The sequence below is a fragment of the Azolla caroliniana genome, unplaced genomic scaffold (assembly GCF_043228905.1).
Source record: "Azolla caroliniana isolate FFs.n. ecotype wild unplaced genomic scaffold, voAzoCaro1.0.p SCAF_9, whole genome shotgun sequence".
NCBI lineage: Eukaryota > Viridiplantae > Streptophyta > Polypodiopsida > Salviniales > Salviniaceae > Azolla > Azolla caroliniana.
In genome coordinates, this window is record NW_028230444.1 from 19,682,139 (window position 1) to 19,754,227 (window position 72,089).

Sequence of the window (72,089 nt, forward strand, 5' to 3'; positions counted from 1 at the left end):
CGCTGACCATATTTTCCTTCCATCCTTCCCTCTTACCGGGTCGATGGCCACGCGCAATCTGTCAGCGATCAGCACCGACCAGTCCACTTGTAGACCTTCATATGTGGCGATAATGAACCCGGCTCCGTTCCTAGGCATTGCCGAGGGTCGAGGGTAACATGGCCATACTCATGCAGTACACGAGCAATGTCTTGAAATAAGCCATCCTCGCCACCCTGTGTGCGATATGCCTTGTTGGCCAGAGAATACTCACCAAAGTATTTCGTGAGCTGCTCCGGGGTAGGGTTGTCAACGGTGAAGATGCCGCCCTCGGGTAGGCCCGTCAGGGCACGGATGGCCTCCTTTGTGATTACTTCTGTGTCGATGGCTTTGACAACCCTTTCTGCCTCTTTGTGTGGTGGTGCCTCCATGATCCTCAAGAATCCTTCCAATCCGTGTTGCTTTAACCACTTCTTGGCTGCCTCAGAGAGTGTCATGCAGTCCATTTCTCCTTCTGAGTCGGTGGTTGCCTGTGAGGTAGGCGCGTTAGGGGGCTCTGGGTGCTCGTGTCTGATTATCTTCAATCGCCTGTGTGCGTTTGCAATTCTCTATTCGCGAAATGAGAAGGCCTCCATGCGGTGTAGGTTTTCTTTCTGCATGTTCGTGCCTTTCTCGATTCTTGCGCATGCGCACGTCGTGTACTATAATGGCAATGAAGTGCCATGTGGCGGCGTTTTAATGCGCTATAAATAGCCTACTACTTGGCTTTTCAAAGTGCCCGTTCACCCCTCCTTTTCATTGCATGTGGTCGTTTGCTCCTCGCCATCGCATAGTTTGGGTTTGATTTGATTTGATTTGATTTTAATTCGATCTTGTTCATATGTATCCGGCCCAAACAGACCCTTCTCCGGATTGTGCTTGCCGATTGCATGACCGGTTATCATCTCGTCGTGCTTACCGGTGTCCGGTGCGGTGTTAGCCTTTGTCTGCTCAAACGGGTTCCTTGGCATGGGTCCATAGTATGGTTTGAGTCGAAACCCATTCACCCATTTACCCATAACTTCGCCGGCGAGTGTCCCTAGCTGGTAAGAACCGTTGAACTCTCGTGTAATCCAATATGGTTCAGTCCACTGAAACCATTGCTTCCCCGACATCTTACCCATCCGGGTCTGGAATACAAGTATTGGCTTGCCGATCCCGAACCTTTTTTCGTTACCTTTCCGGTGTCGATTGATGAACGCTTTCCTTCTCCATTGCTCCAGTTCCATGTGCATCAGGCTGGGTATCCGGTGTTCCTCCAGTTCGCATAGTGCTGCTAGCCGGATGGTTTCCGACTCCTTCTCGTTCAGGCATTCCCTAACCTGTAACCGCAAACTAGGAACCTGGAATTCTATCGGCATTACCGCTTCCAATCCGAATGCCAATCGGAAAGGCGTTGTCTAGATACTTGTCTTATATGCTGTCCGGTAGGCCCAGAGTGCACTGTGTAGCTTTGTATCCCAATCCGTCCAGGTTCTCATTGACAATTCGGCTAATTCGTTGGCTTATTTGTTTTGTAGTGTCTTATTTGTGGAGTCTTATTTGTGGATTTGGCTAATTCGTTGGCTTGCGGATAATATGGAGTGCTTCGCTTGTGCACCACCGCATAGAATGTCGTCAAGCTTTCCACCACTTGTCCTAGGAAATGCCCACCTTGATCGCTGATTAGCTCGATCGGACATCCATACCGGCACCAGATATATTCATATAAAAACTTTGCCATGGATGCCGCGGTGTTGTCACGTAGTGCTTTGGTCTCCACCCACTTGGTGCAGTAGTCCGTAACGACAATCACGTATCGGTTGCCGGTTCTCATTGCGGGTGGTTTAAATGGGCCGACGAAGTCCAACCCTCATTTCTGAAATGGTTCCAATGGCAGCACCGGCTGGTGAGGCATTCTTGCCTGTTCCGTTGGTTGGCCCATCCGTTGACACAAATCGCATTCTTTAGCTTATCGGACGTCGTCTTTTAATGTTGTTGGCCACCATAGGCCACTCTACCATATTTTCCTTGCCGTAGCGTCCCCAACATAATGCCCTCTGGCAACGCCGCAGTGTGCTTCACGCAGTATTTGGTCTTTTTTGTCGCTGCGCACCGCGCGCCGCCATTTGCCATCCGCGCCTTTATGGTACAATGTGTCCTGTAGTAGGCAGAAGTGCCGGCTTTGTACTGCTAATCTTTTCCGCTTATCTCTGTTCATCTCCTCTGGAGGTAATCCAATGCTCAGGAATTGGTGCATGTTAGTGAGCCACTTGTCCTCCTCGGCGATCGTACCATCTGTTGCTGTTTTGACTATGACCCTAAACAAGTCTACATCCGGAAATTCTTCTGCAACTTCGTCACCAGTTTCTCCGGAGTCTAACCGGCTCAAATAATCCGCAACCGCATGTTGTATGCCTGGCCGGTGAAATATCTCGAACTCAAATTCCTGTAATAATAGCGTCCACCGGGCCAGCTTACCTGTGAATGATGCTTTCGAGACCAAGTAAAGTAGTGCCGAATGATCTACATGAAAGGAAAATTTCCTCCCCAACAGATAGTGTTCGAACTTGGTGACGCTATAGATCATGCCCAAGGCTTCTCTTTCCGTTGTAGAGTAATTACATTCCGCCTGGGACAGCTTACGACTGACATAATACACAGGCTCGTACCACTTGGGTTCGGTAAGCTGCATTAATGCACTCCCTATTGCTATGTCGGATGCATCTACAAATACGTGGAATTCATTAGACCAATCCGGAGGTTGCACCACCGGTGCTTGTGATAGTAGTACTTTTAATGCCCGGTAAGCCTTCTCTTTTGTGTCCGTCCATTGAAACGGTGTCCGATGCACCGCGGCATGCAATGGTGTGGCCAGGTCTGCTAGATACTGGAGCATCCGGCTATGCCACCGGATTTGTCCTAGGAACCGACTCAATGCTTTCGCCGTGGTGGGTGCCGGTGCCTCCAAAATTGCTTTGACCTTGTCCTGGTCTACTGCAATACCATCTTTGCTAACGATGTGGCCTAGTAGTGCACCGCTTGACACACCGAACACGCATTTCGCCGGGTTAAGGCTTAACCGGTAAACCCTACATTTCTCAAGACATAGTCGGAAGTACTGGAGGTGTTCCCCTTCCTGGCTGTACACGACGAAATCGTCTAGGAACACCTGCATGAATGTTGGAATAAATTCTTCGAAAATCTCCATGATTATTCACTGAAAGGTTGCTGACGCCGTTTTAAGTCTGAACATGATGACTATGGCGACAAAGACTCCCCATTCGGTAACATAAGCGGTTTTCTCCTGGTCATCAGGGTGCATTCGGATCTGATTGTAGCTGCTGAACTCGTCCAGGAAACTATAAACTTCGTGACCGGCTACGGCATCCAGGACTCCATCCGTAAAAGGGAGTGGGAAGGCGTCGGTTACCGTTGCCGCATTCAATTTCCGGTAGTCGACACATACCCGAATTTTTCCGTTCTTTTTCGATACGACGACTATCGGGCTCAGCCATGTCACCTTTTTGACCGGTCGGATGAACCCTACTCGTAACAAATTGTCGATTTCGTCCTTTACGTTTGTTGCATAGTTAGGAATCATCCGGTAGCGTCGTTGCGCCACCGGCTTGGCATCCTTACTCAGATGTATCTGGTGTTGATACAACTGAGGATCTAGCCCCCGCATGTCCTCGTAAGACCACGTGAACACGTCCCGGAACTCCTTTAATAAGGTGATCGTTGCCGTCTTCCTTTCGGGAGTCATTTCTTTGGCGATGTGAACCGGTCTTGCATCTTCTGCGGTGCCTAGGTTTACCTCTTCCAAGTGAGAGGCTTTTATGCGTTGGGATACTGCCAATTTCTTCTCCAAAGCTTCCTGCGCGTGTCGTAACTCTCTGATGGCTTCTTTATCTGGTTCTTCATCGGCATCCTCCGGTTGTATTATATATGGTGCCACTGCTTCGGCGACATCAACTTCAAATAAGGGTACAATTTTTGGATTTTCTTGTAAGTAATGATCGACCCCTTCATCAACCAATCCTTCAAGCATGTTGACACATTCCCCATACAACGGTGTCAGCTCCTTGCCGGTACTCGAACGTGGTTGTGTAGGTACTCGTACTTTCGCTTTGCCGCGCCGGAAAGTGATTATGTTTTTCCGCTAGTTTTGCTTGATGTGCGTTGTTTTTAACCATGGTCGGCCCAACAACAGTGGGTATGCCCCTTGTGCATTGAGCTGGAGGACTACTGCTGAAATGCGGAATGCGTGACCTCCGATAGTCACTTCCAAATCTCATATCAAGCCGGTAGGTCTTACTGAACTTGTGTCCGCCATCCGGAGCCAAAACGGGCACGACTCCCAGTCCTGGATTCCCAGGGTATTACAAGTTCGGAGGCTTATCACATTCACGCCAGATCCTCCGTCTATAATCGTTCTGGGTAGCTCTCGTCCCTTGACGATGGTTGTGATAGCCAGACTGCTCGTGTCCACTACCGTCGGTCCTTCCTCCGGATTAGAAAAGAATGACGGAGCCGGTGGCGTGCCGACCGCAATCATTCTTGTCTTCAGTCCTTCCATAAACCGAGGTACTAACTGCAATAGCCGACCTAATGGCAACGTGATTTGGCATTCTTGCAACGCCTGCCATGTTGGGTTTTCCGCCTGGCTATTGCCCGTGGGCTCCTCTAGATTCTCCTTTTGTTGCTCCAGTTCTGCCACATTCTGCTCGTTTGCCTTCTTTACCCATTCGGTGGCCTGCTTTCGGATGGCTTCTTGGGTTTCCCACTCCGTTGCTTTTCCTTTTTCCCTCGTGGTCACTTGTTGTATGTCCGCGAACTCCGCTACCACCATGTTTACCACTGGTCGCTTATCGTAGCTTTTCGCCGGACATTGGTTACTGTAGTGTCCCTCTTGTCGGCAATAGTAGCAGTATGCCTTCCGGGTGTTGTTGGATTCTGCTTTCGCCCCGGCACCTGGTTGAGGTCTTGTGGTAAGTGCTTGGCCTTGGTCCGGTTGGTTGCTTGATGTACCTTGTTCCGGCTCCCGTTGGTGACCTGCCTTTTTATTGAAATGCCGTTTTTTGTTGAAATGCTTTTTTTTCCGGAAATCTGAGCCGGTCGTCGTACTTGCCATAGTCCTCCCTTTGGGGGTTGTAACTGGGGGAGTGATCCTGGTTGTATCGCTCATTCCGTTCCCTATTATAGTCCCGATATCTATCATATCTATCATACCGATCGCGGTCATAAGCGTTTCTTCGATCACCGTACCGGACGTCTTGTGTCGGCCGGTAACGCTCCTCTCACCGCCAACGCTGTTCTTCCTCCTCCTGGTTGCTCCGTAGTTCGATTTGCCAGACTGGTGGTGCTTGCTGATTCAGCAAGTTATACTCGCACCGATCCATTGTGTGGTTTCTAGAATGGCAAAGCAAGCATTGAGAACGCATGGTGCACTCCAACGCCGAATGTCCGACATTCAGTCTGTCATGATATGGCAAGACTCGAACCCATGACCTTATGCTACATGGGTCGAGCTCTTGACCATTAGATTATACATTGTAATACATAGAATATTATTTTCATTTATGTTTTATTATAGAAAATTGATGTATATTCCAGATTTCTTTGGAACATTCTAGAAACTTCAGGAGTATTCCTTAGAACACTATAAAAGGAGGCACAAGGCATTATTTCGAACCAAATCGGTTCAACGCCAGTCTTAAGCCTCCTAGTTACTGTACATTTTCTTCACATAATATATATCTTTTCTTATCATCACTCACTCTCTCTCTCTCTCTCTCTCCCTCCCTCCCACTCACTCTTTCCTTCTCTCGAGAGTTCTTTACCTCTCTTAGTACTAATACTTCTTTTAGTACTAAGTCCTTCTCTGTCTTAGTACTGTTCCTGGAGATTTCGAATGCCGCCATGGGTACCGATCTACAATTTGTCACCAACCGAGCTGGAAGTCCTTCAGGCCTATATAGAGGAGAATTTGGAAAATGGTTTCATTCGGCATTCGAAATCTCCAGCTGGTGTGCCCATTTTCTTCGTCAAGAAAAAGGATGGATCGCTTCGTCTCGTTGTAGATTACCGTAGCCTGAATAAGGTTACAATCAGGAATAGGTATGCTCTTCCCCTTATCTCAAGTCTTTTAGAACGGATCAATGGTGCCAGGTTCTTCATGAAGATCGACTTACGGGGAGCATATAACCTCGTACGGATCTGACCAGGAGACGAATGGAAGACCGCGTTTCGCACCAGATATGGGCACTTCGAGTATACGGTCATGCCGTTCGGCCTCAGTAATGCGCCGACAGTCTTTCAGCACATGGCTAATGATATATTCCGAGATCTTTTGGATGATTGTTTGATCATCTATTTGGATGATCTACTGGTTTATTCAAAGACCCAAGAAGAACATGATTCTCATGTACCATTAGTACTAAAACGACTTCGAGAACATGGTCTGTATGCAAAGCTGGAAAAATGTAGTTTCGGGTGCAACCAAGTGGAATTTCTCGGCTACATCATTTCGTCAGAAGGCATCTCCATGGACCCAGCTAAGGTCAAAACGGTGGTAGAATGGCAGACTCCGCGTTCGGTGCGGGATGTGCAATGCTTCCTAGGCTTTGCCAATTTTTACCGGAAGTTCATACAAGATTACTCAAAGATCGTTCTACCTCTCACACAACTTACCAGGAAGGGACAACCGTTCATCTGGTTTGAAGAAACGGACATGGCTTTCGAGAGTCTTAAAAAGGCATTTACATCAGCTCCAATTCTAGCTCATGTCGATCCGGAAAAACCATTCATTATCGAAGCTGACGCATCGGATTTTGCATTGGGGAGCATTCTGTCACAACAGGGGAATGATGAGAAGCTACATCCTGTGGCTTTTCTCTCACGCAAGTTTGACGCCGCCGAAATCAACTACGAAATTCATGATAAGGAGCTATTGGCAATAGTGGATTCTTTTATGCAATGGAGGCATTTTCTGGAGGGATCCTCTCATCCGGTCACTGTATTTAGTGACCACAAGAACCTTGCCTACTTTCAGGATGCTCGTGTGTTGAATCGACGTCAAGCTCGGTGGGCCCACTTCCTCACACGTTTCGACTTCAAAATTACATATCGTCCGGGGAAGCACCAAGGGAAGGCAGATGCATTATCACGGCGTTCGTATCTAGCACCCCGTCCCGGCGAGCCAACTTTTGATAACCAAAAACAAGTCATCTTGGGACTGGCACGACTACAAGCAACACAGATCTTTGACATGCCCATGGATTCCCGCGTTATCGATACCATACGCGAAGACTTGAAGACAGATGCGTTCGCCCAAGCTATACTAGCACAAATTGATCCCTCTCGAGCGTTGTGTTCACAGTCGCAACCACCAGGTACGGACTATCGACAATTCAAATACCATGATGGATTACTCTTCTTTATAGAACTTTTGTATGTTCCTAGTGGTTCTTGCCGCCTTCAAGTAGTACAAAACTGTCATGACACATATACAACTGGGAATTTTGGTAGTACTAAAACATTACATTTAGTACAACGATCATTCTGGTGGCCCTGTATGCGACAATTTGTCGAGGATTTTGTTCGGACTTGTGATACATGCTGTAGAGCGAAAATGCCAAGGCATCATCCATATGGTTTATTAGAACCATTACCAATTCCAAGCAAGCCGTGGCAATCTATTGCTCTAGACTTCATAACAGATCTTCCAGTCTCTAAGGGGTTCAATGCGATTCGAACGGTGGTAACGAAATGCCTAGTTTATGAAGAAACGAGACATTAATTTCCTAAGCCTAAGAATTTTTTTCATCTTCGTTTCGTTCAACGAATCACACGTAGGGATATCGACAAAACGCATATACGACTATGCGTCGGGTGGGGTAAAACCGGTAGGCGGTGATATATTTCCAAGCACTAGTCTCCTATTTCACTGTAGTTGGAAGATGCAATCTGATGTATGGGGTAGTGAGCCACATTACCGGAGGAAATTTTGCGCAGAGTTCAACAACCATTAATGGATGGCTGCGGGACTTCTTATGGGCACAGGCTTCCCAAGTTATTCAATCTTATGGAGGCTTCCCAAGACTACTGGAAATGTTTCGAAGAAGGTGGGCATCCGGCGTACGAACAACTCACGACCCCCCTTATCTTTGAAGATAGCGTGGCCTAACCAACCTACAGCTATACCATCGCCGTTGTCCATTGCACCTGCTCTGAATAATCCACATAATGTGCGGAGAGAAAAAAAGTTAGTAATAACTTGGTCTCGCGCCTCTGCAATAGTCCCCATCATGATCGGTCATACTATTGCTGTTCACAATGGGCGGGAACACTTACCGATCTATGTATATTCGGCGGCTCTCTATTCAGTGCTATGCATGGTTCTTTGGTAACTTCTAGTTTGATCAGAGAAACTACTGATGTGCGGGTGTAAAGTATATCCGAGCGGCAGGCACTGCTTAAATCCAGATTTAGGAGAATCTACCAAAACCTGTAGCGGATACTAAGAATCCTAATCGATTGTTTGACGGACGAACGGACGATCCTTTCGAGCAACCTGTTACGATTGGAAAGGCTTATACAATGAAATTGATCCACTCGATCGATATACGAAGATGGCTCATTTCTTGCCATGTACTAAGGAGATCTCCAGTGAAGACACTGCCGAAATTGTCATGCGTGAAGTATGTCGGCATCATGGAATTCCCGATAGTATCATCAGCGAATGTGGACCCCAGTTCGTGTCAAAATTCTGGAAGCACCTTTTTAACATGCTGAAGGTCACTTGTAACCTCTCCTCCGGCTACCACCCACAAACCGACGGCCAAGCCGAATGAACCAATCAAACGCTGGAGCAGTATCTGCGGTGCTTTCTCAGCTAGCATCAGGATGACTGGGCAGATATTCTCCATTTTATGCTTATACGGGATGTCACCCCCGGTGGTGTGTACTTGAAACCCTAGAGGTGTCCACAAATCCTTGCGCAGAAGATCGTTTGGAGAGGTTACGCAAGATACAAGCGGATGTATCTACTCACCTCCAAGAAGCTCAACAAACACACAAGGTTTATGCGGATCGTCATCGACTCCCATCTAGTTTTAACATTGGAGATCGGGTATGGCTACTCCGACGACACATCAAGACCACTCGCCCATGCGAGAAGTTGGATTATCGGCGATTAGGTCCTTTCCGTATTATAGGAAATATTAATGATGTCGCTTTTCGTCTTGATCTACCTCCACAACTTCGGATACATCCGGTGTTTCATAGTTCTCTCCTCGAACCCTATCAAGAGAGCACCATCCCAGGGCGTATTACACAGCCTCCACCCCCGATCGAGCTTGAAGATGGACCTGAGTACGAGGTTGCTGCCATCCTTGATTCCAAGCTTGTTCGCAACAAGCTCTACTATCTAGTCGATTGGCTAGGATATAGTCCCAACGAGCGTACTTGGGAACCGATAGAGAATGTCACCAATGCTCGTGCTCTTCTTGAAGACTTCCATCGTCAATATCCAGACAAACCGGGTCCTCAATCCGAAACGACTCGTTACACTCGTCGTTTTGAAGGGGGGATAGTGTCATGATATGGCAAGACTCGAACCCATGACCTTATGCTACATGGGTCGAGCTCTTGACCATTAGACTATACATTGTAATACGTAGAATATTATTTTCATTTATGTTTTATTATAGAAAATTGATGTATATTCCAGATTTCTCTGGAACATTCTAGAAACTTCAGGAGTATTCCTTAGAACACTATAAAAGGAGGCACAATGCATTATTTCGAACCAAATCGGTTCAACGCCAGTCTTAAGCCTCCTAGTTACTGTACATTTTCTTCACATAATATATATCTTTTCTTATCATCACTCTCTCTCTCTCTTGATCTCTCTGTCCCTCCCTCTCACTCACTCTTTCCTTCTCTCGAGAGTTGTTCACCTCTCTTAGTACTAATACTTCTTTTAGTACTAATTCCTTCTCTGTCTTAGTACTGTTCCTAACATCCGCAAGGTGCTGAAACGCTTCAACATAGAGAACGCGAAGCCAACACCGACACCGCTTATGACGTCGATAAGACTATCGGATAGAGACACTCCTACAATAGACAAGGAGAGAGAGCTTAATGGAAAGATACTCTATGCATCGGCAGTAGGAAGTATCATGTACGCAATGGTGGCGACTGAACCTGACCTAGCCTATGCTGTAGGGGTGGTTAGCCGGTACATGTCAAACCATGGAAAGAAGCATTTAGAGGCCGTCAAGCACATCGTTAGGTATCTGAAAGGAACCATGGATGCACAATTGACTTTTGGATTGACAACCTCAGCCGAAGTCGAAGGCTACACCAATTTCGACTAAGCTGGAAATACAGATAATCGGAAATTGACATTAGGCTACATATTCACCTATGGTGGCGGTGCGATATCATGGAGGTCGAAATTTCATGAGTGCACGGATCTGTCTACCATAGAAGCCGAGTATATAGCAGCATCGGAAGCCGCGAAGGAAGCGATCTGGCTGCACCGACTGACTGCGGACTTCGGAACTGCAAACCTAATAGACCGACCAATGACGACTATCTATTGCGACTCACAGAGCGCAATACACCCCATCAACAATCCTGGCTACCATGCGAAGATGAACCACATTGAGGTGCGGTATCATCATATCCGGGAGCTCGTGATCGAGAAGAAACTTGAAGTCCGGAAGATCGATACCGAGGTGAACATCGCCGATTGCCTGAAGAAGCCACTCCCAGTTCAACGCTTCGGAACGCTAAGGACGAAGATGGGGCTACGACAAGCGACCGAGCAGAAGAAAGCAGAACGAGGAGCAAAAGGAAAGAGCTGATTGACACTCATATTGTACCTCTACCGACTCTGCTACTTGCCGACAGATTTGTAACATAAGATGTAGTTAAATTTGTAATCTAGGTTTACGGGGGAGATAACCCCAAGCACAAGTGTACATGCAAGAAAGAGTAGTCCTTTTATGGGGGAGTTTGTTGGCATAAAAGGCCGACTCCTTCCAAATTGTATCCATCCGAGTGTGAACTCGTTAGTAAGTTAGGGTTTAGTATATAAGCGAATACCTGACATTGTAATAAGACGACGATGACGATGAGCAAAGCATAGTATCTCTGAGAAAGAATGAAATAGTAAGAAGCTTTCCATTAAAGCTCCATATGTGTAAGTCTTCACGCCTATTCTATTTTCTGTATGTGTTGTTTGCTGTCCAATACCGACTACAGATCCATACACGTTTCTGCACATAACACTCGTAACCACACCCCTTAGATTATAGCCCCCCCAAACACAATTGCGAGTGATACTTCAAGCTAGGATATTGAACCACACCCACAAGATGACTTGAAATGGCTAGGAATATGAAACAAGATACTAGACAAAATAAAGGTACATATACCGGCAATACAAAATAATAGAGCACCAACGACCTCAATCTCTTTTCCATTATTGCTCCTGACACAGGAAACCTCGTCCAAGTCCAAGATTTGAGATACGCTATGTAGTCAAGCAACATTTATTTATAACAGGAATAAGATATGAAAAACTCATGAACAGATTAAAGAAGAAATGGAATAACATAGAATTCTGGTGTACCATGAATAAAGAGGAACCTCATCTCTGCCACATTCAATTGTGCACTATCATAAACACTCAGTTAAATCCGGGCTTCTATTATTTCTATGGGAAATAGGAAAGGGCTATTGACGCTCACTATATAGCCCACAAACTCCACTTATGGATCTGGACCACCATTCCATTGGTGAAAATGATTGGATGTCTAAATGGTGAGTGCTCCTAACACACGGTTTGTTGTGCAAAGCATCAGGAACACTTGGTAATATCCCACCCCCTTCCACGGCCATGAATGTCATAACATGGAATATGCAAGGGCTTAGGAGTTGACTTCACCAACAAAATAGATGGAAACTAAGAAGGGATCTTAAGGAGTACATATTAAGTGGTGTTGCTCACATCATCATGTTGTAGGAACACCATCTCAATAGTGCCCATTTAAAGAAAGACGGAGAATGCATATAACATCGTAGTTACTTTTGAGGACGTATTTTGTTTCCTCCTAATTTCATTTGCGTCCAATTGGATACCTGAGAAGTGACATAGAATATCGTTTATATATGATGATGCATTGGTGGTCTAGTGGTAAAACAATACCTTGCCACGGTATAGACTCGTCGATTCCCGGACAATGCACAGACCAAAATTTGCAAACCCTTTTTTCAGAATATGAATCCCTTCATGTAATATGTGATGTAACATTAAATATGATAAGTCTCTACTATCTTTAAAGACCACAACTGTTAAATTAACTATATGGCTCTCGCTTCTTGTGCTAAAGTAATTTCTGTTATGCTCGTGATTTTTCTACAATAACAATATTCTGGCAAAGGCCAACCTAAGATGGTGATTGTTGAGAAATAGTTAGGATAGCCATTTCGAATACCATAGTCTTCTTAAAAGAGAATTACCATGATTCTTATCACATGGTGCATGCATTGGTAGTTTACTGGTAGAATAGTGCCCTCCCACGGTACAGACTCGGGTTCAATTCTAAGCCAATGCAATGATCAAAGCATATGAGTTCTATATTGGGAGAGAAAATTCCCTCACATATGATGTGAGACAATTTTCGACATCAAGAATCGTGAAAGACCTTAAATTTTGGTGTAACAAAGAGAAATAAAAGGAGTATGTATGCATATAACGTCGTAGTTACTTCTGAGGACGTATATTGTTTCATCCTAAATTCATTTGCGTCCAAGAGTAACACAACAATATATAAACTATATATTTTTTAACGTATCTATCCAGTTAGATACTTGAGAGGTGAACGAGAATATCGAGATTATATTTGCTCATGCATTGGTGGTCTAGTGGTAGAATAGTACCCTGCCACGTTACAGACCCGGGTTCGATTCCCGACCAATGCACTGACAAAAATTTGCAAACCATTTTATCAGAATATGAATCCCTTCATGTAATATGTGATGTAAGATTGAATATGATAAGTCTCCACTATCTTTAAAGACCACAACTGTTAAATTAACTATATGGCTCTCGCTTCTTGTGGTAAAGTAATTTCTGTTATGTTCGTGTTTTTTCTACAATAACAATATTCTGACAAAGGCCAACCTAAGATGGCGATTATTGAGAAATAGTTAGGATAGCCATTTCGAATACCATAGTCTTCCTAAAAGAGAATTACCATGTTTCTGCAATAACAATATTCTGACAAAGGCGAACCTAAGATGGTCATTGTTGAGAAATAGTTAGGATAGCCATTTCGAATACCATAGTCATCTTAAAAGAAAATTACCATGGTTCTCGTCATATGGTGCATGCATTGGTAGTTTAGTGGTAGAATAGTGCCCTCCCACGGTACAGAGTCGGGTTCAATTCTCGGCCAATGCAATGATCAAAACATATGAGTTCTATATTGGGAGAGAAAATTCCCTCACATATGATGTGAGACAATTTTCAACATCAAGAATCGGGTAAGACCTTAAATTTTGGTGTAACAAAGAGAAATAAAAGGAGTATGTATGCATATAACGTCGTAGTTACTTCTGAGGACGTATTTGGTTTCCTCCTAAATTCATTTGCATCCAAGAGTAACACAACAATATATAAACTATTTATTTTCTAACGTATATATCCAGTTAGATACTTGAGAAGTGAACGAGAATATGGAGTTTATATTTGCTCATGCATTGGTGGTCTAGTGGTAGAATAGTACCCTGCCACGGTACAGACCCGGGTTCGATTCCCGGCCAATGCATTGACCAAAATTTGCAAACGGTTTTTTCAGAATATGAGTCCCTTCATGTAATATGTGATGCAAGATTGAATATGATAAGTCTCCACTATCTTTAAAGACCACAACTATTAAATTAACTATATGGCTCTCAGTTCTTGTGGTAAAGTAATTTCTGTTATGTTCGTGATTTTTCTATAATAACAATATTCTGATAAAGGCGAACCTAAGATGGGGATTGTTGAGAAATAGTTAGGATAACCAATTCGAATACCATAGTCTTCCTAAAAGAGAATTACCATGGTTCTTATCATATGGTGCATGCATTGGTAGTTTAGTGGTAGAATAGTGCTCTCCCATGGTACAGACTCGGGTTCAATTCTCGGCCAATGCAATGATCAAAACATATGAGTTCTATATTGGGAGAGAAAATTCCCTCACATATGATGTGAGAAAATTTTCGACATCAAGAATCGTGAAAGACCTTAAATTTTGGTGTAACAAAGAGAAATAAAAGGAGTATGTATGCATATAACGTCGTAGTTACTTCTGAGGACGTATTTGGTTTCCTCCTAAATTCATTTGCGTCCACGAGTAACACAACAATATATAAACTATTTATTTTCTAACGTATATATCTAGTTAGATACTTGAGAAGTGAACGAGAATATGGAGTTTATATTTGCTCATGCATTGGTGGTCTAGTGGTAGAATAGTACCCTGCCACGGTACAGACCCGGGTTCGATTCCCGGCCAATGCATTGACCGAAATTTGCAATCCGTTTTTTCAGAATATGAGTCCCTTCATGTAATATGTGATGTAAGATTGAATATGATAAGTCTCCACTATCTTTAAAGACCACAACTGTTAAATTAACTATATGGCTCTCGCTTCTTGTGGTAAAGTAATTTCTGTTATGTTCGTGTTTTTTCTACAATAACAATATTCTGACAAAGGCCAACCTAGTATGGCGATTATTGAGAAATAGTTAGGATAGCCATTTCGAATACCATAGTCTTCCTAAAAGAGAATTACCATGGTTCTTATCATATGGTGCATTCATTGGTAGTTTAGTGGTAGAATAGTGCTCTCCCACGGTACAGACTCGGGTTCAATTCTCGGCCAATGCAATGATCAAAACATATGAGTTCTATATTGGGAGAGAAAATTCCCTCACATATGATGTGAGAAAATTTTGGACATCAAGAATCGTGAAAGACCTTAAATTTTGGTGTAACAAAGAGAAATAAAAGGAGTATGTATGCATATAACGTCGTAGTTACTTCCGAGGACGTATTTGGTTTCCTCCTAAATTCATTTGCGTCCACGAGTAACACAACAATATATAAACTATTTATTTTCTAACGTATATATCCAGTTAGATACTTGAGAAGTGAACGAGAATATGGAGTTTATATTTGCTCATGCATTGGTGGTCTAGTGGTAGAATAGTACCCTGCCACGGTACAGACCCGGGTTCGATTCCCGGCCAATGCATTGACCGAAATTTGCAATCCGTTTTTTCAGAATATGAGTCCCTTCATGTAATATGTGATGTAAGATTGAATATGATAAGTCTCCACTATCTTTAAAGACCACAACTGTTAAATTAACTATATGGCTCTCGCTTCTTGTGGTAAAGTAATTTCTGTTATGTTCGTGTTTTTTCTACAATAACAATATTCTGACAAAGGCCAACCTAGTATGGCGATTATTGAGAAACAGTTTTGATAGCCATTTCGAATACCATAGTCTTCCTAAAAGAGAATTACCATGGTTCTTATCATATGGTGCATGCATTGGTAGTTTAGTGGTAGAATAGTGCTCTCCCACGGTACAGACTCGGGTTCAATTCTTAGCCAATGCAATGATCAAAACATATGAGTTCTATATTGGGAGAGAAAATTCCCTCACATATGATGTGAGAAAATTTTCGACATCAAGAATCGTGAAAGACCTTAAATTTTGGTGTAACAAAGAGAAATAAAAGGAGTATGTATGCATATAACGTCGTAGTTACTTCTGAGGACGTATTTGGTTTCCTCCTAAATTCATTTGCGTCCACGAGTAACACAACAATATATAAACTATTTATTTTCTAACGTATATATCCAGTTAGAGACTTGAGAAGTGAACGAGAATATGGAGTTTATATTTGCTCATGCATTGGTGGTCTAGTGGTAGAATAGTACCCTGCCACGGTACAGACCCGGGTTCGATTCCCGGCCAATGCACTGACCAAAATTTGCAAACGGTTTTTTCAGAATATGAGTCCCTTCATGTAATATGTGATGTAAGATTTAATATGATAAGTCTCCACTATCTTTAAAGACCACAACTGTTAAATTAACTATATGGCTCTCGGTTCTTGTGCGAAAGTAATTTCTGTTATTGTCGAGATTTTTCTACAATAACAATATTCTGATAAAGGCGAACCTAAGATGGGGATTGTTGAGAAATAGTTAGGATAGCCATTTTGAATACCATAGTCTTCCTAAAAGAGAATTACCATGGTTCTTATTATATGGTGCATGCATTGGTAGTTTAGTGGTAGAATAATGCCCTTCCACGGTACAGACTCGGGTTCAATTCTCGGCCAATGCAATGATCAAAACATATGAGTTCTATATTGGGAGAGAAAATTCCCTCACATATGATGTGAGACAACTTTCGACATCAAGAATCGTGAAAGACCTTAAATTTTGGTGTAACAAATAGAAATAGAAGGAGTATGTATGCATATAACGTCGTAGTTACTTTTGAGGACGTATTTGGTTTCCTCCTAAATTCATTTGCGTCCAAGAGTAACACAACAATATATAAACTATTTATTTTCTAACGTATATATCCAGTTAGATACTTGAGAAGTGAACGAGAATATGGAGTTTATATTTGCTCATGAATTGGAGGTCTAGTGGTAGAATAGTACCCTGCCACGGTACAGACCCTGGTTCGATTCCCGGCCAATGCACTGATCGAAATTAGCAATCCGTTTTTTCAGAATATGAGTCCCTTCATGTAATATGTGATGTAAGATTGAATATGATAAGTCTCCACTATCTTTAAAGACCACAACTGTTAAATTAACTATATGGCTCTCGGTTCTTGTGGTAAAGTAATTTCTGTTATGTTCGTGTTTTTTCTACAATAACAATATTCTGACAAAGGCCAACCTAGCATGGCGATTATTGAGAAATAGTTAGGATAGCCATTTCGAATACCATAGTCTTCCTAAAAGAGAATTACCATGGTTCTTATCATATGGTGCATGCATTGGTAGTTTCGTGGTAGAATAGTGCCCTCCCACGGTACAGACTCGGGTTCAATTCTCGGCCAATGCAATGATCAAAACATATGAGTTTTATATTGGGAGAGAAAATTCCCTCACATATGCTGTGAGAGAATTTTCGACATCAAGAATCGTGAAAGACCTTAAATTTTGGTGTAAAAAAGAGAAGCAAAAGGAGTATGTATGCATATAACGTCGTAGTTACTTGTGAGGACGTATTTGGTTTCTTCCTAAATTCATTTGCGTCCAAGAGTAACACAACAATATATAAACTATTTATTTTCTAACGTATATATCCAGTTAGATACTTGAGAAGTGAACGAGAATATGGAGTTTATATTTTCTCATGCATTGGTGGTCTAGTGGTAGAATAGTACCCTGCCACGGTACAGACCCGGGTTCGATTCCCGGCCAATGCACTGACCAAAATTTGCAAACGGTTTTTTCAGAATATGAGTCCCTTCATGTAATATGTGATGTAAGATTGAATATGATAAGTCTCCACTATCTTTAAAGACCACAACTGTTAAATTAACTTTATGGCTCTCGGTTCTTGTGCTAAAGTAATTTCTGTTATGCTCGTGATTTTTCTACAATAACAATATTCTGATAAAGGCGAACCTAAGATGGTGATTGTTGAGAGATAGTTAGGATAGCCATTTCGAATACCATAGTCTTCCTAAAAGAGCATTACCATGGTTCTTAGCTTATGGTGCATGCATTGGTAGTTTAGTGGTAGAATAGTGCCATCCCACGGTACAGACTCGGGTTCAATTCTCGGCCAATGCAATGATCAAAAAATATGAGTTCTATATTGGGAGAGAAAATTCCCTCACATATTATGTGAGACAATTTTCGACATCAAGAATCGTGAAAGACCTTAAATTTTGGTGTAACAAATAGAAATAGAAGGAGTATGTATGCATATAACGTCGTAGTTACTTCTGAGGACGTATTTGGTTTCCTCCTAAATTCATTTGCATCCACGAGTAACACAACAATATATAAACTATTTATTTTCTAACGTATATATCCAGTTAGATACTTGAGAAGTGAACGAGAATATGGAGTTTATATTTGCTCATGCATTGGTGGTCTAGTGGTAGAATAGTACCCTGCCACGGTACAGACCTGGGTTCGATTCCCGGCCAATGCACTGACCAAAATTTGCAAACGGTTTTTTCAGAATATGAGTCTCTTCATGTAATATGTGATGTAAGATTGAATATAATAAGTCTCCACTATCTTTAAAGACCACAACTGTTAAATTAACTATATGGCTCTCGGTTCTTGTGGTAAAGTAATTTCTGTTATGTTCGTGTTTTCTCTACAATAACAATATTCTGACAAAGGCCAACCTAGTATGGCGATTATTGAGAAATAGTTAGGATAGCCATTTCGAATACCATAGTCTTCCTAAAAGAGAATTACCATGTTTCTTATCATATGGTGCATGCATTGGTAGTTTAGTGGTAGAATAGTGCCCTCCCACGGTACAGACTCGGGTTCAATTCTCGGCCAATGCAATGATCAAAAAATATGAGTTCTATATTGGGAGAGAAAATTCCCTCACATATGATGTGAGACAATTTTGGACATCAAGAATCGTGAAAGACCTTAAATTTTGGTGTAACAAAGAGAAATAAAAGGAGTATGTATGCATATAACGTCGTAGTTACTTTTGAGGACGTATTTGGTTTTCTCCTAAATTCATTTGCGTCCAAGAGTAACACAACAATATATAAACTATTTATTTTCTAACGTATATATCTAGTTAGATACTTGAGAAGTGAACGAGAATATGGAGTTTATATTTGCTCATGCATTGGTGGTCTAGTGGTAGAATAGTACCCTGCCACGGTACAGACCCGGGTTCGATTCCCGGCCAATGCACTGACCAAAATTTGCAAACGGTTTCTTGAGAATATGAGTCCCTTCATGTAATATGTGATGTAAGATTGAATATGATAAGTCTCCACTATCTTTAAATACCACAACTGTTAAAATAACTATATGGCTCTCGGTTCTTGTGCTAAAGTAATTTCTGTTATGCTCGTGATTTTTCTACAATAACAATATTCTGATAAAGGCGAACCTAAGATGGGGATTGTTGAGAAATAGTTAGGATAGCAATTTCGAATACCATAGTCTTCCTAAAAGAGAATTACCATGGTTCTTATCATATGGTGCATGCATTGGTAGTTTAGTGGTAGAATAGTGCCCTTCCACGGTACAAACTCGGGTTCAATTCTCGGCCAATGCAATGATCAAAACATATGAGTTCTATATTGGGAGAGAAAATTCCCTCACATATGATGTGAGACAACTTTCGACATCAAGAATCGTGAAAGACCTTAAATTTTGGTTTAACAAATAGAAATAAAAGGAGTATGTATGCATATAACGTCGTAGTTAGTTCTGAGGACGTATTTGGTTTCCTCCTAAACTCATTTGCGTTCAAGAGTAACACAACAATATATAAACTATTTATTTTCTAACGTATATATCCAGTTAGATACTTGAGAAGTGAACGAGAATATGGAGTTTATATTTGCTCATGCATTGGTGGTCTAGTGGTAGAATAGTACCCTGCCACGGTACAGACCCGGGTTCGATTCCCGGCCAATGCACTGACCGAAATTTGCAATCCGTTTTTTTAGAATATGAGTCCCTTCATGTAATATGTGATGTAATATTGAATATGATAAGTCTGCACTATCTTTAAAGACCACAACTGTTAAATTAACTATATGGCTCTCGGTTCTTGTGGTAAAGTAATTTCTGTTATGTTCGTGTTTTTTCTACAATAACAATATTCTGAGAAAGGCCAACCTAGTATGGCGATTATTGAGAAATAGTTAGGATAGCCATTTCGAATACCATAGTCTTCCTAAAAGAGAATTACCATGGTTCTTATCATATGGTGCATGCATTGGTAGTTTAGTGGTAGAATAGTGCCCTCCCACGGTACAGACTCGGGTTCAATTCTCGGCCAATGCAATGATCAAAACATATGAGTTCTATATTGGGAGAGAAAATTCCCTCACATATGATGTGAGACAATTTTCGACATCAAGAATCGTGAGAGACCTTAAATTTTGGTGTAACAAAGAGAAATAAAAGGAGTATGTATGCATATAACGTCGTAGTTACTTCTGAGGACGTATTTGGTTTCCTCCTAAATTCATTTGCGTCCAAGAGTAACACAACAATATATAAACTATTTATTTTCTAACGTATATATCCAGTTAGATACTTGAGAAGTGAACGAGAATATGGAGTTTATATTTGCTCATGCATTGGTGGTCTAGTGGTAGAATAGTACCCTACCACGGTACAGACCCGGGTTCGATTCCCGGCCAATGCACTGACCAAAATTTGCAAACGGTTTTTTCAGAATATGAGTCCCTTCATGTAATATGTGATGTAAGATTGAATATGATAAGTCTCCACTATCTTTAACGACCACAACTGTTAAATTAACTATATGGCTCTCGGTTCTTGTGGTAAAGTAATTTCTGTTATGTTCGAGTTTTTTCTACAATAACAATATTCTGATAAAGGCCAACCTAACATGGCGATTATTGAGAAATAGTTAGGATAGCCATTTCGAATACCATAGTCTTCCTAAAAGAGAATTACCATGTTTCTTATCATATGGTGCATGCATTGGTAGTTTAGTGGTAGAATAGTGCCCTCCCACGGTGGAGACTCGGGTTCAATTCTCGGCCAATGCAATGATCAAAACATATGAGTTCTATATTGGGAGAGAAAATTCCCTCACATATGATGTGAGACAATTTTCGACATCAAGAATCGTGAAAGACCTTAAATTTTGGTGTAACAAAGAGAAGCAAAAGGAGTATGTATGCATATAACGTCGTAGTTACTTGTGAGGACGTATTTGGTTTCCTCCTAAATTCATTTGCGTCCAAGAGTAACACAACAATATATAAACTATTTATTTTCTAACGTATATATCCAGTTAGATACTTGAGAAGTGAACGAGAATATGGAGTTTATATTTTCTCATGCATTGGTGGTCTAGTGGTAGAATAGTACCCTGCCACGGTACAGACCCGGGTTCGATTCCCGGCCAATGCACTGACCAAAATTTGCAAACGGTTTTTTCAGAATATGAGTCCCTTCATGTAATATGTGATGTAAGATTGAATATGATAAGTCTCCACTATCTTTAAAGACCACAACTGTTAAATTAACTATATGGCTCTCGGTTCTTGTGCTAAAGTAATTTCTGTTATGCTCGTGATTTTTCTACAATAACAATATTCTGATAAAGGCGAACCTAAGATGGTGATTGTTGAGAGATAGTTAGGATAGCCATTTCGAATACCATAGTCTTCCTAAAAGAGCATTACCATGGTTCTTAGCTTATGGTGCATGCATTGGTAGTTTAGTGGTAGAATAGTGCCATCCCACGGTACAGACTCGGGTTCAATTCTCGGCCAATGCAATGATCAAAACATATGAGTTCTATATTGGGAGAGAAAATTCCCTCACATATTATGTGAGACAATTTTCGACGTCAAGAATCGTGAAAGACCTTAAATTTTGGTGTAACAAAGAGAAATAAAAGGAGTATGTATGCATATAACGTCGTAGTTACTTCTGAGGACGTATTTGGTTTTCTCCTAAATTCATTTGCGTCCAAGAGTAACACAACAATATATAAACTATTTATTTTCTAACGTATATATCCAGTTAGATACTTGAGAAGTGAACGAGAATATGGAGTTTATATTTGCTCATGCATTGGTGGTCTAGTGGTAGAATAGTACCCTGCCACGGTACAGACCCGGGTTCGATTCCCGGCCAATGCACTGACCAAAATTTGCAAACGGTTTTTTCAGAATATGAGTCCCTTCATGTAATATGTGATGTAAGATTGAATATGATAAGTCTCCACTATCTTTAAATACCACAACTGTTAAAATAACTATATGGCTCTCGGTTCTTGTGCTAAAGTAATTTCTGTTATGCTCGTGATTTTTGTACAATAACAATATTCTGATAAAGGCGAACCTAAGTTGGGGATTGTTGAGAAATAGTTATGATAGCCATTTCGAATACCATAGTCTTCCTAAAAGAGAATTACCATGGTTCTTATCATATGGTGCATGCATTGGTAGTTTAGTGGTAGAATAGTGCCCTTCCACGGTACAAACTCGGGTTCAATTCTCGGCCAATGCAATGATCAAAACATATGAGTTCTATATTGGGAGAGAAAATTCCCTCACATATGATGTGAGACAACTTTCGACATCAAGAATCGTGAAAGACCTTAAATTTTGGTTTAACAAATAGAAATAAAAGGAGTATGTATGCATATAACGTCGTAGTTACTTCTGAGGACGTATTTGGTTTCCTCCTAAACTCATTTGCGTTCAAGAGTAACACAACAATATATAAACTATTTATTTTCTAACGTATATATCCAGTTAGATACTTGAGAAGTGAACGAGAATATGGAGTTTATATTTTCTCATGCATTGGTGGTCTAGTGGTAGAATAGTACCCTGCCACGGTACAGACCCGGGTTCGATTCCCGGCCAATGCACTGACCGAAATTTGCAATCCGTTTTTTTAGAATATGAGTCCCTTCATGTAATATGTGATGTAATATTGAATATAATAAGTCTGCACTATCTTTAAAGACCACAACTGTTAAATTAACTATATGGCTCTCGGTTCTTGTGCTAAAGTAATTTCTGTTATGTTCGTGTTTTTTCTACAATAACAATATTCTGAGAAAGGCCAACCTAGTATGGCGATTATTGAGAAATAGTTAGGATAGCCATTTCGAATACCATAGTCTTCCTAAAAGAGAATTACCATGGTTCTTATCATATGGTGCATGCATTGGTAGTTTAGTGGTAGAATAGTGCCCTCCCACGGTGGAGACTCGGGTTCAATTCTCGGCCAATGCAATGATCAAAACATATGAGTTCTATATTGGGAGAGAAAATTCCCTCACATATGATGTGAGACAATTTTGGACATCAAGAATCGTGAAAGACCTTAAATTTTGGTGTAACAAAGAGAAATAAAAGGAGTATGTATGCATATAACGTCGTAGTTACTTCTGAGGACGTATTTGGTTTCCTCCTAAATTCATTTGCGTCCAAGAGTAACACAACAATATATAAACTATTTATTTTCTAACGTATATATCCAGTTAGATACTTGAGAAGTGAACGAGAATATGGAGTTTATATTTGCTCATGCATTGGTGGTCTAGTGGTAGAATAGTACCCTACCACGGTACAGACCCGGGTTCGATTCCCGGCCAATGCACTGACCAAAATTTGCAAACGGTTTTTTCAGAATATGAGTCCCTTCATGTAATATGTGATGTAAGATTGAATATGATAAGTCTCCACTATCTTTAAAGACCACAACTGTTAAATTAACTATATGGCTCTCGGTTCTTGTGGTAAAGTAATTTCTGTTATGTTCGAGTTTTTTCTACAATAACAATATTCTGATAAAGGCCAACCTAACATGGCGATTATTGAGAAATAGTTAGGATAGCCATTTCGAATACCATAGTCTTCCTAAAAGAGAATTACCATGTTTCTTATCATATGGTGCATGCATTGGTAGTTTAGTGGTAGAATAGTGCCCTCCCACGGTGGAGACTCGGGTTCAATTCTCGGCCAATGCAATGATCAAAACATAAATCAGATGTGTGGAAGTGTTTGGCAAGATTCTTCCCAAAATGGCGAAGTCGTTTTAAAGGTCAATGGGCACGAGAAAATTGTGAGCAACTGGAAGCTGCAAGATTCAAGAGACTTTCTGATTTTTGGGCTACTTGGCCTGAATATAATGCCGACAATACATTGATTTTGGATACAGAACATTTCCGACACTACTTCAATATTCGGAGATGCTGTCTCATTTTACCCGAGGAAATGCCTGAACAGTACCTGGTGCAAACAGTGAGCTGCCAACTAGGTGCATGGTTGTGGACTCCATACCGAGCTCAATATGCGGATAATATATGTAGACTCGTTCCACTGACTAGCAAGAGCTTAGTTGTTTATAGGAGATTTGTAGACATTTCCAATGGTAATTTATAAATATGTAAAGAGATGACATTATTCAATGAAGAATTTAATTACTTGTTCCCACTGTACTTATCTACTGTGTAATTTGAGGAATATGTTGCAGATTGTTGATTTCATTCTATTGATGACTATTTAGCTATTGACAGCTAATTAGCTGCATTTGTACAGCTAATTAGCTGCATTTGTACAGCTAATTAGCTACTGATGACTATTTCGCTATAACTTATAACTTAAAACTTAACAAAAAAGACATGATTTTATTGAGAAAGAAGCACAGAAAGCAGACTGTATACAAGAAATTGATTCCAAACGAATTTATTGATCTGTTTTCGCGAAATACATGTTTGTTTTACAAGAGAACATGGTAAGTGCTACTTGTAGCTACAAATTCCATGGCATACTATTGTAAATACATTTGTACAGCTAATTAGCTGCATTTGTACAGCTAATTAGCTACTGATGACTATTTCGCTATAACTTATAACTTAAAACTTAACAAAAAAGACATGATTTTATTGAGAAAGAAGCACAGAAAGCAGACTGTATACAAGAAATTGATTCCAAACGAATTTATTGATCTGTTTTCGCGAAATACATGTTTGTTTTACAAGAGAACATGGTAAGTGCTACTTGTAGCTACAAATTCCATGGCATACTATTGTAAATACATTCATACACATTAGCACCAACAGTGTATAAACCGGAGCAGCTATTGTATTCTGACATTGGGACGTTGATGCATCTGACCAAATGAGAGTACATATACGCCGCTGGTTTGTCTTCTAACAGCCTGTACACATATTCGTAGTCATCTAGTTTTGCATAAAAAATGCCTTCGATGTAGAATGTCCGGGCAGATACAAAATTTCCCCATGCATCTACAATATTCTGCCTTGCACACTGTTTACTAACCGTGCACTTTAATATATAGAAATCAGCACCCTCTGAATTGCCTTCTTCAGCATTTACAGCGAAGTTATCCCCAACGTTCAGGACATCACTCAAAGTATCTCCAAGTCCCTCATATGTGAAGTCAGCATTCTGCCCTGTTTCTCCATCAACTGCTTCCTTATCATTCAGAGTGTGATACTCCCAATTCTGAATGTATGCTTTGTTTAGACAATATCTCCAATTTCCCTGCACACAATGGAAGCAAAAACAAGTCAATTCTCTAACCGCAATACAATGACCATCCAACCTGGAATAACCGCGAACAGCATGCAGAGATCGCAATTCGGGAATTCCTTGGCACTCCCAGGTCTTCTCCCTATTTACTTCATCTATCTTCACTTCCCAAAATTCACGTTTGATATCTCGAACTTGCGAGGAATAAACACCTGTGGCACTCGTCGACATATTTGTTCTTAAAAATTCAACTACATGTGATGCACAATTCATGTGCACACCATCTGTCTTTAGTTGTTCATGGGTAAGTGCCCGCTTTATAACAGCCCCTGCACCATCATGTTCACCTTTACCATGGCCAGACCCAAAAAAATTCCATCTCATCTCCAAACCTGTTATAGCAGGATACCTCCCCACAAAATAAAATGGACGTCGAGCCTTGAATTGTGACGCAGCTCCGTCAGACCAGACCCAATGTTGAGTAAGCTCCAAACGTTGAGCTAATAACCACTGCCAATGTAACTTAAAACAGTGTTGGACGAACAAGGTATCATGCTTCTTATCATCGGAAATAAAGAAATGAATTACTTTTTTAACATCACCTGAAACTCGAAAATATGTTATGTGCACAAAAATGGTTACCTGAACTGAACACCAATGCATAGATTGAATTTCATTCTGCTGCTTGAAAGTATAATTCTCTGCGAAATCTACTACTAAGACTACTACATCATTTGGGAAATCAGATATGCAAGTCTTAAACTGATGGGCCTGCCATGAATAAATGAAGTTGTGTTTAATGAACTTTCCTAGAGATACTACAAACAGAGACACCAAATCCCTTGGTTTAAGCATCTTCCGAACTAGATCCTTTCTTTTACACACCTTTCCTTCGAAATTGGTGTTCACTGACTCAAATAACTTCACAGAGATCAATATTTCACTACTCAATTCATTTGGACACCACCTAAATCTAGTAGGGCCACAATCTTGACATAAACCCATGACACATTTATGAATATGGAAGATAGCGTCAGTTTCTCTCGGACACAATATTGAATCTAATAAATAACTCATGGAAGAGATAACGTGCTCAGATGATTTACACTCCTCTTGCGGGCTTGATCGACAGATTGGGCACCCACATGTGCAAACTGTATTAGTTAGGGATGCGCTATGGTGACGTAGTAGATTAACAGAGTCCTTCAGAAAACCCATCTGTACATGGTAAATGCAACAACATGTGTATCGATCCTTTAAGCGTCTCACAAAGTGTGGCTTAAGAGACTCGAATGTTCGTAGTTGAACTTTGATAGTTGGATGCATTCGTTTGAACCTAATAAATAAATCGACCTGCGTAATAAAGGGGAATTAGTTATTCTCGTAACTAGCTAACTATCCTAGTAGCTAATTAGCTATTCTAGTAGCTAGTTAGCTATTCTAGTAGCTAATTAGCTATCATGGTAGCTAATTAGCTGTCCTAGTAGCTAATTAGTTGTCCTAGTAGCTAATTAGCTATCATGGTAGTTAATTAGTTGTCGTAGTAGCTAATTAGCTATCATGGTAGCTAATTAGCTATTCTAGTAGCTAATTAGCTATTCTAGTAGCTAATTAGCTATCATGGTAGCTAATTAGCTGTCGTAGTAGCTAATTAGCTATCATGGTAGCTAATTAGCTGTCCTAGTAGCTAATTGGTTGTCCTAGTAGCTAATTAGCTATCATGGTAGCTAATTAGCTGTCCTAGTAGCTAATTGGTTGTCCTAGTAGCTAATTAGCTATCATGGTAGCTAATTAGCTGTCGTAGTAGCTAATTAGCTATCATGGTAGCTAATTAGCTGTCGTAGTAGCTAATTAGCTATTCTAGTAGCTAATTAGCTATCATGGTAGCTAATTAGCTGTCCTAGTAGCTAATTAGCTATCATGGTAGCTAATTAGCTGCTCTAGTAGCTAATTAGCTATCATGGTGGCTAATTAGCTTTCCTAGTAACTAATTAGCTATCATGGTAGCTAATTAGCTGGTCTAGTAGCTAATTAGCTATCATGGTGGCTAATTAGCTTTCCTAGTAACTAATTAGCTATCATGGTAGCTAATTAGCTGGTCTAGTAGCTAATTAGCTATCATGGTAGCTAATTAGCTGGTCTAGTAGCTAATTAGCTATAATGGTGGCTGATTAGCTTTCCTAGTAACTAATTAGCTATCATGGTAGCTAATTAGCTGGTCTAGTAGCTAATTAGCTATCATGGTAGCTAATTAGCTATCACGGTGGCTAATTAGCTGTCCTAGTAACTAATTAGCTATCATGGTAGCTAATTAGCTGGTCTAGTAGCTAATTAGCTATAATGGTGGCTAATTAGCTATCCTAACTAATTAGCTATCATGGTAGTAGCTATTGAGAGTAGCCAGTTACCTATGTAGTAGCTATCATAGTAGCTAATTAGCTATCATGGTAGCTAATTAGCTTTCCTAGTAGCTAATTAGCTGGTAATAACGAAATAGCTAACTAGCTACCATGATAGCTAACTAGCTAGCAGTACAGCTAATTATCTGGTAGTACCTAAATTAGCTATTGAGAATAGCTAATTAGCTATCATGGTAGTAACTATTGAGAGTAGCTAGTTACTTATGTAGTAGCGATCCTAGTAGCTAACTGAGGTAAATGTAACTGATAAGCTAATTAGCTTTTCTGCTAACTGAGCTAATTAACTTTCCGAGTAGAGTCAAAACAAATGTTGAGATAAATGTAAATACCTGAGGTACATCAAGAAGATGAATGGGATGCTCCTCGTATTGATTTCTTCCAACACGTTTCCTGCATAAATCCTTTTTATTGGGTGAAACCCTACTCTCATTAGTCCAAAACATTGTGATTACATCCTTGATTTCAAATGTTATGGGTGTCATTGGCTTACATCTTGTAGTTAGCTTTAGTAGACTAGTTCCTTCACCCGAGGAAATTATACGGTTCATTGTATTGTACACTGTTTTTCTACTAACACCAATTACCTTAGATAGCTCACTGATGTTTATATCGTCAACATCACTATTAAGTAACATCATTAGACTAGACCTTTTTAAGACAAGATCATCTTCTGACCTGCTCATGGATACGAAACTATTACGAAGATTATTTACTAAAATAGATGATATGTTTGCATTAAGACCATCACAATCAACTAAGTCCTTTATCGATGGATCATTACATATTCCATAAAGTACTACCTTCTTTTCTTCATTGCTGATGTGCTTGGTTTGAACATTGAAATAGTCTATAACCTTTCTCTCTATGATGGTAGTCGCATTACTTACATTCTCAGCTAAACTATCCTTACCTTTACTGAGTGTGGCTTTCGTATCCTTCAACAATTGACGATGTTTCCTTCTTTTTTCTGCCCAATAGTTTCGTATGGCTTGTTGTGTCCTGATAACATCATCCCTATCCTTATGATCATTGAGGGGTAATTCTAAACACCCTTCTTCCCCTTCCATTTGGCTAGACATGTTAAAACCCTAAATTTCCAGAAAAAAAAACAAGTATTAAAGATGGCTATGGGCAACAACAATACACAAAAATATTCCACACAATACACAAGATTAGACACAACAATACACAAGATAATCAATAGACAGAAAAGTTATTGCAATCCAAGACCGAACAGTAGAGGATTTCACTCTGTTGGATCCAACAGTTGAGGAGGCGATCCAAGACCGACCAATGGCAACAACTGAGTGTAGAATGTTGCCGTTGGATGAGTGAACTCCGTCAAATCGAAATGTGGAAGCAATCCGGGACTGGACAGTAGTGGCAACTGAGTATAGAATGATGGCAATGGAGGAGAGAACCCCGTCAGATTGAACAGTTACCGATGATGCTTGAAACGCACATAGAAGGCACTTGAGAATAGAGTGGCATAGAGAAGAGAACCCCGTCAGATTGAACAGTTACCAATGATGCTTGAAACGCACAGTAGCGGCCCCTGAGTGAGAGTGGAAAAGAGAAGAGAACCCCGTCAGATTGAATAGCTCTTTGATTATGCTTGGAACGCACAGTAGCGGCCCCTGAGTGAGAGTGGAAAAGAGAAGAGAACCCCGTCAGATTGAATAGCTCTTTGATTATGCTTGGAACGCACAGTAGCAACCCCTGAGTGTAGAATGGCAAAGAGAAGATAACCCCGTCAGATTGAACAGCTCTTTGATGATGCTTGGAACGCACAGCAGCGGCCCCTGAGTGTAGAGTGGCATAGAGAAGAGAACCCCCTCAGATTGAACAGCTCTTTGATGATGCTTGGAACGCACAGTAATGACCTCTGAGTGTAGAGTGGCACAGAGAAGAGAACCCCCTCAGATTGAACAGCTCTTTGATGATGCTTGGAACGCACAGTAATGGCCCCTGAGTGTAGAGTGGCACAGAGAAGAGAACCCCGTCAGATTGAACAGCTCTTTGATGATGCTTGGAATGCACAGTAGTGGCCCCTGAGTGTAGAGTGTCACAGAGAAGAGAACCCCGTCAGATTGAGCAGCTCTTTGATGATGCTTGGAACGCACAGTAGCGGCCCCTCAGTGTAGAGTGGCGGCAGGTGGACTCGATAGGGTTTAGCAACAGTGGTAGCAACTAACCCACAGTACTCAACTAGAGATGGCCTACGTGATGTGGCAAAGGATCATGCATAATGGACCTAGGAATTCGATATATAATTTATGGTACACATTTATGGTGCACACATCAATTTATGTTGCACATTTATGGCACTCATTTACATATGTAATTAAAACACTCTAGTATTTTCAATGGTAGTTTTTTGCATACTTAATTTATTAATGATGGCTTTTTACTAAAATGACTATTTATCAATGGTAGCTTTTTGCATAGCTAATTAGCTATGTCAAGGACATAGCTAATTGTTTCCACTCGCATGCTTTCACCCACAAGTCACCTTCCTTGAGTGTGAAGTATAACAGGTACAACAAATGTACTTTTGGTCCTTGAGCAAGCAGGAGGTTCCCCTTGTGGAGTGTCCACCCTCCCGATCCGACTATGATCAAAGGTCTTGAGAGCTTAGGTACATGTCAAAAATTGTGTAGTACTAATGTAGAGCCACTCAGAAGGTTAAGCTCTACAATGCCAATCCCGATTATGGCGTAGTGTTGCGAATTTCCGACTCGAACCAAGTCGGAATGTCGGGCTGAGTATTGCTGAAATTGGGATCAATGAGGGGTTACATGATATGAAGCGCCCGAATCCAAGAGCCATGTGCTTGATTCCTTAGTCGTAAGAAGAGCTTCTGATTTGACTGGGTTCTCAATCAATAATATGTTGGGGTGACTCGGCAGTACTTCGACTGAAGAGTTGACGTAATTGACCTCCTCATGCCGGCCACTCCTCTGCTTCGCTCGCTGAGCTTTGTTGATTTTGGCTTTGAGTGCGCGACAATCAGCTTTGATGTGTATAGGTTTCTTGCAATAATTGTAGACTCGATTATCCTAGGATTTGCTCCGACTTCGTTGGTTGTTCGGTTGTCGAGAGGAACTTCATCCTCGATTGTTCGATCGTTCGGTCGAACCTTGTACTACATAGGCTTCATCTATCGAGTCTTTTGCAAATGATTTCCTCCAAACTACTTCAATCAATATTGCACTCGTGACTAAGGAGTATTTGACGACAATAGTCGACGTGTTGCACACATTAGTAACGAAAGTTTCCCACGAAGGGACGATGATCGACGACGAACCGAGAGCAATGTTGCTCATGAGTAGTCGACGTGTTGCACCATTAGTAACGAAAGTTTCCCACGAAGGGAGAGACTACTCATGAGCAACATTGCTCTCAGTTCGTCGTTGATCATCGTCCCTTGAGCCGCAATTTGGGAGCTTAACCTTTCATACTCATTCAGATGTGCCTGGACCGAGTTAGATTCTTTCATCCGAAGGTTGTAAAGGCGTCAAATTAGATATATCTTTGTGGTGGCGACCTTCTTTTCATAAGTGTCCAAAAGTGTCTTCCATAGTTGGAAGGTAGTCGAACACGATTGCACTGTGAAGTACACAGACTCTGATTTGTGGCGCGAACGATTCTGTCCAGCTTCTACCACTCGATCGGCTTGTATCCTTCTAGAAGGTTTTCATTTTCGATTTGCCCATTGACTATCAGATAGTCTTGCATCTGCTCCTTCTGGAAGTTGAAAGAATTTCCTTTGACTCATCTCTAACGAGCTAGATGTCAATGCCATCTATGTCGGTTTACCCGACTTTGTTCGGAGTTAACTACAAACAACGGTGAGGTGCGACCGACTAGTTCACCCGATATAGTTCTAGTCGAACTTGAACATGAGCCGAATCGAATTCGACTATCGATGGATTCGATCCGAGTTGACTATGGCCAGTTAGCCTAGCTGAATTGGACCTGAATTTGCAGATTCGATTTCGACACTCAATTTTAAGATACCAATCACAGATTTGTGCCGATTATCTAGGCCGAACCTGCTTCGGGTGGCTCCAACGATGAGAGGGACAAAGCCAACTGGTCCTCTTGAATGTCGTTCAGCCAAATGGAGCACGGATTGGGGTTGTTCCCTGGAGCCCAAACAACTATGAGTGAGTACAACGAGCGAGTGAATAGCGTCGAATGACCTATTAGATTTTCATCTACACTTATGTAGCACAATTGAGCTAGAACCATCAAGACAAAATCTCAGTCCGAGTGGCTACAATCACTAGGGTAAAGTACAACTGATTGACTTACTTCACTGGTGATTTAGAACAGTGAGTGTAGAATTTGCAGGTGTTTCTCTTCACGAAGATGATCTTGTAGAGTGTACAGAAGAAGATTTTTTGTTGGAGACTAGGTAGACCGCGACAACATAATCGAAAACGCTTGACTCTAATACCAATGCATTGAGAACGCGGCCATCTAGTGTGGAACGATATTACTCCTCTATGATGAGTGATTATTGACAGATGCATATAAAGTAGATTAATAACCACAAACTACTGAATAAATCGACAAGTTCAAGTAGATTAATAAGCACGAGATAAATCTTTATTTTTCAAGCCTAACGGCACAATGTACAAAAAACAAAACAAGCACACGAACTAGGTTACAAAGTCAGTTTATATATTGACTGACTTAGGGCAACTGCCCTTCTTAGTATTTACAAAGATGTCCTAAACCTAGTTTGTACAAATGGGACAAATGTGAGTATGTCCATTAGAGACCCATATCCTTGATAAGAGTCACATGATGAAGGATCAGAGTCAGCTATCCATGTTTGGGCCAATGCATCATTGACAGTCAGCAAAGCATCAATAAGATCATTCTTAGTGATGCACATGTGCTTTGAATGAATATTTAGAGAGGCATCATATGCATAAGTATCATCAGTTGAAAAAGGAGCACATAAAATGTCCTAAACATCTAATAGCTCCTCTATGACTACATTAGAGGCCAAATTGGCCTTCTCTTCGTCCTTTTGGCTGTCATGTGCATTAGTCTTGTCCTTTTTCTTATCTCCAGAATTCTTTTTTCTTTCAAGTTCTACTTTGTAATAGCGGTAATCAGGTTTCGTGGCCTTTCCTGCCACACTAATAGCATGTTACATCATTGCTTTTAACTTTGCTGCTATTTCCCCTTTCCTTGCTTTTAGTTTTGTTCCTGTGTGCATAGTTACTTCTTTTATCTGTCCTACCTCTAACCATGTTGGTTGAGTTGCCACCTTCTCCATTTGCTTTTCTCCTGATCTCTTAATTGAGTATGGAGACCCTAAGTTTTAACACCATCAAAAGTCAAGTTGGGGCTATTAGACAATGACACTACCAATGTCTCCCATGAGTTAGGTAGTGCCATTAGCAGGAAAATGGCTTTGAGCTTGTCATCAAAAGGAACCATTCCTGAGTCTTGCAGTTGTGATGAGGTACCTGTAAACAAGGACAAGTGTTCAACTACACACTTGGACTCATCCAGTTGCATGCCAACAAGCTTTCGCATTAGGTATCCTTGATTAATAGGCGTAATGTTTTCATATATAGCCTTCAACTTTGCCCATATGTCAGAAGCAGATACAAACCCTTTGAGATCTACCAAAATCTCATAAAAAACAACCATCTTAATATATATGAAAGCCTTTTTGTTTAAAATCCAGTCGGCTTCTTCTTGCTACTCCACGAAATTGCTCCGCTGCCGAGGGAGAAAACAAATCTAGAGGTCGATCGTCGATCGGCTCTATAGCCAGCCTAGTCAGCATCTGTGTACCCTTCGAGTCGAATTGGTGTGGTTGATTCGTAGAGAATACCGCAATCCATTATGCCGCTCAAGTATCGTAATACACACTTAGCGCAATCCAACGGATGAATGTTGGATTCAAAGCCAGGTGGTTGTACCATGTACACCTCTTCTAATTCACCTTGAAGAAAAACATTCTTGACGTCAATCTGATGGAGGTGCCACCATTTCCCCGTAGCAAGTGCAATCACGGTCCGCACAGTCCTCATCTTTGCCACTGGGGTCAAGGTCTCTTCATAGTCGACTACATGTGTTTGTGCGTATCCTTTCACTACAAGTCGAGATTTGTAGCGGTTTACGGAGCCGTCAACATTATACTTCATTTTGTAAATCCATCTGCAGCCGATTGCCTTCTTGTGCAAGTGGTGGGGGAAGAGATCCCATGTCTCATTCTTGCATAGGGCTTGCATCTCTTCGTTCATTGCTTCGACCCATCGTGGATGCTTGGCTGCTTCGGAAAAACTTTCCAGTTCTCGAATTGTCGCCACCTTCATCATAAAGGCATAGTGGTATGCCATATAATCGTTGTAGCTGAATCGGCTAACATGATTCTTCTCATAGGTGGAGCGACGGAGTTTTTCGTTTGTCGTGGCAATGGCTTTCTTTACACTAGGTGTCCTCATGATAGGTACATCGAAGCCACTGAACTCACTGTCGAGGTAGTGAGTCAATTCCTTGTCGTCAAATTGATCGTCTTCATATTCCGGCATTTTCGCCTTGCCTTTGTCCATCTTCGGACTAGGCCGAGATGTGCTTCGGTTGCTCGGGGGCTCTTGTGGCCCACTAAGCCTTGTCGTAATCGAGCTTTCTTCAAATAGGTATTCGAGTCAATCTCCATCTTCTGTCTCTTGTTCAACCGATTCCGAATCGATTGGGGTCGGAGTCAGAATCGTCTCTGGTTTGTACCAGGATGCCGATTCATCAAAAAAAACTTCCCGACTCACTCGAACCTTCCAAGTAGAGGGCTAGAAGCATTTGTACCCCTTTTGCTCCAATGAGTATCCTACGAGGAAACATTTCTCCGACTTGGGATCTAGCTTTTGCTGCTTCCTATTGGGGATGTGCACGTATGCAAGTGAGCCGAATATCCTAACATGGGACATATCCAGCTTCTTTCTATAGTACTTTTCGTGTGGGGTAACTTCGTGTAGACCGGATGTTGTGCACCGGTTCATGAGGTAGACGGTAGTATTTGCTGCTTCGGCCCAATATGACTTTGGCATATTCTTTTCGTTCATCATGACCCGCGCTACTTTGAGGATGTGTCGATTTTTGCGTTCGGCTACTCCGTTGTCGTGTTATTCTACACGCATAGGAGAAACCAAGGCAGGACCACGGGGGCCCTAAACCGGGGAATAACCGAACAAAGGGGGAGCGACACGAAACCACAGCTGAGTCACGCACACAAATACACAGAGAACCCACAACGAAGATCGAACAACGAATAAGGAAAATATATATTTATGATCAAGATTACAATCGGCTCGCCGGTAAGCGTCAACGCGCTGACACCAACTCACACAATGCACACGAACAACGCGAGATGGAGCCTCTGCCAGAAGCACTCGGGCTTTCCACGAAGCAAGGGCAGCCTCCCAAAACCTACAGAGAACGATGAAAGACAGAGGAGAAGTGCTCAGTACCAGTCCGGCAGCACTTCGTCCTCCACAACCCCCCCCCACACTTAGTCCCTTTTCCTCTCCTTTTATAGTCCAAGGAGAGAGAAACGTTACAATCTGTTACATCACTTTTATTCTCTATCCTTTCGGATAGAGATACTCCTCGATTCCCTACCTAATGAATACGCGCTACCTAGGATATTCACATCACCGACCTGTACCTAACTATGTACAATACATCAAAACATGTGCCCGCATGCAAGGGCCGGTTCACGCTCACTATTCACCGATTCCTCCTAGGGACGGTTTTCTCCACGACATCCGCCCCCACCTAACCGTGCATCCACCGGTATGCGCTAGAATAGACCTTTTCTGGAGAAGACCGGCCCTAGCTTATCTTACGATCTCCGGATCGCCATCCACTCTGAACCGGTCGTCGTCGCTATCCATGTCCTCTAGGCTTGCTTCGTCCTCGTGCTACTTCTTGAATGCCTTGATCCTCTTCCTGGCCACCAGCACAACTATTCTTGTTCCGTCGAGCTCCGTGAGATGGTAAGTGCCGTTGTCGTTGGCGCTTGTCACCGCGTAAGGCCCGAACCACCTACTCGCAAATTTCCACATCGCCTTGTGCTGGAGGTCGCTGTCGTAGACCAAAACCAAGTCGCCTTCCTCGATTTTCTTCGGTCGTAGTCGGTGAGTCCGATCGAATCGCCCCTTGTTCTTTGTCCTTGCCGCATGCAGCTTCGCCGTTGCTCGTTCCTGTCATGAAGACAACATTTTGGTTATCAAGAACTCTGCATTTTGGTTAACACGCAAGAATCAACCATTTGTATGGGGCATAGATGCGAACTCTACATTTGAGGGTTTAAAGCAAGCGTTTACATCTGCACTAATTTTAATGCATGTCGATCCAATGAGGCGCTTTATACTTGAAGCTGATGCATTTGATTTCGCACTCGGAAGCGTACTATCCCAGATTGGTGAAGATGGCGAACTGCACCCTGTGGCTTTTCACTCATGGAAATTTGAAGCCGAAGAAATCAACTATGAGATTCACGACAAAGAGCTTCTTGCCATTGTGGATTCTTTTCAACAATGGCGTCATTTTTTGGAGGGTTCTTCTCAACAGATTATTGTCTTCAATGATCACAAAAATCTAACATACTTCCAAAGTGCTCGAGTCTTGAATCATCAACAAGCTCGTTGGGCACAGTTCCTAACTCATTTTGATTTTGTAATTCTATATCTCCTTGGGATGCAACAAGGAAAAGTAGATGCTTTATCTCGACGTTCGTATATGGAACTTCAACCAGGAGAGGCCGCATTTGAAAGTCAAAAGCAAATCCTCTTAGGTCCTGATCGTCTACGAGTAATGGCAATACATACTATCAACACACCAGGAGATTCGAGGCGTCTTGATTCCATTCGGGAGCAGATTGCGACAGATGCATTCGCCCAAGAGGTTTTGAGTCATATTATCCCAGATCATGCTTCCAGCTCTCAATCTAAAAATCCTCGTCTAGACTACACCCAGTTCAATTGGCATGATGGTTTTCTTTTTTGACAAACTCTCTTGTATGTGCCTGACGGTCCTTCTCGACTCAAAGTCATGCAACAATGTCATGACACGCCAATGGCTGGACATTTCGGCATCCACAAGACTTTTGAGTTGATTTCTCGCCGATATTGGTGGCCACGGCTTCGCCATTTTGTTACGGATTATGTTCGTAGTTGTGATACATCTTGCCGATCAAAAAAGCCTCGACATCATCCATATGGCCTATTATAGCCAATGCCTATTCCGGAGAGCCCATGGAAATCTATTTCCTTGGACTTTATTACGGATCTTCCACCTTCCAAGGGATTTGATTCTATTCTCACGGTAGTCAATCGTTTTACAAAGATGGCGCATTTCCTTCCATGCACGAAGACCATTACTAGTCAAGAGACAACCGATTTACTCATGCGAGAGGTGTTTCGCCATCATGGTCTTCCGGATGATATTATCAGTGATCGGGGTCCCCAATTCATCTCGAAATTTTGGCGACACATGTTCAAACTCTTACATACTTCTTGTAAACTCTCTTCCGGCTACCATCCAGAGACTAAGGGGCAGAGTGAGCGCACCAACCAAACAGTCGAACAATATCTACGTTGTTTTGTCAACTATCAACAAGATGATTGGGTGGATTTATTACATTTGGCGGAATTTGCTTACAACAACTCCGAACATTCTTCTACTGGCTATTCCCCATTTTTTGCTAACATTGGGTACCATCCTCGTTGGACGATGCTTGAACATCCTGAACTCCCGAAAAACCCGGCTGCTGAAGATCGGCTCACTCGACTCCAAGAAATTGAAGATATACTTTTGCATCATTTATGTGATGCCCAAAACACTCAAAAGAAGATTGTTGATCGTCATCGGCGTGATTCATCGACTACGTTTCAAGTAGGAGATCGTGTATGGCTCTTACAAGGTAGCATTAAAACCACTCAACCTTGCTACAAATTGGATTATCAACGTTTCGGCCCATATGTGATCTCTGGTAAGATCAATGATGTGACATTTCGTCTTGAACTTCCTCCTCATATGCATCTTCACCCGGTCTTCCATGTTTCACTTTTGGAGCCCTACACACCAAGCTCTATTCCGGGTCGTCTTGCACCTCCAATCGAAGTTTCCAATGGCTCTGAATATGAGGTTGCTCCTATTCTCGACTCCAAGATCATCCGCAACAAACTATATTATTTGGTTGATTGGTTAGGTTATACACCTAATGATTGAACGTGGGAGCCTGTCGAGCATCTTGCTAATGCCTCCCGACATGGTTGTTGCATTTCACGACAAATATCCCCATAAACCAAGTCCGAACTCTTGTCTTCCGACTCGTGGAACTCGTCATCGAAAGGGGGGGATAATGTCATGAAGACAACATTTTAGTTATCAAGAATCGAACCCACGACTTCTTGGTCTATGTGTTGAACCCTTAACCATTGTAATAACATATATGTTGTGTGATTATAATAATTATGTTTCTAGTTATTACAATATATTAGAATATTCTAGAACATCCTTTAATATTTCATGATTATATTTCTTATAATAAAATCTAAAATATTCTAGAACATTCTAGATTACTCCATAAGGACCTATAAATAACTGTCTATACATTCATTTCAACTCATTTGGTTCAACACCAATCTTTAGCCCTTAGCCTACTCATTGTAATCGTGTTTCATCATAATATAATCTCATTTTTATTTCAAGTCTTATCTCTCTCACTCACTCTCGCTCTCTCTCTCTCTCTCTCTCTCTCTCACGCGCGCACACACACACCCTCTCTCTTTCGCTCTCGCTCTCGCTCTCACTCTATCTTCTACCAACGAGTCTCGACAGTTCCACGTCCTCCGGTCTTCGCTCTAGTTGTCGGATTCACGCCGCTAACAGCTCCTCCCAGTTCATCTCGTCTCTCCAGTCCATTGCGGCCCATGAGGAGATTGTTCGCTCCATCGGCATGATCGGCTTCTGCCCGCACATCAGCTCCGCCGGCATGAACCCGGTTACCAAACTGTGTGTAGTTCGGTCCGCCCACAACACGTAAGGTAGGAGCCGCAGCCAGTTCCAAACTTGGCCGTCACATGCCCATACCAACGCCTTTACGATTGGCCCGTGTCCGCGTTCCACCTTCCCGTTTGCCTCCGGATTGTATGCCGTGGTGAGAGAGAGTTTAACCCCTAACCGATCGAACAACTCTTCGGCCTCTTGTGCATCCGGTTCACCACGGTCCGCTACGATCTTCCCTACGCACATGTACCGACATACCACGTCTTTGATCAAGAACCGGCACGCGGCCACGGTCGCCTTGTTCGGTAACGCTCAACCCTCCACCTGGTTCGTCAGGTCTTTTCGTGCTAGCACCAGGTATCGCATCTGCCCTACCCCCATCGGCATCATCACCATATCCACCATCCACTTGAAGTGGATGGTCGGCAGGTAAGTCGGGTGCAGCTCGTACCGATGTCGGACTATGGAATGCATCTGATAGCTTTCACAAGTCGTTACGAACCGATGCACGTCCCGGTACAATCACGTCCACCAGTACTTCTCTTTCATGTTCTCAAACGTGGCCCATGTCCCCTGATGTCCGGCCCAAGGACTCTCGTGGTACGCCGTCAACAATACTTCCTGCTCCTCCTTCCTCACCACTACCCCCGGAGTGGGACGCCGTCTCGTTTCTTCGGGTGCTTCCATTTGCTTCCTTTCCGTAGGAAGAATCAGTATGCTTTCTTCTGGATCCTGTTAGCTTCTTCCTTTGTCCACGCCGCGTCTGACATCATCGTTTTCAGGAACCCACCGATTTGGAGCCACTCCCCGTCCTACTTGCTCTCGTTGAACTCGTTAAGCGCTGGAGTGCTCCCCTTTCTCGTCGTCACGTAAGTCGTCTCAAAGAAGTCCACGCCGACTTCCTCGTCCTCTTAAACCATGCCGCCCTCGTCATCAAACCTCCCTCTCGAAAGCATGTCGGCCATGGTGTTGTCCTTCCCGGAGATGTGCCATATCTTCGGATTCAGGGACTTAATGTACGCTATCCACCTGAGCATTGCTAGGTCCGGCGTTGTGCATCCGGAAACCATACCGAGAATCGGTAGGCAGTCTGTCTCTATTATTGCCTCTGTCCCGATCAAGTAGTCCTTGTCGGCCTTGACCGCCGAAACGATACCCCAGAGTTCGCGTTTAACCTGGGCATATCCTTGTTGTCGCTCATTAAGCACTTTCTGTAAAACCGAAGGTGCGGAAGCTTTAGACAACCGGCTTAGCCGGATAGCAACAGAGAGAGAGAGAGAGAGAGAGAGAGAGAGAGAGAGAGAGAGATTAACACACAGAAGGTACGCAAGAGAGACAAAGAAAGAGCAGAACAACTTAAATCTATTATCAACAACTCTGTAAAATTCTCTATATATACATCGTGCTCAACAACACTATTTATACAAGTCCTAAGAGGACTGACAGAAGTACAATGTACTTCAAGGCTCACATGAGCGTGTGACACTAACTATGAGACATAAACTACCTAGTAGTCTAGGTTGCTACTAGGCTTCCGGTTACTGCTTGATCCGGCTAACCGACTCCCCAGCTCACCGGTTCACCGATCCGTCTCATGCTTGTTCAACCGATCCGGATCCGGTTGAGCTTGCCGCTCAACACTCCCCCTCAAGCTCAACTTGAGCTCGGATCGTAGTGTCAGTCTCCATGGCAGCCGGTCCTTCCACCCAGCTCCTTCTGGCGTCACTCCACCTCACTCACGCTCCTCGTCCGGTCCAGTCCCGTTTGCCACGACCCTTCTGATTCTGCGCATCTCGACCTCCTCGGTCGGCTTCTCTACTCAACAGGCCCAATTCAACTCCCTCGTTGTTGTGACTTCGGCGCTTGCCGATTTGCCGATTCCTTCGTGTTGGCGTCGACTTTCACTGCCTTCTTGTCCTCTTGGCCTTGAAATGATCCGGTTCTTCCGAATCCATCTGTTGAACCGAATCGGCTATCTCCGATTCGTTCCAGCTCTTGTCCGAATTGGTCGCTCCCGATTCGTCTTCGGGTTCCAGGCCCTTCACCACATTGAACCATGTCCGGGTCTTGGCCTTCTTCTTCTAGTCAACTCTGTCCTTCTTGACTCTGCCGCCGCTGCCGCTTGTTCTGACTTGTTCGGATGTGTCAACTTCCTTTTTCAACCCGGCTCCTTTCTTCTTCTTATCTCTCCCTTTGTCAGTTCTTCCCTCATTGGCACAATCAGCAGTTTCTTTGCCTTTGCCCGTTCTCCCCCTCAAGTGTGGCACGTCGAGATGTTAAACATCAAGCATTTCGGTGAAATGTTGCAACTTGTCTGATCCGAGCGGTTTGGTGAAGATGTCGGCAACTTGCCGATCCGTATGAACATACCGAAGTTCGACTTCACCGCTTAGGACGCACTCACGCACGAAGTCGTAGTGCACTTCTATGTGCTTTGTGCGAGCATGGAATACGAGGTTCTTGACGAACTGCATGCTGCTTATGTTGTCACAGTAGATCAGGATCGGGGTTGGTACCTTAATCCGGAGGTCTTGCAACTGTCGCCGAAGCCAAATGGCTTGACAGGTGACATTGGTAGTGCCCTGGTATTCAACCTCAGTGCTCGAAAGGGCCACTGGTGGCTGCTTTTTGCTGCTCCACACAACAACCGTGCTACCAAGGGAAAGCATATAGCCGGAGGTGGATCGGCGATCCGATGCATCGCCAGCCCAGTCGGCATCGGTGTAGCCGACTAGCTCTTCAGTTATACCATGCCGGTATAACAGTCCTCGGTCCTTTGTGCCACTCACATATCGCAAAATTCGATATGCGCACAGAAGGTGCTCTACAGTCGGTTGCTGCATATATTGGTTGATCACGCCGACCGGATAACTGATGTCGGGTCGGGTGATTGTCAAATATATAAGGCTTCCGACGATTTGTCGAAACCGCTTCTCATCGCAGGCCGGTCCAGAGTCGGGACGGAGCTTTTGGTTCCGATCCAAGGGTGTGGAGATCGGTCGGCATTCCGTCATGCCAAACTTGTACAACATATTCAACACATAGTGTCTTTGTGAGAGCAATATGCCGTCGGGGGTTCGGATCACCTCAATCCCAAGGAAATAGTGAAGGTCCCCCAAGTCCTTCATCTCAAATGTGTCCGACATCTGGGACTTGACTCAGTTGATTTCATCGAGTCTGGGTCCGGTGATGACTAGATCATCAACATATAACAAGATGCAAACCGGACCATCCGGACCTTGCTGGATGAACAACGAAGAGTCGGACTTGGAGGCCGCAAACCCCATCTTACGCAACCGGTGCGTGATCTTCGCATTCCAAGATCGGGGGGCTTGCTTCAGGCCATAAAGTGACTTCTTCAGCCAGCATACCGCCGACTTGTTCATCTTCGTCTGGAAACCGGGGGGTTGGGTCATAAAGACCTCTTCTTCAAGATCGCCTTGAAGAAATGCATTCTTCACGTCCATCTGGTGAAGATGCCACCCCCTTGCTGCAGGAACCGCCAGCACCACACGAACCGACCGTCATCATCTTCGCTACCGGAGCGAAGGTCTCATCGTAGTCAATTCCGTAGGTCTGCGCGTATCCCTTCGCCACTAACCGGGCCTTAGGGTTTGTCTTCAGATGCTGATGTCGGCTGAAGAGGTTCTCAACCCTCGCGCTCTTATACCATGTAAAAACAAAGGTGCGGAAGCTTTAGAAAACCGGCTTAGCCGGATAGCAACAGAGAGAGAGAGAGAGAGATTAACACATAGAAGGTACGTAGGAGAGACAGAGAAAGAGCAAAACAACTTAAATCTATTATCAACAACTCTGTAAAATTCTCTGTATATACATCATGCTCAACAACACTATTTATACAAGTCCTAAGAGGACTAATAGAAGTACAGTGTACTTCAAGGTTCACACGAGCATGTGACACTAACTACGAGACATTAACTACCTAGTAGTCTAGGCTGCTACTAGGCTGCTACTAGGCTTCCGGTTACTGCTTGATCCGGCTAACCAGCTCCTCACCGATCCGGCTCACCGATCCGACTCATGCTTGTTTAGCCGATCCGGATCTGGTTGAGCTTGACCCTCAACACTTTTGCACCGAACCGGATGGGGATCCTCATGCCGTTCTCATCCTCCTGGTTGATCACCCATCCGATTCCGGTCTAACTAGTGTCTACGGTTACATAAATCGAAACATGTTTACCGTAGACCACTTTCCAAAGTGTTAGTGCCGCGGCAAGCGCTTCTTTCACTTCCGGACCGACTCCGCATACTCCCCGCCCCACTCGAACTTGCGCCCTTTCTTCAACAACCCGTAGAGCGGTTCCGCGATATGGGCGTAATGCGAGATCCAAATGTGGTAGAATGCGCAAGCTCCCAAGAACCTCCGGACTTCTGTAACCGACCTGCAGTCTTCCTTCATCGTGGAGATAGCTTCCACCTTAGCCGGAGACGGTTTCCGGCCAGAAGGCCCGCACATGTGTCCGACGACCATGATTTTCGACAAGCCGAAAGTCGATTTCTCTCTGGAGAAGGTGAGCCGCGCACTTTCTAGCTTCTGTAGCACTTTCTCGCAGTCTCTGATGTGGTCCGAGACGAATTCCTGCACCCGTCCAATCCGACCGTTTCATCCTTATTCTCCACCGGACATCCCTTGATCAGAATGTCACCCAAAAACGGCATGGTGATGTCCAGGATGCAGTCCCTTAACACCTTATTCATCGCATTCACCATATGCGCTACCGAGTTTGTCCCCCCTTGCGGAAGGTACACATCTGCACTAGGCCGAGAGGAGTCTGGATTGTCTTAATATCCCTGCTCTCTACGGCTAGTTGGAATTGGTCGAACCCCGAGTACAGATCCCCAACTGAGTAAATCAACTTCCGGCGAAGGCCTCCACAAACTCATCAATGGTCGTTCTGATTCCTGCGTTCCGAATGGTCATCTTGTTGACCGGCTGTAGGTCCTGAATAAAGCACAACATGTCATTCTTCTTTGACACAGTAAACCACCGATTCGAGTATGGGGCACTCGACGGTTCGAGGATGCCCATCTCCACCTTCTGCTTTAGCAGTCCCATCAGCTTCGGGATGTGAGCTCTGGGTACTGGAATCGGTTTGAGATTCCATGACACATGCGGTACCATGACGATAACCATCGGCTCAACGATCGTCAGGTCTACGCACCCGATCTCTTCCGGCGAGAATGTGAAGGCCTTCCCGTGCCTCCCGAGCATTCTCCAAAACCGTTCCTCCTCCGCTGGCAGTAGAAAGCCACCCCCACCAACCTTGAGCTCCCGTAGCCTTATGTTGGTGAACCGGTGTCCTATGCCAGCCGGATCCCGTAGACTTGGGTCCGACGCCACCCCTTTCATCCATAACTCGCTGCCCTCCGGCAAGGGTGCCGCAACTGGCCTCACCTTCCAGTCCACAGTCTTGTACCTCGTATGCACATGGGTCGTACGATCCAACTCGACCCTCTACCCGAAGTTGGCGATGACTTCATACATCATTTCCGAACTAACCGGAATCGTTCGGTCTTCGTTGGGGCCTTCTTCGAACACCTTCTTTAACTCCCCCAAGGTCTCGTCGAAAGAGACTGCCTCCACAGCTCCACCAATTTCATCATCGGGACGTAGGACTCTGCACGCCCTGAGACGTTCCTCCACCCGTTTCTTCTCCCGACCGCTAATGTCGGTTATCGTACAGCCTCCGTTGTCAGAGAACCAAAATTTCCTATCTATAGTGCAGGGTTTCCTTCCTATGGTACACATGTGGGGTTTTTCCAAGGTGCCCGGACTACCGCGGCCCCACGCCTTGATAGCCCTCTCTAAAAATCCCCTCGGCTTTCACCGCCGAGGGTCTCGCGGTTGCGCTTGTGGTTCGATCGCACCGTCAGTAATTGGACTGAGTGTCGCCCATCATTGCTCTTCACGCGTGCATACACCGAACCGTTATCTATCACCTTTGTCTCCATGCGTGTTGTCGTAATGTACGGTTCTCCGAGTATCACCGGGTGTGAGGATGTCTCCTACATGAAGAAGTGTTGATCAATCTCGACATCACCGATTTTCACCCGTACATTTGGGTAGGCCCTGTGTAGCTCCTCTGTGGCGCGCATCATCACTCGTATTTTCCACCCGTGATTGGTGTTGATTGGCCACTTGCCCTTCTTGTAGAAGTCCATAGACATCAGGCTGATCTCCGAACCGTGGTCTACCAATGCCACCATTGGATCTTGGATGTCTCTAATCTGAACCGGGGTCTCCGTAGTGGCTCTTACCCAGTGCAACTTCGAATAGTAGCTTTCTGCCAACTCGTCTTCCACTGGCTTCTCCGGCTCTAGCTCCGGCTCCGTCGAAAGCCTTTTTTGCTTCACTAAGTCCACGATGGATTCATGGAATTATTTCTTGGCGATCCCAAGCACTTCCCCCAGCGATAGCTCCACCTTGTTGTCAAGCATTCGTTCCTCAAGGACCTTCCGCAGGTCCGTCGTTCTTTCTATCTCGGTGCTCAACCGGTAACCGGCTTTCTTTGTTTTATCTGGTGTGCCAGAAGTACCGGCGTCATTCTACCTCGGCCCAAACCGGGTCTCGTACCGCTGTGAGGGTCCGGCCCCCCTGACCTTCCCCACACATTTGTCTTCTACCAGAACCTCGTCGTTCTAGCACGTGGCTTCCATGAAGGCCATCTTTTCCTCGACTGGATCGCTCCACCCGGTGACCTCTCGGACCTGTCTTTCCGCGCGATCCACTTCCTCCTTCCTCAACCACACGCCGGCGAGGCCTTCTAGCACCAACAGCCAAAACCCAGAGTCCTTCCTCTTCCGGCCATCGTCACTCCCGACCCGGATTCCTGCCGACGCCGAGTAGTGGATGGTCTCCGCATGGCGCACCGCCGCTTCTTCCATCAGCCTTTTCATTCCTCCTCGTCCGATATTCAGCTCCAGGGCTCTCCGGGTCTCGCTAGCGTGCACCCACCCATTCCACAGGTACACCACGTTAGCACTTATCGCTTCTGCAAAGTCCATGCAGTCCGTCTGGATGTGACCAGCCGCGTCACACCACAAGCATCGATGTCGACCGTTCGAGGAGCTGCGCTTCGAATTCTCCCCAGGTTCGGCATCCAGCCTGCACCTCGAGCACCTCTGCGTTGACAAGAACTGCACGCTCCCTATGCGCAACGCTCGGCCACAACCGAGCTTAGAAACATACACAGAAAAAAAAGGGGAATGGATGCACGACACAAAAGGAGAGAAGAGTACACAGGATGTTTAACGGAAAACCCTGAGAGGGAAAAACCACGGGAGTCCACAGACTCCAAACTATCACTATATCACAATGATTACAACAGTGAGCTCACGAAGGCAACGACCTCGTGCTCACGATCTTCGCCACAGGCGGCGGTTACAACAGAGGCAGTGACCTCTTCCTCTCTCTCTCTCTCTCTGTACACTGTTACGCGCTCTCAAGTCTTGCACCAACAAGAATGAAAACAACTATATTAATAAGTTTGCCCTAAGTCATATTTATACTAATATGACTTTTCGGCTATTTACAAATATAGCCCCGATGGACTCTCAGAAGACATATTTACGAATATGTCCCTTCATCCGGTGAGCGCTCCTCACCGGGCCTGCATCATCCCGATCTTGTCGGGCACTCGTCATCCGGTTCTCATCGGGTCTTCCGTAGCTGGGTACTCTTCATCCGGTTCTCACCAGGTCTGCACCATCCGGCTCATGCCGGGTACTCCACATCCAGTTTCTCACTTCCCATCCGGAGGGACCTGTTTCCTAACATGCGTGGATGCCTGGTGTCACCACCCGAGGGAACCCAGCCAGACGCATTTCCTCTGGGATGTCCATCATCACAATTTCGGCTCGGTAGGCCACCAAATAACTCATGGCATCCTTCCCATCGAACCGGCCTATTGTGCCGACAATTGCTTCAATGGCCCTGTCGAGGGCGCTCGTGCCCTCGCGAGCACTTACTATCCGATTGACTGCTGCCGCCATGGCTTCGACGAGCTTTGATCCCCTCATCCTCGATTCTTCTGCCGCCTTGTTCCACGTCGGGTTCACCAAATAATGTCGTGTTATTCTACACGCGCAGGAGAAACCAAGGCGGGACCATGGGGGACCTGAACCGGGGAATAACCAAACAAAGGGGGAGCGACACGAAACCACGGCCGAACTGCGCACACAAATACACAGAGAACCCACAATGAAGATCAAACAACGAATAAGGCAAATATATATTTATGATCAAGATTACAGCTGGCTAGCCGGTAAGCGTCAACACGATGACACCAACTCACACAACGCACACGGACAACGCGAGATGGAGCCTTTGCTGGAAGCACTCGGGCTTTCCACGAAGCAGGGGCAACCTCCCAAAACTTGCAAAGAACAATGAAAGACAGATGAGAAGAGCTTGGTCCCAGTCCGACAGCACTTCATTCTCCACAACCCCCCCCCCACACTAAGTCCCTTTTCCTCTCCTTTTATAGTCCAAGGAGAGAGAGATGTTACAGTCTGTTACATCACTTTTATTATCTATCCTTTCGGATAGAGATAATCCTCGATTCCCTACCTAATGAATACGCGCTACCTAGGATATTCACATCGCTGACCTGTACCTAACTATGTACAATACATCAAAACATGTGCCCGCGTGCAAGGGCCGGTTCACGCTCACTATTCACCGATTCCTCCTAGGGACGGTTTTCTCCACGACACCATTTTGTTGCGGTGTATGTCGACACGAAAACTCTCGTTGAATTCCTTCTTTCTGGAGAAAAGCCGAAAACTCATCGGAGAAGTACTCTTTTCCTCCGTCCGACCAAAGACATTGTACATGTTGACCTCTTTCCTTTTCGACGCCACTCTTGAATTTTCGAAAGTGTCTAAAGACTTCGTTTGTTTGCCGCATGGGGTAAATCTAGGTGTGCCTGGAGAAGTCGTCAATACAGGTCACGTAGTATCGGCATCCACTAAATGTAGGTGTCTATGCCAGTCCCCAAATGTCAAAATGAATTACATCGAGTAGGCCTTTGCTCACATTCCTCTCTTTTGGGAATGGGTGTCGGTGTTGCTTGCCAAATTGGCAGGCTTCACATATATCTTCAATCTCTTTCTCTTTGAAGGTCGGGAGCCCGATGACGACTCCTTTCGATTGCATCGCCTTGAGTTTATTGAAATTGATGTGGCCAATCCACTTGTGCCACAACTCTATGTCGGTGTTGGCTTTGGTGCCTTTTGCAAACATGGCCAATTTCATCTCGTGTGAGTCAAGAATGAACATTCAGCCCTCTCTTTGTCCGCGAGTGATGAGTCGACCCTCTTTTTCGATGAAGCAACCACCTTGTTTAAATCGAACTTGCATCCCTTGCTCAACAATTTGGCCGACGGAGATCAAATTCTTTGTGATGGTCGATACATACAAGACATTCTTAATGTAAGTTTGGTTACCTTCTTTGCCGAATGGAACATTGCCGACGTGCCGAATCGGATGAGTAGTGTCATCTCTGGTTTTGACATAGCCGGGTTGATCCGGCTCTCGAAGTTCTCAGAACCATTCTTGATGGGACATCATATGGTTCGAGGCACCGGAGTCGATGAACCATATGTCTTCCAAACTAGAGGCACTATTTGAAGTAGAAGCTGACATAGAATTTGCTCTATGTCTCATCACGAACATTCCGCCATGATCATCATAGTCGGAGTTGGTGGTGTAATTGGTGATTTGTCGGCTTGTGGAAGCCGACTCCCGCTTCTTCTTTTGACACTCTTCTTCATGGTGGGCAATTTTGCCACAATATCCGCATTCAATCGAGGTTTGTGTTGGCATAAAAGGCCGACTCCTTCCACCTTGTATCCTAGTGTGAACTCGTCCAAAGAGTTAGGGCTTAGTATATAAGCAATAACCTAACATTGTAAAGTGAGTTTTCCTTGATTATCTGATATGTCGAGTCTATGAGAGAAAGAGAGAGTGAATGCAAACAAAGCTTCCATTAAAGCTTCAACAGTGCATGTCGATTGTTTATCTTCTACCTTCCTTTTGTGTTGTTTGTTGAGCACATACGACAGGTCCTCACATACGTTTCCGCATACATACTCGTGTCATCTGGTATCAAAGTAGACTTGCTGCTCGTCGGCAACAAACAACAGAAAAGCTGAAAGGAAAAAGTCCAAGTCAGTAAAATCTCATTTTTGAAGAAGAACATGGCTTCAACATCCAGAACAGGAGTTGAAATCAGAAAATTCGACGGCAAAAACTTTGCCCTATAGAAGGAGATGATGCAGGATGTGTTGATCATTAGAAGACAAGTCGAAGCCATTCGACATTGTGAAAAACTTGCCTTAATGACAGCTAAAGAGTGGAGATCTATTAGGAAATGGGTCCCTCCGAATGGGAAGAGAAGAGTTGAGTTAATGAGAAACCGAAATTGTGTAGACAGCCAACTCGGAAGACTATACTTGTAAATAGTCTAGATATGCCCTTATGGGCTACACTTGTAAATAACCCAAAAGGTGTACTAGTATAAGTACTTAAGGCAATCATAATATGATTATGAGTTGTTTAAAAAGAAGTTACTCAGAAGGCCGTTGCCTCTATAACTGTGTAACAATAAGTGAGTGAGAGTGAGAGCGTGTGTAACTTTGTAGCCGTTTGTTGACGAAGTTGAATCTCAAGGTCGTTGCCTCAGAGCTTCTAGTTGTACTCCTTTTTTAGCATAGTGATTATGTGTTCTTGGGGTTTGTGGACCCACGTGGTTTTTACCATTTTGGGTTTCCACGCTAAAACCGTGTGTTTCTGTCTCTTGTGCTATTTCTGTATTCGTACTCTGTCTAAGTGCATTCTATTTTACGTTCCCTGCACCCAAACATCCGAACGAGAAGCCGGTTGTGGCCGGTCACGATTCTCGACAAGATCTACAGACGAAATCACATGCTCCACCATCCGAATGCATCTGACCGAAAACATCTACTTCAGTATGGCAAAAGAGACGACATTGTTCTCATTGTGGGAAAAGCTACAAGCCGTGTACGAGAAAAAGTCATCATCTTCAAAATTGATTTTGATCAAGCAACTATTCAACATGAAGATGAGAGAGATCGATCCGACTACCTCCCACATCAACACCTTCAACTGGGTGTTGTCAGAACTCTCCTCACAAACTTCGAAGAAGAAGTGAAAGCCCTTGCCCTCCTATCGAGCTTGCCGGTGAGTTGGAAGGTATTCTGCACGACATACACCAATAGCCGACCAATCCTAAATCTAGATGAGACGATCGGCCAAGTTCTCACCGAGGACATTCGGCGAAAATTGATGGGACTCACTGTTAGGAAACAGATCCCTCTGGATGGGAAGAGAGAAGAACAGTGCTGATGAGAAACTCGGCCAAGGCCGATAGGCCGAGGCTGAATCCGGATGAGTACCCGGCTACAGAAGACCCGATGAGAACTGGATGAGGAGTACCCGGCTACGGAAGACCCGATGAGAACCGGACGAGGAGTACCCGGCTTTCGGAAGACCCAGTGAAAACCGGATGAGGAGTACCAGGCAAGAGCCGGATGGTGAAGGCCCGGTGAGAAGTGCTCACCCGATGAAGGGACATATTCGTAAATATGTTTCTGAGAGTCCATCGGGGCTATATTTGTAAATAGCCGAAAAGTCATATTAGTATAAATATGACTTAGGGCAAATAGAGAATTATGCTTGTAGTTGTCTTTCTTGTTGGTGCAAGATTAGAGCGCGTAACAGTGTACAGAGAGAGAGAGAGAGAGAGAGAGAGAGAGAGGAAGAGGTCGTTGCCTCTATTGTAACCGCCGCCTGTGGCGAAGATAGCAAGCTCGAGGTCGTGGCCTCGGTGCTTTACTATTGTACATTCTGATATAGTGATAGTTTGCAGTCTGTGGGCTGCCGTGGTTTTTCCCTAGTTTGGGTTTTCCACGTTAATATCCTGTGTACCCTTCTCTTCACTGTGTCATGTGTTCATTATCCGTTTTCTGTGTTTGATTTTAGACTCAGTTGTGGCCGAGTGTTGCGCTTAGGGAGCGTGCATCCCTGTCACTCACCATCGATGAGTCAGCAAAAGCCCACCACTCAACTGAGCCGATCGACAGATTTAGTAGATCAAGAGAACAAGCCAACAAAACCGGTCGAAACACCAACCGATCGAAGACGAGGGGAAACCGGCAGTGGTCGAAGTTGAGAACGGCCCGATCAGGTGAATTTTGCATGTACTTTAGAAAATTTGACCACAATGTTTCTAACTGCTAGTCAATCAAGAGGAAAGAGAGTGGACGACGATCTGAGTGGAATCGAGGATGACCCGGTTCAGACCACTCTCCTGCTGGCAACCACATCAATGTTGTCGACACCCGATCAGGAGAAATCCTTTCCTTAGAGGACTCGATGATCGGAGAAACCCTCTATAGTGCACAAGATGCACACACGTGGCTATTGGATTCCGGTGCCACATTCCACGTGACCCCTAATATTGAATGATTTTCGAACTATTCTACAAACACCAACAACACAGTCCGACTAGGCAATGGCCAGGAGTGCCGAATCGCAGGGACCAAAGATGTTCCCATCCGATTGCCCAATGGCAACATGATCTCCCTGCACCGAGTTCGGCATGTACCTGATCTAAAAAGGAGTTTGGTCTCCATCGGCATGTTAGCCGAAGATGGGTACCGAACGACTCTCAATGAGTCAACATGGATGATCAGCCGAGGAAACCTGAAGATAGGAGGCGGGCACAAGTACATTAACTTGTACCCATTAATGGTGATCAATCCAGAAGGGGTTGTGAACGTAGCCGAAAAGACCAACCCAAACCTATGGCATGGCAAACTTGGCGATATGTCTCAAGCTGGACTCGATCGGCTGATGGCGCTCGGATACATTCCGAGACTCCAATCGAAGACAACTTTTGTGAGCACAATCGATATGGGAAACATACCTAAAGTTGGCACTCTCTTCACTACAAGATGGTACAATAGCCTCTAGAGCTCGTGCACACAGATATACGTGGTCCCATGCAAGAACGATCACTAGGAGGCTCCTGGTACTTCATCACATTTGTAGATGACTGTACACAGAAGGTTTGGGCCTACTCAATTAGGTCCAAAGATGAAGCACCCGAGGTCTTCACTCGGTGGACATTTGAAGTGGAGAATTGGTTGGGACACAGAGTGAAGACACTCTGATCCTACGACAGGGGTGAGTACACCTCCAGATCCTTCAAACAATACCTATCCGACAAAGGGATCCGGCATCAAAGGACCATTCCTTACACACCCATGCAGAATGGAATGGCAGAACGGATCAACCGAACAATCCAGGAGAGGGTGACTACAATGCTTTAGCAAGCCGGACTAAAGCTGGAGTTATGGGCCGAGGCATTGCAGATGGCAGTATACCTGATAAATCTGTCGTCGTCGAGAGCAATAAGGCTCAAGGTGCCATAGGCACTACGGTCAGGAAAACAACCGACCTACGACAGGCTACGTATACTCGGATGTGAAGCCTATGTGTTCATCTCTAGGGAGAAAAGGACAAACTTGGCACCCCATGCAACAAAGTGCATATTTCTCGGTTACGGAACCGATGGGAATTTGGCTACAGGCTATGGAACCCAAAGAACCAGAAATTGATCCGGTGCAGTGACGTAGTCTTCTCACAACGGAACCAACCGAAAATACTTGGTAAAAAGGTATCCTTCAAAGCCGACAGAGATGTCGTAGAAGGACCTTCCCACCAAGCTGAATCGGAGATTCGACGTAAAGTCGAACTCAAGCAAGCCAACAACATACCTGCCAACTCTGAATCGGTAGGAGGTCCACGAGTCGAACTAGACGACAAAGTCAAATCGACCAAAGTCGGACATGATAGAGTCAAAAGAAACAGAGTCCAACCGACAAAAACACCGGATACAAGTGGCTCAACAAATGTCGATCAACCAACAGAGATGATCGAAGGATCCAAACCACTCATTTCGGCACCTAGGAGATCTGGACGAGCTTGAAGGCCAATAGAGTTTTATCAATTGGGCCTCAACTACGTAAACTACACTTATGCATGCGAACCAAGTAAATACAACGAAGTTATGGCCGCACCGGACGCCGATACATGGCTACAAACCATGAAATCCGAAATGGACTCAATTCACAGGAATCAGACATGGGAGCTGGTTGAACTACCAGTTGGAAGAAAGCCGCTACCCTGCAAATGGGTTTTCCGATACAAATATGTATCTAATTCAGACAAACCCAAGTACAAAGCTCGGCTCGTTGCAATTTAAGTATTCAAACAAGAATATGGGGTTGACTACGACGAGATATTCTCACCAGTAGTCAAGATGACCACCCTCCGACTCCTACTAGGAGTTGTGGCGACAGAAGATCTAGAGCTTGAACAAATGGACGTAAAGGCCGCATTCCTACACGGAGATCTGGAAGAAGACATTTACATGTCTCAACCAGCAGGCTTCACGGTGACGGGGAGGACAGCCACCTCATATGTCGACTAAAAAAAAGTCTCTATGGCTGGAAACAAGCACCGAGGATGTGGTACCAGAAGTTCGACTCCTACATTAGGTAGCTTGGATACCGCCGACGCATGTACATTCGGCAATTGGCCGACGAGTCCAGGATTTACCTGATCCTATACATCGATGACATGCTGATTGTAGAAAGTAATCAAGCAAAGATTGGAAAGTTGAAGCGGAGCCTTCATGACAAGTTTGCGATGAAGGAAGTCGGACAAGACCGTCACATACTGGGCATGAGGATCGAGCGAAATCGGACGACCAAGACTCTCCAACTCTCCCAATCTGACTATATCCGGAAGGTGCTCAAGCGCTTCAACATGGAGAATGTGAAGTCATCACCGACACCGCTTCCGAAGTCGATCCGACTATCAGACAGAGACTCTCCTTCAACGTACAAGGAGAGAGAGCTTAATGGGAAGATGCCCTACAAATCAGCCGTAGGAAGTATCATGTACGCAATGGTGGCGACCCGACCTGACCTAGCCTATGTCGTTGGGGTGGTCACCCGGTACATGTCAAACCCACGACGGAAGCATTGGGAGGTCGTCAAGCACATCCTTAGGTATTTGAAAGGAACCATGGATGCACAACTAAACTTTGGTTTAACAACCTCAACCGAAGTCGAAGGCTACACTGACTCCGACTATGCCGAAAATACGGACAATCGGAAGTCAACATCAGGCTACATCTTCACCTATGGTGGCGGTGCGATATCATGGAGGTCGAAACTTCAAGAGTGCATGGCTCTGTCGACCACAAAGACCGAGTACATAGCAGCATCGGAGGCAATGAAGGAAGCGATTTGGCTGCACCAACTATTTGTTGACTTCTCAGCTACAAGCCGAATCGACCGACCAACGCCGACCATCTATTGCGGCTCACAGAGTGCAATTCACATCATAAACAATCTTGTCTATCACGCAAAGACAAAGCATATTGAGGTGCGGTATCATTACATCCGGGAGCTCATAACCGAAAAGAAACGCGAAGTCCTGAAGATCGCCACCGAGGTGAACATCACCAATTGCCTGACAAAGCCACCCCCAAATCAACGCTTCAGAGCACTAAGGACAAAGATGGGACTACAACAAGCGACTGAGCAAAAGAAAGCCTGACGAGGAACAGAAGGTAAGATTCAACCGAATCAATCATAATGACTAGCCAAACCAGACTAGACATTGAACATATCTTTGCCGACTCAGCCACATGCCGACTGACTTGTAAATATAAATTTAGATTAATTTTCTAATCTAGGTTTACGGGGGAAATAACCACAAACACATGTACATGTAGAAAAGAGTAGTCCTTTTAAGGGGGAGTTTGTTGGCATAAAAGGCTGACGCCTCCCACCTTGTGGCATAAAACCAATAACCTAACATTGTAAAGTGAGTTTTCCTTGATTATCTAATATATCGAGTCTCTAAGAGAAAGAGAGAGCGAATGCAATAACAAAGCTTCCATTAAAGCTTCAACGGTGCATATCTATTGTTTATCTTCTTGCCTTCCTTCTGTGTTGTTTGTTGAGCACATATGGCAAGTCCTCACATACGTTTCCGCATACATACTCGCCTCAGTTTGTCGACTCGGACCGGAATGGAAGCTCCCCTTCTTCCGAAGGTTCCTCGATGGCTTCCGTCTTGTTTCTGAAATTAGGAGCTATTTTCGTAAGTCGGACCTTGTCCACCTCATCCTTGGTCAAATCAGCCTCTTCCTCCGTTCGAATGTGTATAGAGCATGTGGCCTTCCGAGGAGTTGCTCCTTATTAGAACATGGTTTTCTTCAACCAACAACATGGATTGAAGATCGAAGAAAGAGGGAGGATTCTCCCTTGGTAGTAAAACGATCCTCATCACGTTGAACCGTGGTGCGAGGCCGTCGAGGCATATTTGCACCATCTCATCATCCTCCACGTTGATGTTTATCGAATCAAGCGAGTCATAAAGCTCCTTGATCTTCACGGTGTAGCTCGTGATGGACATGTCTCTTTGTTGAATGTTGTTCAACTCTTGGCAGAGTTGAAGCTTTCGTGTGGTTGTGTTGGCCACAAAAATCTTCGAACTAAGATTCTACCATGCTTCCTTCCACGTCTCGGCTTCTCGCCAAGCAATATATTACTCGACTCGCGGCTTGCGCCCATGTTGAGTATTCGGGAGTCGTTGGGTCCGGTCGATTTGGTTGTGCTACTTTGATGTAGCGCCAATAGCCTTGTTGATAAGGTATTGGTGCATCTTGTATTCCCGAGATGCAAAGTTGTTTCTGTCCAACTTTTCGTTAGGGAGAGCGCTACCCATTTGATTATTCATTATGTCAATGAATATTTCCTCCTTCTTTTCCTTCTCTCTAGAACACGATCTATGTAGTCGCACTACGATAGCAATGAGTTGGTTCTTCTTGAACGTTGGCATAGAACACGACACACGCGAATGGGCTAGATCGAGCTACCAAATCACTCTGATACCATGTAAAGAATCGGATATGATTCTATGTAGCAGAATAGATGTGTGTTAAATGTGTATGTGTGAGAGGAAAAAGAGGAGAGAAGAGAAAACACAAGATAGATAAGAGAGAAATATGAAGTACCAATTGTAGGGGTTAGGAATGATGTCAATAGGGCCGAGGAATACTCAGGATTCACCCTAGTATAGGCTCTTTAGATGCAATAGTGGAGCTATGGTTGAAAAGATAGAGAGAGAGCAGTAGTTGGAGGAGCTCACATTTCAAGTGAGATCCAAAAGTTTTTAACTTATGCTTTATATGACCCATTTAGGGTTGGCCAAGTTCACACTAACTTTGCCTATAAAATAATGAAACAATTATTAGTGACTTTTGCCTTTATAAATAGGCCTATACACATTTACACACTATAAGGGGTCATTTAGGGCCTTTACCCCAACACCTAGCTCCTTTTCTCACTCTAATATTCAACCACGCCCTCATCGAGGGTTTTCCACCACAATGGACCATGAACACAGTGGCCCCTATACATAAAGGAGAGAACTCCATGGACCCAAAATACATATAGGACCATTATGATAAATCATACGCTCACTAAATTATATGGTGCAGTAATGGAAGCAGAGCTCAGTGATTATATGGAAACCTTAAGTCTTCGACAACCTGAGGAGGCTGGCTTTAGACGAGTCTTCTCCACTATTGACCATATCTTCACATGTAGATGTGTTGAGAATCAAGCTTAACTTGGTCTAGTGTGTGAACTCACCTTGAGAGTGAATAGACACTCCAACAGTCAAGAGTCACCATTATGTCACCACTTTGTATTCTAGCATTTAGTATGAGTCATAGAATCATATTCTATGACACATAACTTATGAGCTTTCACATTCCCCATGCTCCATGAGTCTTGTAGTTAATGAAGAGAGAGGGTAACTATATAAAGCACCCTCCTCCCACCTTGTATAATGTTGAGTCTTTCTCCTTTGTTAATATACTTTACCTTGCATATTCTCTATGTCTTACTCCTTGTCTCTCTCACTCACTCACTCTCTCTCTCATACACACACACAGTTCATATCTATTCCGCTGCACAGAATCCATCTTTTGATTCTTTACAAGATGCTTAATTGACCAGATGAAGGCTCGTAAGAAGACACTATATTGTTGTTTTATGGATTTCCACAAAGCCTTTGACACAGTTGTTTGATAGGATTAAGAGCCTGGAGATACCAAATGACATGATATGGGCCATCTATGCTCTATATAAAGCAAGTCTCTAGGTGTGTAAGATGCCCTGTTACCCGGCCGGCAAGAGTGTGAAAGGAATAGTTTATTCGGGAACTGTTATAATTATTTTATTAATATGGACGGACGGACCGGAATCAGTATGCCGATCCGGATCCGGACCGATTCCGAATAGGTGCTGGTTGACACCGTTTTGTACTTTGCACCGGAGACCTATATAAAGGCCCGGTTACAATGTAATTGACAGCGGATAATTAATAGAACTTATTGCCTTAATCTTTCAGTATTGATTACCGTTCTGTACTCATTGTTATATCTTACACGTGTTAATGATGTATTGCTAACCAACCGATTAAGGTCTAATTAAGCGTTGGGTCGTAAGTTATCCTGCCGTAACACCCTTTGGTGAAGTGTCTTAAGTGGACACCCTGTGTTAGGCTATTGTCCGGCCCCTAGGATCAACACAGTTTTTGGCAACCACGATTCTTACACAATCGCAGTGAACAGCGGTGGGAATGGATGACTAGGCCAACAGACGACCCTGTTACGGAGAGAGCACGAAGACTTGCTGAACGGCGAAGGCGGCGAGAGGCTTTCCAGCAAGCAGCGGAAGAAATCCGATCGGATCGATCATTTTCCAAAGTGATCCGGAAAGTGGCGGAGGAGTCACTCCGTCTGCAATAAAACGCCTACCCGGACGAAGGAAGCAGCTTAAGCAGCCCCCGGGAAGCGGAATCCCTTCTCCAGGCCTTGGCCGGAAGAGACGGCGAATCCGAAGCATTTTCAGCACCGGAATCGGATTCGGAAGGGGGTTACAGTGTACACACGAACTATCGCAGCAGTAACGACACCCCAGGAGGACCGGAGGACGAGGAGTAGGATACAGTACCGACACCGGAACCAGAGTTGTCAGACCGGGAACCCCCGGCACTAGACGTGGAGCAACCTCCGGAGACGAAAGAAGACTGGCAAAGACCTCCGACGCCGATGAACAGCAAGAAAGACCACCGACACCGCCAGCCCACGTACCAACACTGGACGACGACATGTCGTTCCAGTACTCCAAGTATAGGGATGATCCGGATGCGGAGGCTCATGTTCACGCGTTTCAACAAACATGGGAGGCGAACCATGTGTCACAACGGTTAACCACGGCAGAAGAGGAACAATCTAAGATAGCCGAATTCGGCGTGACATTGGAAGGACCGGCCGCCAGATGGCACCGGACGCAAGACCCCAGCACCATCACCACCTTTGCGGACCTGAAAGATAAATTTTTGCACTTCTTTCAGAAGGAGGTGGACCAAAGAGAAATGGTGGGCCTATTTTATACCATCCGGTAGGACCCCGGGGAGAGAATTCCGCAGTTTGTCATCCGGTTTCAACGGATGCACAGTCCGGTTCCAGAAGAAGAAACACGGGCTATATTCTTTGCCGCACTCCGGGAACCTCTACGAACGGTATGCATGGTCATCGACTTTCGCACAAGCACCGTCGATCAGGTCATCGACCGGGTTAGAGAAATGGAGAAAACGAGCTCTTGGCTAACAATGGGCGCCCTCCAACGAGCGTTACCGACCGATGAGGATCTCCGGTTCCAGCAAGCAATCCAATGCACGACCTGCTTGAATTCCGGACACTCGTCACTGGAGTGCACCATGCGGACGCACTGCTTACTCTGCCAATCTACAAGCCACACGATGGACCGGTGCGAATATAACTTATTGAATCGGCAAGCACCACCAGTCCGGCAAATCGAGCCATGTAGCAACCGAGACGAAGAAGACGAACGCTAGCGGCGAGAGGAGCGATATCGACCGTCACAGGATGTCCGGTACGACGATCGGCAAGACAACTATGACCGGTACAAGAGATATGACAGGTACCGAGATTACAATGGATGGTACGAGTATCACAACCGGGATCACTCCCCCGGGTATCACCAACGACGGGAAGATTACGAGAGATATGGCGACCAACCCCGTCAAGGGTACCGCAACAAAAAGAACTTTAATAAAAAACGGCATTTCAAAAAAGGGAGCCACCCACGTGAACCGGAAAAAGGCGCCTCAAGTAGCCAACCGGACCAAAGCCCCACGGTTACCACAAGTCATCCACCGGGTACAGGAAACAATGTTGAATCCAGCAATACCCGGAAAGCATATTGCTATTATTGCCGGCAAGAAGGACATTATAGTAATCAATGTCCGGCAAAGAGCTACGACAAGCGACCGGCAGTAAACATGGTAGTCAAGACAGAAGGACTCAAGACAGGCATGACAGCAGGAGAAACACCACCGGCACCAACATTCTTCTCAAATCCGGAGGAGGGACTGGCGGTGGTAGACACAAACAGTCCGGCGATCACGGCCATCGTGAAGGGAAAGGAGTTACCCGGAACAATAATAGATGGAGGATCTAGCGTCAATGTGATTAGCCTCCGAACATGCACAACCTTGGGAATCAAAGAGTGGGAACCATGCCCGTTTTGGCTACGAATGGCGGATACCAGCTCAGTGCGACCGACCGGCTTGATACGAGATTTGGAAGTAACAATCGGCAGCCACACATTTCGCATCTCGGCAGTAGTGCTACAATTACAGGCACAAGGAGCTTACCCGCTATTGTTGGGGCGGCCGTGGCTAAAAACGGCGCACATTAAACAAAATTGGAGAAAGAATATCATCACCTTCCGACGGGGAAAAGCAAAAGTACGGGTACCGACACAACCACGGACGGGTACCAGGAAGGAATTAACACCCCTATATGCCGAATGTGTCAATATGTTGGACGGATTAGCAGACGAAGAGGTGGATCAATACTTGCAAGATAATCCGAAGATAGTACCCCTGTTCGAAATTGACGTAGTTGAAGCCGTATCACCATACATACTGCCACTGGACGGAGCAAACGAAGAACCAAATAAAGAAGCGATCCGGGAGCTATGGCAAGCACAAGAAGCGCTGGAAAGAGAAATGGCCGTATCACAACGGGTTAAAGCATCCCAACTAGAGGAGGTAAATCTAGGAACTACGGAAGAGGCGAGACCGGTGCAGATTGCCAGGGAAATGACTACGGCGAACAAAACGGCGATGATTACACTTCTCAAAGAGTTTCGGGACGTGTTTGCCTGGTCTTATGAGGATATGAGAGGGCTCGATCCTCAGCTATATCTGCATCAGATACATTTGAGCAAAGACGCCAAACCGGTAGCACAGTGACGGTACCGGATGAATCCGAACTACGCCGCCAAAGTCAAGGAGGAAATCGACAAGTTACTGAGGGTTGGCTTTATCCGTCCCGTAAAGAAATCTACATGGCTGAGCCCGATAGTAGTTGTACCAAATAAAAACGGCAAAATTAGAGTATGTGTCGACTACAGGAAGCTTAATGCGGCAACGGTAACTGATGCATTTCCACTTCCATTTACGGATGGAGTTTTGAACACAGTCGCCGGCCATGAGGTATACAGTTTCTTAGACAGATTCAACGGATACAACCAGATCCGGATGCACCCCGATGACCAGGAGAAAACCGCTTTCGTCACTGAAAGGGGAGTGTTTGTTGCCGTAGTGATGATGTTCGGACTAAAAACGGCGTCGGCAACGTTCTAGAGGATCATCATGGAAATATTCGGAGAATTCATACTGGCGTTCATGCAGGTGTTCCTCGACGACTTCGCCGTTTACAGCCAGGAAGGAGACCACCTTCAGCACCTCCGACTGTGTCTAGAAAAGTGTAGGGCTTACCGGCTAAGCCTAAATCCAGCGAAGTGTGTTTTCGGCGTGTCCAGCGGAACGCTACTAGGGCAAATTGTGAGCAAGGAGGGCATCGTCATGGATTCAGACATAGTAAAAGCAATCCTGGAGGCACCGGCACCAAAAACGGCAAAGATATTGAGCCATTTCTTAGGCCAAATCCGTTGGCATAGCCGAATGCTCCGGTATTTGGCGGACCTAGCTACACCACTGCATGTTGCGGTACACCGTGGACCGACACCGAAGACAAGGCGTACCGGGCACTCAAAGTTCTATTGTCGCAAGCGCCGGTAGTGCAACCCCCGGATTGGGCGAAGGAATTTCATGTGTTCGTGGATGCGTCCGACATTGCAATCGGGAGTGCGCTAATGCAACTTACGGAGCCAAGATGGTACCGGCCCGTATATTACGCAAGGCAGAAGTTATCCCAAGCCGAACGAAATTATTCCACCACGGAAAGGGAAGCTTTAGGCATGATCTACAACGTAACAAAATTCAGGCATTATTTATTGGGAAGAAAGTTTTCCTTCCATGTAGATCATTTGGCACTCCTCTACCTAGTATCCAAAGCGTCACTTACCGGTACAAGTTGGCCCGGTGGACTTTGCTATTACAGGAATTCGAATTCGAGATATTCCACCGACCCGACATACAGCATGCGGTAGTAGATTATTTAAGCCGGTTAGATTCCGGCGAAACCAGCGACGGAGTACCGGACGAGTTTCCAGATGCTGAGCTATTTCGAGTCACCACGGAAACGGCAACAGATGAAACGGTGGCATCAGAAGAAAGTGGCTAACAAATATGCACCAATTTCTGAGCACCGGATTGCCTCCGGAGGAGATGAACCGGGACGAGAGGAAACACCTGGCGGTACAAAGCCGGCACTTCTGTTTATTACGGGACATGTTATACCACAAAGGTGCGGACGGTATATGGCGACGAGCGGTGCGCAGCGACGAGAAAGAGGTAATACTACGGGAAGCACACTGCGGAGTCGCGAGAGGCCATTATGCCGGGGATGCTACGGCAAGGAAGATATGGCAAAGTGGCCTATGGTGGCCGACTACATTGAAAGACGCAGTCCAGTACGCAAAAGAGTGTGATCTATGCCAACGAATGGGCCAGCCAACGGAACAAGCTAGGATGCCGCACCAGCCAGTACTACCGCTAGAACCATTTCAGAAATGGGGACTGGATTTTGTCGGACCATTTAAACCACCGGCAATGAGAATTGGCAACCGGTATGTGATCGTCGCGACGGGCTATTGCACTAAATGGGTGGAAGCCAAAGCCCTACAAGACAACACCGCGGCGTTGACGGCAAAATTCTTATACGAATACATTTGGTGCCGGTACGGATGCCCCATAGAGCTGATAAGTGACCAAGGAGGGCACTTTCTTGGACAGGTAGTGGAGAGCTTGACGTCATTCTATGCGGTAGTACATAAACGGAGCACCCAGTACTACCCACAAGCCAACGGATTAGCTGAGTCAACAAACAAAACGCTACAAAATATCCTGCACAAGATCGTCAATGAGAATCAGACGGATTGGGACACGAAGCTGCACAGTGCACTTGGGGCTTACCGGACAGCATACAAAACGAGAATCCGAACAATGTCGTTCCGGTTAGCATCCGGATTAGAGGCAGTCATGTCGGTCGAGTTCCAGGTACCGAGCTTACGGATCCAGATTCGGGAACGACTTAATGAAAAGGAATCGGAGGCAATTCGGTTAAAGGCTCTGTGTGAACTAGAAGAACACCGACTGGCGAGCATCATGCACCTGGAATTGGAACAACGGCGACGGAAAGCGTTTGTAGATCGGCACCGGAAGGGAAACGAAAAGATGTTCGAAGTCGGCAAGCCGGTACTAGTGTTCCAGACCCGGATGGGTAAAATGCCAGGTAAACTACGGTTTAGATGGACCGGACCGTACTGGATCACACACAGGTTCAATGGGTCTTACCAGTTAGGGACACTTGCCAGTGAAGTGCTAGGTAAATGGGTCAACGGATTTAGACTAAAGCCATACAAAGGACCTATGCCCAAGAACCCATTTGAACGAAGGACAGACACCGAATCGGACGCAGGCAGGCCAACCAAGACGGAAACCTGTGAGGAAAACGGCTACCACCAAGCCGGTAAGGAGGAGCACGAGCTGGCAACCGGGGAGAGCAAAACGACGGCAAACCGTCAAGAGGCCGGCAAGATGCGCGTTTCGGGTAAGGGTCCGGTAGGACCAGAGGTGAAGTAACCTAATAATCACATATTTAAAAAAATAAAAATAAAAATAAATCGAATGGAATCAAAGAAATCATGAAAAGGAGTGGTGGGAACGGCCATGCAAACGAGGAGTAAAGAGGCACTTCGAAAAGGTACGAGGAGGCTATGAATGGGGCATTAAAACACCGCCACATGGCACGTAATGCTATTATAATACACAACCTGCACACAAGTAGGCTCGAAAAAAGCGCCAAGATGCAGAGAGAAAAACCCCCACGCATCGAGACCTTCTTCTTTCGCGAACCAAGGAGAATAGAAGCAGACAGACGCATGAAGATCAATCGAAGAGAGCTCGCGCACAGAGAACCCCCTCACTCAGAATTTTCTCTCTCACACTCTCACCATCGTCAAACCTCCCCAACGCTCTCCGACCTCGACACAGAGATGGACTACCAAACACTGTCTGAAGCCGCCAAGAAATGGCTACGGCAACACGGACTGGAGGGTTTCTTGACGATCATGGAGGCGGCGCCACACAAGGAGGCCGAAACGATTATCAAAGAAATCGACACAGAGTTGATCACGGAGGAGGCGATCCATGCGTTAACAGGCCTTTCGGAGGGGGGCATCTACACGATCGACAATCCTACCTCCGAGCAGCTCATCAAATATTTCGGTGAGTATTCTCTCACTAGCAAGGGCTACAGGACACAGGGCGGCGAAGATATGTTATTCCGCGAAATTGCCCGTGTACTCCATGAGTTCGACCACGTATACCCTCGACCCCCCGTTATGCCTCAGAACCGAGCAGGCTTGATCATCGCAACGTACGAAGGGGTCAAGGTGGATTGGCCGGTGTTGATCGCCGACGGATTGTGCGCGGCCATTGATATCGTAAGAGGTAAGGAAGGCAAAGAAGGCCGAAAAATATGGCATGTGGTGACGCAATGGCTCACCCTATTGGTGCCACCTGTTGAGCCCGTCCAGACCAAGAAACGGGGAAGAGTACCCGACAGCATCCCGAGAGTTGCTTCAAAATGGCAACAGTTGTTGGCCTCCAAGGCCACTAATGGGAAGACGGCCGACGTAGAGAAGGCGGCAAAGGAGCGCGCCAGCCGGAAGCGGCCGACGGACACGCACGAGGAGACACCGGCACGGCCACTGAAGAGCCCACTCCACCAACCAGTGCAGCGAGAAACGGACACCTTGGCGGCAAGAATGAATGTCGAGACTCAAGAGAAGGAAACGGAGGAGGAGCCTAGGGAGCACCTCCAGCAGCGGCCGGTGAAAAGGACCGCAGTATCAACCGGGAAGCGTTCAGACCCACAGAAGGATGGAACGCCTGCAACCCACACTGAGACTCCCACGCCAAGGGAGGCACCGGAACCGGTTCGGATGGAACCGGTCACAGAAGTCCCTGCACAACAGGTAGCACCGGCAAGCCCCGTAACTCAAGAGCCGGTTATACAAATGCCAACCTCCTCAGCCGGCCAAGAACAAGCAGACAAGGAGCGGCTAGCCGAAACACAACCGGAACCTGAACGGCAGAGTGGTCAGTAGGTAGAGCCAGAATTGCTGCTCGACGCAGAATGGCGGGACCAACCACCGGCTAGTGAACTCATCAGCCAACCCGCCGTGCAGACGCAACAACAGGGCACCGGCAACCAATGGCTCCGGTGGATAGGAGAACAAATTGCCGGAGTAGTCGAATACATAGAGGCGGAAGAAAGAGCGCAAACAGAACGGTTGCTCGTCACAACCGATGAACTGGAGACGGCCCGTTCCAGAATCCGGTGCCTCGAACAAGACTTGGATCGGGTCACAGAAGACATGGCCAAAATGGCCTTAACAGCAACACAGATCCAATCACCGGTGACTCCGGTGGATGTACATAGGAATAAGACCCCGGAGACAGAAATTGTCCTGGAGAAAGATGCGGCGCAAGCCCAAGAGCTTGCTGACTTAAGAGACGAACTTGCCGCACAAGAAGCATTACGGAGCCGCGAACACGACTTGAAGAAGGCGGCCGAAGAAGAATTAAAGAAGACTACTGAGAACCTCCGCCGGGTAGAGGAAAACCTGCGTAAAGGACATCAAGCTTACGACCGGCTAAAGGAGGAAAAAGAGAAATTGTTGCAGGAGAAAGACAAGCTGTGACGGATGGCGGAGACGGAAATAGAAAGGTTGAAGGAAGAACTCTGTCAACAGAAGGACCGAGAGGAGCGCACACGTCCGCAGATCAACCAGAGGCTGAAGCAGAAGACCGATGATTTTGATCATCTGCACCGGGACTACAAGCAGCGGGAGACGGAGTATAAGCAACAGCAGGAAAGGTTGGTCGAGCTCCAACAAGAAGTTGATAGGGCCACAACGGCACTCACCGACGAACGAGCGGAGAATTCAAAGCTATTGGAGGAAGCGGCGATGGATCGAATGGAGCTCCACAAGAAGAACCATGAAGAAAAGGAAAGAGTGACAATGGTGTTACAGAGGTTGCAAACAACCTATCAAAGTCAATTGTCGCATTATAGGGAGCAGGAGGCGGACACAATCAGAATCATCAAGCAATTGAAAGAGGAGCGACAAGCCGCGGAGAACAAATCACGGATGGGAACCGAACGGATCCAGTGCATCCTCCGAGCATGGCTCACCAAGACCAAATGCTTGATTGACGAGAGCTCTGTGCAATGGTGGACGAAATGGGCGCAGAATATGGTGAAACTCCAATTGCTCAAGGCGGACATGGAAAACCGGCGGAAGGAGGGTGACGACTGTTATACGCTGACATCGGAGGACTTCACCGCCATAAGGGATGAGCTGGCCAAAGATTTCACAGCCCTAGCGAATGAACAATTGGTGCAGGTCCGGCAGCTCATAGCTCAACTGAACGACAATCGGTTGGAGGCTCAAATCCAGTTTGAGAGCTATGAGCAGTCCCGACTCCGGGAAGAAAAAGCAAGGAAGGCGGCAACGGTCAACCTTAGTGATGAGGAACCATCGCCGGTACAAGGACCAAACGGGGACCAGGCTGGGATCAGTCAACCAGCGACAACTCCGACAGAGGAGACAACGAAGGAAACGCCGGTGCCAGAGCAACAAACGGAGCAGCAGCCCCAAACAGAGAAGGCACAAACAGAGCAGCCACCGCAGCAGCCACAAACGGAACAGTAGCCACAGCAACAACAACAACAGATTCCTGACGAGCCATTGGAAATTCTAGAGCAAAGCATTCTGGACATTTTGGACGAAGAGTAGCAGGGCCGAATAATGGGGTCAACGTACAAGGTACTGTCCCACGGGCATGCCATGTGTTACCCAGCCGACAAGAAGGCTTAAGGATGTCCAGACCAGAGTGTGAAAGGAATAGTTTATTCGGGAACTGTTATAATTATTTTATTAATATGGACGGACGGACCAGAATCGGTATGCCGATCCGGATCCGGACCGATTCCGAATAGGTGCCGGTTGGCACTGTTTTGTACTTCGCACCGGAGACCTATATAAAGGCCCGGTTACAATGTAATTGACAGCGGATAATTAATAGAACTTATTGCCTTAATCTTTCAGTATTGATTACCGTTCTATACTCATTGTTATATCTTACGCGTGTTAATGATGTATTGCTAACCAACCGATTAAGGTCTAATTAAGCGTCGGGTCGTAAGTCATCATGCCGTAACACCCTTTGGTGAAGTGTCTTAAGTGGACACCCTATGTTAGGCTATTGTCCGGCCCCTAGGATTAACATGCCCAGGTGGCCTATCTGATTGCTTCACTAGCATCATTGGTGTAAAACAAAGTTGGCCCCTATCACCAACACTTTTTGGGATCTACATTGATGAGATCACTGATTTTATTCCTTGTAAGGGAGGCAACGGAGTAGTCATTGGGGGGTACGCAAGTTAGTCTCTTACTCTATGCAGAAGACATAGTTTTGCTCTCGGAGTCTGAACACGACCTACAAAAGCACCTTAATGCCCTAGATGACTTTTGCACACAACAAGGATTGGTAGTGAACTAGAGAAAATAAAGTCCTTATCTTTCATACATCGTCTCAAGTTAGAAGTAAATGTTACCTAATCCTCACTCATAAACTAGTTGACGTAATTGGATCATATGTATATTTGGGAGTTACTTTTAGTGCTCGCTCAGGTAATTTCTCGATGGCCCAAGCAGCCAAAGATAGGCTAACGAGAGGGTATGCATCCCTCCCACTTTTAGAGAGACAATGCCACCATACATACTTTCAAGAGCCACGGACTAAGGGATGGCTCTTCGACTCATTAGTGACCCCTTCCTTCATGTATGCATCAGTACTTTGGGCCCCAAGTCTACCATCTTTCATGTGGATACAATTAGACAGACCTTTGGTGACGATGTTATCACGTCAACTGTTGGGAATTCGGTCCCTCTGGATGGGATCCGGAAACCGGATCAAATGGATCCGAAAGGTATCCGGATGGATCCGGTATGAACCGGATCCATGGACATATCTGTAAATATGTTTCTGATGTGCTTGTCATGGCTATATTTGTAAATAGTCTTAAATTCATATAAGTATAAATATGACTTAGGGCAATCACTTCTATAAGTAGTGTTGTTGTAGTTGTTGTCATTATTATTGTTGTATAGACTAAGAGAGCTTGAGAGAGAGAGAGAGAACGTGAGATACAGAAAGCTTTTCTGTTGTAACCGCCGGTTGGCGAAGATATAGGGCTCGAGGTCGTTGCCTCTGATTCTCGCATTGTATCCTCTCCTTATAGTGATAGTTGGAGTCAGTGGGCTTCCGTGGTTTTTCCCTATTAGGGTTTTCCACATAAATATCTTGTGTCCTCTATGTTGTCTATGTAAGTGTTTTAATCTCCTTTTATGTTTTGTTCTTCCATTAAGTTTAAGATTCGGTTGTTGCCGAGCGTGATTTCGCACATCAACTCCGAAGCAAATCAACAATACCACATGACATTATTAGAGGAGATTTCACTTTGCCCCTGATGTTAGTAGAAACACTTTTCCAAGTTGTAGTTTTTAGTCATAGGATACATAGCCAACCACAAGATAGGATATCTCATCAAGCTTTTGAGGCATCCCGATCCCTATATGCGTCCGGAGATACTAGCTCTTGGTATAGCACTGTAGTGAGTTGGTTACTTGCAAATGGCATAGACATTAATAACCTACCTCCCCTTAAGTACAACCATGGGACTAATAAAACTTTAATCTCTCATGAGGACCGTAATAAGCAAATTTACACTCGATATAAATGGATCACCTTACGAGAGACACTCCCATCTAAAATGTTTTACTATAAGGAACACTTCATGGACTTCTCTAAGTTAGGTTTTATTACACAACCAAAATATCTAGATACATTCTTATTAAATGCACTAAGGGTTGTCATTGGACAACTTAGGATATCATCTCACCAACTTGAGATTGAGAATGGTCATACTAATAGAGTCCCTAGAGAGAAAAGGATATGTAGATTATAACACATAGAGATAGAGGATGAGTATCACTTGACAAGCAAGGGTCCAACTTACTCCGAGATAAGGGTGAAATACCAAGACATACTAGGACCCTCTCCCACCCTCTCCAAACTATTAGATACCCCAAACATAAAGAGACTAGGTAGGTATATCTTAGAGCTAAAACAACATAGAGAGAATAAGCTACAAAATGTTAACCATAACCATTCTAATATTCACCAACATGTAACTAATGAAACTTTTCATGAACAAGGGGAGATTATGAATGTGGACACACCTACACCACTCGGCCTCTCCCTTGTTGAAGCAAAAAAGCAAAGAACAACCAAACGCTCTCGGATGTCGGGCTTCAAAGCAACTCGACGTGGAGTAGAAACGATTAAGAAGTTAAGGGAACATGATTGTGCCACCTAGAAGCTATGGACCAGACGGCGAGATCGGATACCAACTCTGAGACTCCGAGAACAGACAAATCGTCCAAAGTTCAGACGTTGTGTTCAATGAGTCGACTATGCATAAGACGGCCGAAAGGTCTATTGAAGTTTGAAGGGTAACTTTCTCGGAAGTGTCGACCCTTCATGATGGCCCCACCCATAACACAAGGTCGGCTTCACGGGTAGCCGAAAACTCTAGCACCATGTCGTGAATATTTCCGGCTATGGTGAGAAAACCGGGAGGGACAAATAAAATGGGGATGTGCAACATTGCACATGCACTTGTAAATTTGCATAATAAGAATAAGTAAACAAATGTAATGGGAAGGGTAATAATCTAAGGTGATAAAGGTGCACCACGAAGTTCGTAGAGGCATAAATGTGATGTGCACTTTGTAGAGTAGAATGAGTAGTGGGCATTGAGAGTGAATGTGATAGGAGGGAGAGAGAGAGTTAAGGCCCACCGATTTAAGATCAAGGGAGATATTCCCCATTAAATGAAAGGGGATTTGACTCCCTCTTGTAATGTGCTCACCCCTTACTACTATAAAAGGGAGTGAGGAATCACTTGTGAAGGGGTTGCCTATTTTGAGTGAGAGAGGTATACCACTTAGGTCGAGGGTTCCTTTTGGGGTTTTAGGGTTTCGTCTAGGGTTTTACTATTCTTCTTCTTCTTCATACCATTTCGGGTTTAGGGTTTCGCTTAGGGTTGCTTCTTCATCATCTTCTTTACTTTACTTATCCGGTTAGGGTTTTCTTGTAATCGTTTTGGTGCGGCCTATGCGGTCTTGGTTGTAATCGTTCATGGAATCTTAATATAACTTGTTGTATATCTTGCCTCCATCTATTCTATTCTATTCTATGTTTATGTGTTATTCTTCCTCTTCTCCTCTTGAGCTAAGCTTCCATTTTGTGTCTTATTCCTTCTCCTTTGCTCCCGAGTCCAAGACCCCCGTGGTCCCGCCTCGGATCCTACACGTACTCGCGGAATACCGTGATACCGAATCAGCTAATTCAACAAAACCAAAGCATCCAAATCATCCGACCTAGACACCCGATCAGGCTAGCCCAGTCATACCAAGAAGATCCGAAAGACTGTCGCAACCTCCGGAGAGGTACTCCCCTGGAATCTTGTTTATAGACACCGGTGAACCCACGTCATATGAAGAAGCATCGGCATGCCCCGCTTCGGCCACCTGACACTTGGCGATGGAGTCAGAGATTAACTCCATCCGGCACAATAAAACATGGGACTTAGTAGAACTACCAAAAAACCGACGTGCTCTTCCGTGCAAATGGGTATATCGACTCAAAGAGACGTCGGATTCACCATGTCCCAAGTATAAGGCCAGATTCGTCGCGAAGGGTTTCCAACAACAATATGGCGTCGACTTCGATGAGATTTTTTCACAAATGGTGAAAATGACCACCCTTCGGTTCCTACTCGGCGTAGTGGCAACCAAGGACTTAGAGCTTATTCAGTTAGATGTGAAGATAGTCTTCCTCCATGGTGATCTAGAGGAGGAAATTTACATGGAGCAGCCAGCCAAGAGCATCTAGTCTATTGACTCAAGAAGAGTCTTTACGGCCTAAAGCAGGCAACCCGGTAGTGGTATAAGAAGTTCTTCATCCAATCAGTCGGCCTCTCCAAGTGCAATGAGGATCACTGCCTCTTCATGAAAACAGCTCAAGATGGGTTTCCCATCCTCATCATCTTATACGTGGACGACATGCTACTCTCCGGTTGGCATGCTGGAGAGCTTGTCGATCTTATTCAGCAACTACGGTTGAAGTTCGCAATGAAGGATCTAGGTCCTGCTCGACACATTCTCGGAATGAAGATCAATTGGCTCCAAGACAAATTTTTTTGTCTCAAGCCGACTACATCAAACATGTCTTAGAGCACTTCAACATGCACTCGGCCAAATCTACTTCGACCCCGCTCCCCATTAATCTTTAGTTGTCTCAGCGAGACTTCCCTACATCGGATCTAAAGGGGGAAGATATGAAGACGATACCATATGCACCGGCAGTCGGCTCCCTGATGTACACGATGGTCGCGACACGGCCTAACATTCCTCACGTCGTAGGAGTCGTCAGAAGATTCATGCACAACCCATGCCGATTGCATTGGAATGTAGTCATGCATGTATTCAAATACCTGATGGGCAAACAAGACCTTGGCATCCTCTTTAGTCCGAACAAGAACTCAAGCGTAGTTGGTTACACCGACTCAAACTTTGCCGGTTGTGTGGACAGTCGAAATTCAACAACCAGATACTACTTCAAATTTGGCAATGGAGCAATTTCGTGGAAGTCAAAACTTCAAGATTGCACGGCCACTTCAACGACTGAAGTTAAATACGTAGTCACATCCGATGCGGCAAAAGACACTCTATGGCTCGGTCAGCTAGCATGTACGTTTCGACAAGCCGACCCCAATTCGGCTCTAGTTGTCTACAACGACAGTTAGGGAGTTGTTGCTCTGTCGAAGAATCTGGTTCATCACAATGCCTCCAAGCATATCGACGTTCGGTATCACTTTGTTCAGGACTGTGTAACTTCAGGGAAGCTTGGCCTCGAGAAGATCTCCACGACCGACAACATAGCAGACAAGATGACCAAGTGCCTCGTACTTGATCGATTTCAGTCACTTTGGTGCCTAATGGGCTTAAGGAGTAATCAATCTAATCGAGTAGGACGTGTCTCTTTATATAACCCGTATCTTCTGTTTTATATTACAGGTCTCTCCTTAGTGTATACGACCATTACGGGGGAGTGTCGAATGCAGGTGTCTAATGGTTGTATTCACACTGTCCCTTGGACAAACTAGGTTTAGGACAATTCTATAAATATGTCAAAGGGCAGTTGCCCTAGCTCAATTAGTATATAACTGACTTTGTAACCTAGCTCATAAGGTTGTTGCCTCCATTTGTTATAACACAGTTACATCTTGTGTGCCATTCTTTGTCTCTTCTTCTCTTTCACTATGTCTCTTTGATCTTGCTCTACCTTGCTAACTCAGTGATCTTCTAAGCATAGATGTTGTTCTTGTTTCTGCACTGACGGTCTCAGACTCCAACAATATCCACTCAATTCCTATTAATGCCAAAGCTCAAGTTGTGTTGGAATTAGTCAACCCA

At 44.7% G+C, this 72,089-nt stretch overlaps 13 non-coding genes and 1 pseudogene across 13 annotated transcripts; 13 read left to right on the forward strand and 1 right to left on the reverse strand.

Annotated features, from left to right (window-relative positions):
• Positions 1-13,770: 13,770 nt before the first annotated feature.
• On the forward strand, positions 13,771-13,841 carry TRNAG-GCC (transfer RNA glycine (anticodon GCC)). Its single transcript has one exon. It is a non-coding gene; the product is annotated as a tRNA-Gly (tRNA).
• Positions 13,842-14,507: 666 nt separating this feature from the next.
• Positions 14,508-14,578, forward strand: TRNAG-GCC (transfer RNA glycine (anticodon GCC)). The gene has a single exon. It is a non-coding gene; the product is annotated as a tRNA-Gly (tRNA).
• Positions 14,579-15,244: 666 nt separating this feature from the next.
• TRNAG-GCC (transfer RNA glycine (anticodon GCC)) lies at positions 15,245-15,315 on the forward strand. Its single transcript has one exon. It is a non-coding gene; the product is annotated as a tRNA-Gly (tRNA).
• A 666-nt stretch (positions 15,316-15,981) lies between these two features.
• On the forward strand, positions 15,982-16,052 carry TRNAG-GCC (transfer RNA glycine (anticodon GCC)). The gene has a single exon. It is a non-coding gene; the product is annotated as a tRNA-Gly (tRNA).
• Positions 16,053-17,455: 1,403 nt separating this feature from the next.
• Positions 17,456-17,526, forward strand: TRNAG-GCC (transfer RNA glycine (anticodon GCC)). Its single transcript has one exon. It is a non-coding gene; the product is annotated as a tRNA-Gly (tRNA).
• A 666-nt stretch (positions 17,527-18,192) lies between these two features.
• On the forward strand, positions 18,193-18,263 carry TRNAG-GCC (transfer RNA glycine (anticodon GCC)). The gene has a single exon. It is a non-coding gene; the product is annotated as a tRNA-Gly (tRNA).
• Positions 18,264-18,929: 666 nt separating this feature from the next.
• Positions 18,930-19,000, forward strand: TRNAG-GCC (transfer RNA glycine (anticodon GCC)). Its single transcript has one exon. It is a non-coding gene; the product is annotated as a tRNA-Gly (tRNA).
• A 666-nt stretch (positions 19,001-19,666) lies between these two features.
• Positions 19,667-19,737, forward strand: TRNAG-GCC (transfer RNA glycine (anticodon GCC)). Its single transcript has one exon. It is a non-coding gene; the product is annotated as a tRNA-Gly (tRNA).
• Positions 19,738-20,403: 666 nt separating this feature from the next.
• TRNAG-ACC (transfer RNA glycine (anticodon ACC)) lies at positions 20,404-20,474 on the forward strand. Its single transcript has one exon. It is a non-coding gene; the product is annotated as a tRNA-Gly (tRNA).
• A 666-nt stretch (positions 20,475-21,140) lies between these two features.
• On the forward strand, positions 21,141-21,211 carry TRNAG-GCC (transfer RNA glycine (anticodon GCC)). Its single transcript has one exon. It is a non-coding gene; the product is annotated as a tRNA-Gly (tRNA).
• A 666-nt stretch (positions 21,212-21,877) lies between these two features.
• Positions 21,878-21,948, forward strand: TRNAG-GCC (transfer RNA glycine (anticodon GCC)). The gene has a single exon. It is a non-coding gene; the product is annotated as a tRNA-Gly (tRNA).
• A 666-nt stretch (positions 21,949-22,614) lies between these two features.
• TRNAG-GCC (transfer RNA glycine (anticodon GCC)) lies at positions 22,615-22,685 on the forward strand. Its single transcript has one exon. It is a non-coding gene; the product is annotated as a tRNA-Gly (tRNA).
• Positions 22,686-23,351: 666 nt separating this feature from the next.
• On the forward strand, positions 23,352-23,422 carry TRNAG-ACC (transfer RNA glycine (anticodon ACC)). Its single transcript has one exon. It is a non-coding gene; the product is annotated as a tRNA-Gly (tRNA).
• A 9,044-nt stretch (positions 23,423-32,466) lies between these two features.
• On the reverse strand, positions 32,467-33,158 carry LOC147860492 (uncharacterized; annotated as a pseudogene).
• Positions 33,159-72,089: the final 38,931 nt, after the last annotated feature.